The sequence below is a fragment of the Macaca nemestrina genome, chromosome 6, assembly GCF_043159975.1.
Source record: "Macaca nemestrina isolate mMacNem1 chromosome 6, mMacNem.hap1, whole genome shotgun sequence".
NCBI classification, from domain to species: Eukaryota; Metazoa; Chordata; class Mammalia; order Primates; family Cercopithecidae; genus Macaca; species Macaca nemestrina.
The window spans coordinates 142,278,746-142,350,834 of NC_092130.1; the positions used below are offsets into that span (position 1 = coordinate 142,278,746).

Here is a 72,089-nt window from a genome sequence, read left to right on the forward strand (position 1 = left end):
AAAAAAAAACTGTGGGTAACTTGAAAGTCAATGCTTTTTTTTTTTTTTTTAAGTGAAAAAGAAATCCTCAGACCATCGAAAGTATAAGCTGTTACAGACTAGGAATCTGAAGTTATGCCAGTAAGCTTTTTTTATCAGCAGAGGGCAGCTCTTTAGTGCTTATTTTTCCTGGTAGCATATGTTAGCCACATTCCCTGTTTTACACATTCGCTGTGGTCATAATCACCTATCAGATTTATTCCCTGGGAAGGAGAAGCCAAGGCTGAAACATATCTGTCAGTTGCAACATTTATTGAACAGTATACATTTTGCTGAAGAAAGCAACTAAGTAAACCAGCTTTGCCCCTTCAGAAGGTCTTAGAAAGCAGACAGAACTAAATCTACAGCCTCAGAGAGAGAGAGAGAGAGAGAAAGAGAGAGAGAGAGAGAGAGAGAGAGAGAGAGAGAGAGAGAGAGAGAGACCCTATAGAGCCCTCTAGTGGCTGCTTTGTAGAGAACGGGCCATTTGAGGAATTTGCTTCACGTCTTCCCACCAAGGTGCAAAAGGCAAGACTGACTAATTAGAGGACTTTGATGCTTGGCTACCTGATCCCACCATCACCACCTGAGACTGGCCAGGCACAGTCCTCTGGCTTGACTTTGCCTAATATGAGCTCTGGGCATTCCCAGAGTGGTACAACTGAAAATTCCTTCCCTGCTAGTTAAAGAAAAAATTGTTCATGGATAAGTAATAAAGCCTGGTAAGAAGGACTTTATTCAGGACCATCTCATAGGTATAGGGATCACAGCAATGGGATTTTGCAGTGGGAGAGAGAGAGATTGGGCTCAACTCCAAATACAGCATGGGCAAGTAGAAATTTATAACCAAGGAGCAGGATGGTGGTCAGTGGATGGAAAATTACTAAGAGAAAACATGAGGAGTATGGGGGATTCTGTGTAAGGCAACCTCACAAGACTCTTGCTGAAGACAGGCCAGGGTGATAAGACATCACCTGGGAGATGGTGAACGATGAAGAACCTGATCAGATATTGAGGGTGGGTGGGGTGGGGATGGTCTTGCTAAACTGACTTAACAGGGTTCTTGCTAAAATTAGATTTTACAAGGAAATACACATATGAACCTATGAGAGGGTTCAGGACTCTGACTAAAGTTTGGCCAAGCAAAGGATCTTTGTCACAGTGCACCAGTGCATATAGACAAGGAATCTGGCAAAATCCCCAAAGATGTTATCTTATGTGGAATCCCCTGGAAGCACAGGGACACACTTACCGGCAATTCCCTGGAGCAACTTAGGTTTCCAATTGCTTCCTTGAGAATATGCAAACTAACTTTTTTAATGACCTTGAGTTATACAGATTGAGCAAGTAAGGAAAACTTACATCGGTAGGAAAGAAGGGGAGTGGGATAGGGACACAAAGGAACATTTAGGTTTGTAAAGTGCTTATTGCGTGCCAGAGATCAGGGCTGCTGCCTGTACTGGTGTAATATGCTGGCCCACCCACCAGCTCTAAGGCATCTCTGCACACATTAGCAAAAAGTAGGCGCAGAGCTTAGCAGAAAGACAGAGACTTTGTGTGAAGCCAAACATGCCCTATTCTTGGGTCTATGCAGCTGCATGTTGAGACATACAACTTGGCAAGAAAAGGGGACTTGAATGTGGTTCCTGCTTACCTCCACCCTGTTGGCCAAGGACCTTGGTAGAATGCATCAACCCCCAGCTATATCAGCAATCTCCAGTTTTTCCAATGCCAAAGGCCCCCAACCAAGAAAAATAGTGAGGGTTAAAATCCAGCCCTTGCTCTCCTGGCCCTGAGCCCTGTGTCAATCTGGAGGGGTCACCCTTGTGTAATAAGCACAAAGTTACCTTTGTGCCAGTGGCCCGCCCTGTCTGTATGTTGTGTCATCCTCTAGTTCCCCTGTGAGGTAGTCAGAGTGGATTTACTGTGAAGCTAATGACACAGACTTTTCCAAGACCCAGAGAGAGGCCCAAGGATTGGTTTACATGGTCATGTTTTGTCCTAAAACTTTCAAAAGCAAGATAATTTAACCGCGTAATTATAATAATGTGAACTTGCATAACAATTTCCGTTAAAAATATTGTCATAGCAACTTTTGAAGACAAGTACAATTATTACCCCATTTTACAACTGAGACACAGAACAGTTCAGTAGCATTGCTATCGAGTGGTAGGTAGAGCTTGAATTTGTTGCAAGCTGGCTGACTCCAAGGGCAGAAGATCATGGGGAATATGTGCAGTTTCCAAGAAGACAGAGTTTCCAAGAGCATCCTACAAGGTGCTGTTCATTCTTGCCCCAAATTCTTCAGATGTCATGAGATATAAAAGAGAAACATCTTTCGATGTCGTTCTAGTCAGAGGAGACTTCTAATAGGCAGACAACAAGTTATGGAAGTTGTTCGTGAAAGATGCAGTTGTCATTGTGAAACCAGTCTTGGACATTGTGTGGCAGCTGGACCACACAGCCACTGTTATCAAGGAGAGCAATATGTCTTGTGACCGTTATATTGTTTAGGGTAGAGTCAGAAACAACTTTTCCTCTGTCCTCTTACGTTCAGTATCTGGGGGCCTATGAATTAAACTAACAAAAGATAGATTAATGAGAGAAAAAGCATGTCATTTTTGCTAATATTTATATGCACAGGAGTTCACCGAAAAGAAGTAGTTAGACTTCTAGTTTACACATACTTTTAATAAAGGAAAGTTTGAACTTCAAGGGATGATAAATCATGGGGACATAAGTAGGAAATATATGGGGAAAACTAATGGAAGATAAAGGTCCTTTTCCTAAGGTCTGTTATGCAGATTTATCTTGGTGCCAACTCTCCATCTCTGGTGATATAAGTTGCTCTCCTCTTCCTGGTACAGGAGATAGACACCGTAACAAAGGGAAACTCATGCCCAGCTTCTAGGCAGATAAAGGGAGGGTGGAGAACTCTTCTACATCTGTTGATTTTCAGTTGCCTTCAGAACAAAATAAACCTTTTGTTAAAGTGGCATATTTTGGGGTAGCATATCCTGATCCCCTTCAAGTTAAACACACACACACACACACACACACACACACACACACACCGTGGCTTACCTAAAATGTGGATTTATCTCCCTCCCATTTAACAGTCCAGAATAAGTAACCTGGGTCAGTAGGACAGCTTCATTATGCTCAATATATGGCCCCCAAGATTTCTTCAGCCAGCCATCACCTAAGGCACGAGTGAGAGTCCCTTTGGTTCACACAGAATCACATGGTCACATCTAGCTGCTTAAGAAGACAAGAAATTAGTCTCTAGCTGGGCTCATGTAAAACTTGGGGATTCTTTTACGAAAAAAATAGAAGGGAAGATGGATATTGGGAGATTATTGGCAGTATCTACCAAAGTCATGAAGCCAAGAATGATTTGACTTAGAGAGCTGTAGGGGTTGAGGACTGTGAGTATGATGTAAAAATGAATGTGGATTTTAGGACAAAGAAGATGAATAATAGAGACAGCCTTCCCTGGGGGTAATGGGATACAGGTTGCATCATGAGGCAAGAAGAAAAGTGGAGCACAGAGAGAGCCGCTTCAGAGAACTTTCCTGTGCTGTGGATGAGGATAATTCCACAGCAAGAAGATGCAAAGCAAATCTGAGAATCACTTCTGTTCACTCACAAGATGATTTACGAGACCCAAGAAGAAGACCTGTTAGCTTAGAGAACAGGGAGAGGATTTTTTTTTTTAAATGACACAAAGGAGAAAGATTGCAACTTTTCTAGTCCATCCACAGCAGAGTTTATCAACCCCTTACTGAGGAGCGATTCACTATCACACAAGGTCTCATGGATGGTAATCACATCGTTCCCTTCCTTCCTCAACCAACGTCTGGAAAGAGTATTCTAGGAGTCATTGTCTCTACCTTCTCGTCTTTCGACCAATGAAGCAGCTCCTGTTTTGGTGTTGAGGGACATTGTTATTGCTCTTATTGTTTGTTGTAGTTTGAGTAAAAGAGAAGTTTCAAAAGAGGAAACTGTGCAAGATAAAAACTGAAAAATTAGAAAGGGACTAGATCATCAAAGGCTTTAAATGATAAATTTTCATCTATATTTAAAGGAACGTTTAGTTGTATACACACAAGTGCCCAGCCTCTCTCCTATGTCTTGTCTTTTGACATTATTCAGCAGTACTTTACATTCTTACTTGGTGTTTCTCTGCGTCACTTATTTTAAATAATTAACCATTTCCTTCTTCCTCATATTATTTCTTGTCATGATTTCTATGACATCAGTTTCTCCTAATTCTCTCCAGCTTCATCTTCTCATTCTCCTCCCTAAACTGCTTGTCTACTTACAGGGCAGTTTGTTAGAAAGAGTAGATTGGCTCACTCGAGTTGATCATAACCTCCTCCTGAGTTTTAGGGGCTGGAAAGCTAAAAAGCTACATATCCTAAATTCCTTTGCGTCTTGAGTTCCAGACATATTTTAGATTCTGCCAATCAGATGGACTCATATAGTATGGAGATCTGAAAAGAGACTGGTGGATGCAAGGAAGCTATTTTGGGGAAGAATCTGATCAAGGCATTTATTAGATTTTCAATAAAATCCATGTCTTAGTCCATTTTGGCTGCCTAAACAACAAACATTTATTTCTTAGAGTTCTGGAGGCTGAGGAGTCTGAGATCAAGGTACCAGCAGATTTGGTGTCTGGTGAAAGCCTGCATCCTGGTTCATAGATGGCCATCTATGGCCATCATGTTATGTCTTCACATGCAGGAGGGATGGAGGGAGCTCTCTCTCTAATAAGGGCACTAATCCCATCCAGGAGAGTTCCTCTGTCATGACCTAATTTCCTCTCAAAGACCCCACCCACTAATCCTATCATCTTGAGGGCTAGGATTTCAACAGATGAATTTGGTGGGGGGAACACAAACATTTACTCCACCACAGTCTATAAGCCACAAGCCACAAACAGTCTATAAGCCATAAACAGGTTGAGTCACTGCTTTATGCCTTCTTTCTAGGAAATGCGTCTGCTCTCATGTTTACATTTCTTGTGTGCGTGGATGATTTCTATGTTAGTCAGCTGTTAATGCAATAATGCTGCATAACAAATCAGCTATCTTAGTCTGTCCTGTGCTGCCGTAACAGAATTACTGGAGACTGGGTAATTTATAAAAAAACAGAAATTTATTTTTCACAGTTCTGGAGGCTGGGATATCCAAGATCAAGGCACCTGCAGGTTTGGTCTCTGGTTTCAAGATGATGCCTTGCTGTGTCCTCACAGGACTGAAGAGCAGAAGAGAGAGACAGCCCATTCCCACAAGCTCTTTTCATGATGGCATTAATCCATTCATGAGGGCAGAGCTCTCATGACTTAAACAGCTCCCCAAGGGCCCCACTTCCCAACATGGTGGCATTGAGGTTGGGTTTCTTACATGTAAATCTTAGAGAGGACAAAAAATATTCAAACTGTAGCACCACTGCCAAATTCAGAGGCTTGCAACAAGCCTTTATAGTTTTTTGCTCACAGTTTTATGGGATATTTGGGGGAGCTCTGCTTCAGGCTGCAGGTCACCTGGGCTTTCTTCAAGCTTCAGATTGGGTTCTGATCTCCACATTGTCCATGATTGATGGTTATCCATGACATGTTCTTCCCATGACAGATCAAAGAAGCTTAGGAGAGAAGCCATGTCACACACCACATCGAAAGCTTCTGCTCTTATGTCTGCTCCTGTTTTGTTGTCCAAAGTAAAATACCTGGCCAAGCCCAAAGTCAATGGAATAGGCAAGTATACTTATCCTCCAGGGGAAAAAGGAAGGGAATTAATATTTTGTAAAAAGTTGACCAGATCAGCTGGGTGCAGTGGCTCATGCCTGTAATCCCAGCACTTTGGGAGGCTGAGGCGGGTAGATCACGAGGTCAGGAGATCGAGACCATCCTGGCCAACATGGTGAAACCCTGTCTCTACTAAAAATACAAAAATTAGCTGGGCATGGTGGTGCGTGCCTGTAATCCCAGCTACTCGGTAGGCTGAGGCAGGAGAATCGTTTGAAGCGGGGCGTCGGAGGTTGCAGTGAGCCAAGATCGTGCCATTGCACTCCAGCCTGGCGACAGAGCAAGACTCCGTTTCAAAAAAAAAAAAAGATGACCAGGTCTATTCCAACTTCCGATAGAAATCTCAAGCTGAGAATATTTTTCTTGGGCTCCAGATCCTGCCTGTGAGACATCTTCTCTGTGTTCATGCTGCTTCTAAGGCTGTCGTCAGAGATGACTGTGACCTACCCACAGCAGGTGGGAGTGGATATTAATAACGGCCAATTCACAGAATAAAGCAGGAAGTCTCTTTCAGGAGATTGACTTGGCTCCTGCAGAGAAAAAACATAGGAGAGAGGCTGGGCACTCGTGTGTATGCAACTAAAAGTTCCTTTAAATATAGATGAAAATTTATCATTTAAAGCCTTTGATGATCTAGTCCCTTTCTAATTTTTCAGTTTTTATCTTGCACAGTTTCTTCTTTTGAAAATTCTGTTTTATTCAAACTACAACAAACAAAAACAAACCTAAAATAAATGAAAGAAAGGTCTTGTTTGAATACCGACATTTCCCGGCATGGGAGAATACATTCAATCTCATTTACCATTTAAAAAGACATAAAATTGACACACAGCCTGAAATAACTTTTATTATATTACCAGGTTTTCAATCATCCAAATTAAACGTGAAAGTACCATTTTGTTGAATTTTTCATCTACAAACACATTTGATTTTGAGCATTTTTTTTTTCAAAGTGTAGATGAATAAGGACTTTCAGAAGCCTCTCACCAACCTTGAACCCCGGCTTCAGCTGAAGTATATAATTGCTTCAGACAAAAACAGGAAACCTTTGAAATAAGCTCTTTTTAAATAAAGTATTTTAAAAATTGATATGTTCCTTCTTACACAATACTTCTCCCAAATTGGTCTTACCACTTAAGCTGAGTTAGGAAAACATACGACTCAGAGGTAAGAGTGTATATATATACACATATACACACACATATATATATATATATACACACACTGCACCTAACATGTAACTGAAACTACCAGTAGAAGCCACATCTTAGAACTTACTGTGAACAGAGGATAAAGATGGGTAGGTTGAAATCCCCTTAGTTTCTGCCCGAGTTTGATTTCTTTATTTTTTTTCAAGGGGTTTATTGTGCCACATACCAGAGAGATGAATTTTATCTCTGAATTTTATCAGTCCTCTTCAAATGATGACAATCAATACCACCACAATTCCAACTTCTTATCTCAGGAGTCTAATTGTATTTTTCAAAAACTTTTTATTATGGAAAATTTCAAACATATGCAGAAGTAATGAAAAATACTATAAGGAACCTCGTGTGGTTATCAACCTGCTTAAAGAATTATTTAGTCCCAGCCAATCTTATGCCATCTAAATGCTGACCCACTTTCCTTCATTCCACTGGGTAATTTGAAAGCAAATCTGAAACATCTTGTCATTTCATCTGTAAATAGTTTAGTTTGCATCTCTGAAAGTTCATGATTACTTCACAAAATTCAATATCATTTTCAGGATGAATATTATATTGTAAATAAACATAGGGTATAAATTGCTGTTAAAGAGAAAATTCAGTTGTTTCTTGATTAGACACAATTCACAACTGAAATCACCATGATGAATCATCTTCAGTGAATGTCAGAACGTGTAAACCACAGAGGCATTAATTTATCAAACTTGGCACGGAACATATCACTTCAATAGCCAACTGTAATTGGAATATTTTCATTGTATTTATTTTAAATAAATTCAAAAAGAGTTTTCTACATTCTGCTTAGCTGCCAGTTTTTTTAATTCTTCCCGTGATTGCTCTTGAGTGATTTTCTAGGGAATTAATTATCTTTGCAAAATCATATTTTTCCCCAATATCTATTAATAATCAAGGAGTTTGAACTTTAAACTTTACATGTTCCTTCAAATCAGCTTCTTTTTCCTACTTGTATTGTAACACACACTGTCACAGTTTGCCTACCCAGTTATCAAACTTTAAAAGGTATTAGCATTCTATCATCACCTCCTCACCAGGTTCCAGGTGCTTAAATTCCAAGACATTTAATATTGTTATCATCAGCATTTCCCAAGTGACTTACTGAAAATAAGGTGGTGGTGGTGGTGGTGGTGGCGGCCTGTGTGTACTGAGGGAAGTTTAGGGATGATAAAAACAACTCTCATGTTAGCTCTAAGCATTGCTGGCTTGCCTACTAGTTTAAAAAATTCATTATCACTACGAATTTTCACTGCCATATGATACTTCTTTCTTGTTTTCCTAAAAATTACTTGTCCTGTTTTTTTTTGTTTGTTTGTTTGTTTTTTGGGTTTTTTTTTTTTGAGACAGTGTCTCACTCTGTCGCCCAGACTAGAGTGCAGTGGCACAATTCTCAGCTCACTGCAACCTCCACCTCCTGGGCTCAAGCAATTTTCATGCCTCAGCTTCCCAAATAGCTGCGATTACAGGCATACACCACCACACTTGGCTAATGTGTGTGTGTGTGTGTGTGTGTGTGTGTGTGTGTGTGTGTGTGTATGTGTTTTTAGTAGAGACAGGGTCTTGCCATGTTGGCCAGGCTGGCCTGGAACTCCTGGCCTCAAGTGTTCCGCCTGCCTCGACCTCCCAAAGTACTAGGGTTACAGTCATGAGCCACCTTGCCCAGCCATTAGTGGTAATTTATTAGTCAATTTTTTATATTATATTATTTTATTTATTTTTAATTGAGATATAACTGACAAACACTGTATGTATTTAAGATGTACAACGTGGTGTTTTGATACATATACATACTGTAAAATGATTCCCCAAATAAAGCTATGTAACCTATTTATCACTTCACATATCTGTTTTTTGCTGATCTACACTTTTGGCAAAATTCAAATATCCAATATATTATTATTCTATGGTTACGATGCAATACATTAGATTTCCAGAACTTGTGCATTTTCAGACTGTGAGGTTGTACCCTTTGATCAACATTTCCCCATTTTCCTCCAACCCCTGCCCCCTAGCAAACACCGTTCTGCTTTCTGTTTCTACGAGTTAGACTTTTTTAGATAACATATATGAGTAAGATTATGCAGCGTTTGTCTTTCTGTGCCTGGGTTATTTCACTTAGCATAATGTCTTCCAATTTCATCCAAGTTGTTGCAAATGGCAGGCTCTCCTTTTTTAAAGTTGAATATTATTCCTGTGTGTGTGTGTGTGTGTATATATACACGTGTATATTATACACACTTATGCATGTAAGTATGTATACATATGTATACATCTATACCAATGCATGTATACATACATGTATACATACATATACATAGATATCAATGTATGTACACATACATGTATACATACATATACATATATACGCAAGTGTGTATTTATACATACACATGTATACATGTGCATGTATATGTACGTGTGCACATGTACATGCACACGTGCATACACATGTATACATGTGCACACATATGTACGCATATGTATACACACATGTATATACATATACACATATGTATATATACATGTGTATACATATGTACGTATACATATGTATATCTACACATATATCCATATGCATATACTCACATGTACATGTACATATGTATATGGATACATATATACGTATATACATGTGTATACATATACATGCATATATACATATGTATACACGTGTATGTATATACATGCATATAGGGATATAGATGTATGCATGTATATAACGTATATATACATGCATGTGTATGTATATATAGTTTACATGCATGTATATGTGCATGTACACACATTCCTGTGTGTATATACACATAATATATACATATATGTATATTCATATATACATATACATATATACACACATATACACACATACACATATTCACACATTTTCTTTAACCATTCTTCCATTGATGAACACAGTTGGTTTCATTATCTTGGCTATTGGGAATAATGCCTCAGTGAACATGGTGGTGCAGATATATCTGAGATACTGATTTCATTTCATTTGGATATATACCCAGAAGTGGGATTGCTAAATCATTTAGTAGTTCTATTTTTAGTTTTTGGAGGAAACTCCATACTGTTTTCCGTAATGGTTGTGCCAATTTACAATTGTATCGTTTTCTTCACATCCTTACCAGCACTTAATTATTTTTTGATTTTGTGATAATGTCCATCCTAATAGGTTTGAGGTTGTATCTCATTGTGGTTTTGATTTGCAGTTCCCTGATGACTAGTGATGTTGAGCACCTTTTCATATACCTGTTGGCAATCTGTATGTCTTCTTTGGAAAAATGTCTCTTCAGGTCCTTTACCCAACTTTTAATCACGTTATGAGTTGCATGAGTTCCTTATGTATTTTGGATATTAAGCCCCTATCAGATATATGGTTTCCTGTGCAGGAATTTTTTAGTTTGATGTAGTCCTACTTATTTATGTTTGACTTTGTTGTCTGTGCTTTTAGTGTCATACCCCCCAAAATTATTGGCAAACCCAATGTCAAAAACCTTTCTTCTCTCTTTTCTTCCAGGATTTTTACAGCGTTAGGACTTATGTTTAAGTCTTCAATCCACTGTGAGTTGATTTTTGTATATGGTGTGAAATAAGAGTCCAGTTTCATCCTATGACAAGTAAATATCCAGTTTTTCCAGCACCATTTACTGAAGAGACTGTCCTTTCCCTATTGTGTGTTCTTGGCAACTTTGTTGAAAATGAATTGACTAAATTCTTAGCTTGGCCTCTGGGCTCTCTATTCTGTCCCATTGGTCTCTGTCTCTGTTTTTATGGCAATACCATACTGTTTTGACGACTATAGCTTTGTAATAAAATTTGAAATCAGGTAGCATGATGCCTTACCATTCCATGTCATTTCCTTCTGCTCTGTCCAAACCATTTCGAATAATTTATTCCTTAAACTCCTTTCAGATTACCAATGTGTTTCCTAATAATTGGTCGTATGTGCATTAAATATCTCTAGAAGGAAACACAAAAAAACAAGTAATCATTTTCTATGAGCTAGGAAACTGGGTGGGGAAAAAGACTTTTCATTGTATACTTTTACAATTCTTATTTTTGAATAATGTGGATGCATTAGCTATATATGTGCATGCATACTATATACACAAATATACACAAATGTGTATGTAGATGTATATAAATAAATAAAATGCAGCAATATCTAATATAACTATTTTTCTATATATTGATTCTAACATGAAAACTTTTTTTAACTTTTATTTTACATTCAGGGGTACATGTGCAGGTTTGTTATATGAATAAACTTGTGTCATGGGGGTTTCTTGTACAGATTATTTCATCACCCAGGTGTTAAGCCTAGTACCCATTGGTTATTTTTCCTGATCCTCTCCTTCCTCCCACCTTCCATCCTCCCATAGGCCCCAGTGTGTGTTGTTCTCCTCTATGTGTCCATGTGTTCTCATCACTGAGCTCCCACCTATAAGTGAGAACATGCGGGTTTTTTTCGGGTTTTTTTGTTTTTTTTGTCGGGGGGAGAGGGTGGAGAGGGGCAGTGAGACAGAGTCTCGCTGTGTCCCTGAGGCTGAAGTTCAGTGGCATGATCTCGGCTCACTGCATCCTCCGCCTCCTGAGCTCAGATGATCTTCCCACCTCAGCCTCCTGAGTAGCTGGGATTACAGGCATGTGCCACCATGCCTGTCTAATTTTTGTGTTTTTAGTAAAGATGGGGTTTTACCATGTTGGCCAAGCTGAGAACATGCAGTCTTTGGCTTTTGCACTGGTTTGCTAAGAATAACGGTCTCCAGCTCCATTCATGCTCCTACAGAGCACATGATATCATTCTTTTTTATGCCTGCACAGTATTCCATAACATGAAAACTTTTACTGTGGCACATCTTTAGACTTTTGTACTTTTTATAGGATTACTTCTGTATTTTAGGAGGAGATTTGGAATTCTTCATTAGTATCTACATAATATAATTTTTTTAGGAATAAAAATATTTAAAACTAGACATCTAAAATTAAATCATGAAGTAAAATTGAACTCAGCTTTAAAAAATAATTGAAAAATTAAGTTGGCTTTCAAAAGTAATTCCTCATATTACCTAAATTGATACTTAGCTATATTGTCTGAAGACATTTCTAAACCGAGGACATCTGTAACCTGTGAATTAAAGTCTCTATTCATGGCCTTTTTTTTTTTTTTTTTAACTCTGGAGACCTTAGGAGCTAGAGAGATACAATAAAAGGAAAAAGAGGTTTTTTTTAAAATGACATCTGCTTAAAGGAGGAGAAGTCATTAGATCTACTATCTTCCTACATCAACCAAGTATAAAGGTAAAATAAACTATTTTTCAGATAAACAAGATCTCAAAAAATTTACCTACCATGCACCCTTTCTAAGGAAAGTACCAATGGATGTGCTCCACCAGAACAAGGAAGTAGACCAAGAAAGAGCAAAACAAGAGATTCAATGCAAGAAAGATGTAAAGGAAGTCTCCAAATTAACGGGAAAGGAAATTCCAAGAAAACAGTAGGCAATCCTAGGTATCGATCGTTCAATTAACGTGGTCCAGAAGGTTCTAGAAGAGACATCTTCCAAAAAGTAAAAGTGATAGTGTACTTAATTTGTTTGAATATATAAAGAGGAGATTTATAGGGGGAGTGTTTGGAAATTAGTGATAAATACATAGAAAACTAAGCAAATGGAAAAACAAGACAAACATTCACTTTAGGGAAAGAAAATGTAAGGGGGAAAAGCAATCATATTGTATTGTTGAGCTTTCTTTTTCATTTATGTATTGTCATAATAACATGTTTACTGGGTACTGATTTTAAGTTTACTGGGAGGGTGGGTAGATGGGAAGTGTTTTTTCTCTCTCTCTCTCTCTTGATCCCTGTGTGTGTGTATGTGTAAGAGAGCAATATCTTCAGTTTCCATAGAGTTAAGTTGATGGTAATGCCTAAAACAGAAAAAAAGTAGCAATATAAACATTTTTTCCAGAGATACACAAATAATACATCAGAGGAGCTGAAACTAATTGCCTCTGGAAAACTGGTAATGAGAGGAAAAAGAAAGGCTGCTCTTTCTCATAAAATATATAGACTTGTTTGACTCTTGTCATAGGTTGATTCTCTGGAAAGTAGATTCTGAGATGGATCCAGGAGGTTTAGTGGGGAGTATTCTTGGGATCAAGGAAGAGACGGGAATGAAGAACAAGGGAGCCTGTTCCTTATAGGTAAGCCCCTTTGGGGAGGTGGCAGGGTGGACGGTGGATCTAAGAGCAAATAGTATATTCATTACATGGAATGTGTTTGTGCTCATGTCATAGAAGTTGGAGAACAGAACTTTCAGCTCTCTTCACTTTGCTTTCTTAAAAAACGATATGTTATTGTCATATACATATCTTAATTCAATGGTTGTTCTACACTCAAGATGCCTCCCATAGAAACCTCCCTTCCAAAAAAAAAGGAGGTATGTGGTAATACAAAAAAGATCTGAGTATTCTTGCATGTCAGAGTTTGGGGAGCACTCTGTTAAATCCATTGTCACTCAGATTTATTTGTCCACAGACCCGTTTTCAAATCACATGATGTTATCCTAAGGAATACACTAATAAACTCATTTAATTGTTGTTGAGCTTTCTTCAAGAATGCAATCCCCAATGTTGTCATTGTTCTTAGAAGGAAACATAACTGTCTTTAGAAGGAAGATTCCAAGAACTGGTTGATTGTGGTGAAAACAGAGTCTGCCTATACATGCCTGGGTGAGCACTGAAAATGGAAACAAAACAAACAAAGCACACCTCAGGCAAAAGAGGAGAACCAGGGGAAAGAATAAAAATAGTGGTGAGGAGTGGAGGCTGTTTAGAACCAGGTTTGAAAAATGCAGTAAGCATCAAGGGGAATCATAAGGGCCCAAATGGGAAGCCGTTTTGTTTGCTTGTTTTTAAATAAAAGTTTAGAGGAGGGGAAGGCTTTCTCCCCAGGATGCTGGATGGAGGAAAAGGATCTTATTAAGGAAGAGGTGGGTTGGATTCCAGGAAAGGCAGGCAACTACATTGAGCTTCAGGTGAATGAGATCATTTAGTTTCAACCTAAACTGGCTGTGTCTGGAGCAGCCAGACGTCAGGGAGCCTGAGATCTGCCAGGGACTCTGCAAAAACAGGAGCAAACCAGCCTAAGGGGAAAGGAATGAAAAGTGCAGAGCATGACTTGAGTGTCAGGCTCGATCAGTCAAGATCAGTGACTCTTGGTGTGTCTGTGATTGTGTCTGTGATTTTTCCACCTGTGTCTAATCTATTTGGTAAAACTTCCCCAGGCTGGGCTAGCTTTATCCTCTGAAACAGAGACATAATAAATGTCTTCCCCATTGCAGAGGTCTGAGATAAAGAACAGTAAATTAAATTTATTAAGGAGGTAGGATATACCAATGATAAGATTGAAGATTAAGGAAATAGAAAACAGATGTACTATAGAAAGTATCAATATAGTCAAACTTTGATTCTTTGAAAATATGAAAAAAAAAATGACAAACTCCTGGCTACGGGGAGGTTTGGGAAAACAGAGTGGTCTTTTGATTCTAAGATGACCCCCCAGAGAATAAAAAAAATGTGTGCACACCTTTATCTTTGGTCTTATAGGAGCGGGTGAAGGAAGTGAACTGGGTGAACATGAAATTACTTGTAATTGAGTAAGCCTGGGAAAATTTCACCAAGAGAGCTAATGGTGGATGTAAGGATCATCTTCACAGGTCCTAAGCATTTTTCTCTTCTGAAACTGAGTGTGTGTGTGTGTGTGTGTGTGTGTGTGGGAGGGATTGACCTCAGATCACCTGAGGTCAAGAGTTCAAGACCATCCTGGCTAACACGGTGAAACACCGTCTCTACTAAAAATACAAAAAAATTATCTGGGCATGGTAACACACGCCTGTAGTCCCAGCTACTCGGGAGGCTGAGGCAGGATAATGACGTGAACCCGGGAGGCGGAGCTTGCAGTGAGCCGAGATCGCGCCACTGCGCTCCAGCCTGGGTGACAGAGTGAGAGTCCATCTCAAAAAAAAAAAAAAAAAAAAAATGTAAATAGATACTAAAAAACATTAAAATATAATGTAGGGTAACAAAATTATAGTGTTAAAAGCCGATAAGTTGTTGCCAGGGCTTAGGGCTGGGAGGAGGGTAGGACACTCAAGAGAAAGGAAATTGTTTCTTAGTGTTAATTGGATCAGTTCTCGATTCTGATTGTGATGGCAATTACAGGAATCTATACATGCAATAAAATGTCAAAGAACTACATACACACTGTCAAAAATTGTACATGTAAAAACTAGTGATATCTGAATAAAGTCTGCCATTTAGTTCAATGTCAGTTTCCTGGTGTTGTGAATTGAACTGTTCTTATGTAAGATTATATCATTGGGGGAAGCTGGATGAAGGGCTCATAGGAACTCATTGTGTTCAATGAACTTACTGAACTCAAATTTCTATTTGAAATTTCGATATGAGTATGAAATTATTTCAAAATAAAGAGCTTAAAACACTTGGTGGGGTGTTAAATAATAAGAATATGACAGACATTCATTACCAACCACCCACTTGAGGAGTGCATTACCATTACTTTAGAAAGCTTTAAAGCACTCTTTCCCAACCTCTCCCCTCTCCCTCTCCCATCAGAGACAACTACGAACTAGATTTTTGTATTCATTATCTCTTTGCTTTTCTCTATAGTTTTAAATTCATGTATTTATATCCTTCCAAATATATTGTTTAATTTTGTGTGTTTTGAATGCTATGTAAATGGAGTCATTCTGCATATATTCTTCTACTACTGGCTTTTTTACTCAACATTTCCTTTCTAAACCTCATCTGTGTAGCTTTCTTTTTTTTTTTTTTTTTGGAGATGGAGTCTTGCTCTGTTGCCCAGACTGCAGTGCAGCAGCACAATCTCAGCTCACTGCAACCTCTGCCTCCTGAGTTCAAGCAATTCTCCCTGCCTCAGCCTCCCAAGTAGCTGGGATTACAGGGTGCCCACCAGCATGCCTGGCTAATTTTTGTGTTTTTAGTAGAGACGGGGTTTCACCATCTTGGTCAGGCTGCTCTTGAACTCCTGACCTCAGGTGATCTGCCTGCCTTGGCGTCCCAAAGTGCTGGGATTACAGGCATGGGCCACTACATCCAGCCATCTGTAGCTTTTTGATTTCTTCATTTATGTATTCATTGTGAACACAGCTAGTTTATTCCTTTGTTTATCAACATTTGGTCTGTTTTCAGTTTGTTTTTTTTTTTTTTTCAATTACAAACAGTGCTGGTATAAACATCCTTTTACATGCCTCCTGGTAAATAATGCAAGAATTCCTCTAGGGAATATACCTAGGGGTGAAATTTCTGGGTCAGAGAGTTCAGCTACCTTTTGTATTTACTAAATGATGCTGACTTATTTTCCAAAGTGGTGTAACCACTGCTGCATATTCTCATTCGCATCAGGTATTGTCAGGATTCTTACTTCTTATGTGTGTGGTAAGTGTAAAATGGCATGGGATCATTGCGGTTCTAATTTTTTCCCCAATTTCTAGTAAGATTGAGCATTTTCCATGTATTTTTTGCCATTTCTTTCTCTTCTGTGAAACACATATGTAACATTTCTGCTCATTCATCAGTTGTATTGTTCATTTTTTTCTTACAGGTTTATAGAGTTCCTTGTATATTCTGGAACTTAATTCTTTATGTTATAAATACCTTCTCCCAGTTTCTGACACTTATTTTTTACTTTCATTACAGTGTCTTTTATTTTTATTTTTTATTTGTTGAGACAGGCTCTCACTCTTGCCCAGGCTGGAATGTAGTGGCACAATTATGGCTCACTGCAACCTTGACCTACCAGGCTCAAGTGATCCTCACACCTCAGCCTCCCAAGCAGCTGGGACTATAGGTGTGTACTACCATGCCCAGCTAATTTTTAATTTTTTGTAGAGACAGCATCCTACTGTTTCCCAGGTTGGTCATTACATTGTATTTTTGGGAATGTAAACTCTTAATTTTAATGTGGTTGATCTCATTTTAAGAATCATTCTATTTATAATATATATATTTAGAAAGTCTTTATAAACTAGGAAGCTATAAAATTATCAATGTGTATTAATTTTTGATAAATTTTATAATTTTGCTTTTCAAATTTAAGTCTTTAATACACCAGAAATTGGCTTTTTGTGTGATATAAGAGGTCCAATTTTATTTTTTTAACACATGAGTAATATGTTTTCCCCATAACCACATATTGAAATAATTAGTATTTCCTCCAAGTGTCTGCAAAGCCAGCTCTAAGGAAAAAAAAAATTCTATGCATGTGTGTTATGTTTCTGGATTCTATATTCTGTTGCCCTGGTCCATCTATATGTTTTTTCCCAATACCACACTATCTTAATTGCTATAGCCCTAGAACAATTGTAGTATCTGGAGGACAAGATCTCCTGTAGGGTTCTTCTTTTTGAGTGTCATGTATTTTCTTGGTCCTTGGCTCTTTCATATTCATTTTGGGATTGGTTGCCAGGGTTCCCAAGAAGCTCATGGAAATTTTTATTAGGATTATATTAAATATATAAAGTCATGTGTCTTCAAGGTTATGTGCTTATATACCTGATAACATTTTGCAGCTAAATAGATCATACGTAGAGCATTATAATTCATTAGATCATTGTGGCATATCAGAGGCAGGGGGTTGATTTGGTACGGAGTTGCATGAAGCTGGTGCTTCTTTCCCAGCTCCAGTGCATCAGAATTTAATAACAATATGGAAGGAGAGTTTATGCTCAAATTGCCATGAACAGAGTTTTCACCTACAAAGGGTTGTACCCAAAATCAGAAGATCTCAGGAATTGCTATTACTATTACACAAGTACAATGAATTGCTATTGCAATTTCAGTGAAGTTTGTATTTCTGGTGTGCTCAGTACAAAACATTGCAACTAGACCTGAAAGCAAATACAATAGAATATAGCAGTCAAAAAAAGTCTTTTGTCTTCAGTACGTCTATCCATGTCTTCCTATCCATAAAGAATTTGTAATAATTTTTCAGAACAAAGACTCTTGATCCAATTCAGATGAGAATGTGTGATTATACAAATATGGGTGCAGGATGAACATAAAAAATAGGAAGAATGTAGACTACTCTGCTCTTAGATCAAATTAATATTCCTTTTTTTGCAGTTTAATTAGGCCTAAATAAAAAGCCACTTGAAGTCTGGAGATACTGGACATAGGAGATTTGTCAAGCCATTTTTCCCACCACCAATGCCTGAGCACGACCTCATTTATCTTGGTCATTGAAGCTCAAGGAAGCATTGCACTTTGGCTCCGGCTTTAAGTTTTGTATGTTGATATGTATCCCATGTCTTCTAACAATAAAGTGCTATTTCACTGGCATTAATCACTGTCAAAGGCTTTCCGGTAAATTCTTTAGGCACTCGCCTTGTGGGAAAAGGTATCAGTTTGCCACATCATAAGAAATGGGCTGTTCATAATGTTGTGTTGTAACTTGATTCTTGTGAGGCATTGGTTGAACACAGTAACAGACCAGAGTCAATGATGATACACAGTGTCTAGCCCTTAAAAGATGGTTCCAAAAATTAATCCTTGTTTTTGTTTGCCTATAGTGTCAATTCAATTGACTAATAGTAGGTGACTCTTGGTCACATTAATATGATTAAGAAAAGGCACCACTTTTCAAATAGTCTAGGTGTTTAGTCTAGGTGTTTCATATAAAATTACATAACAGTTTTTTGCTGCTCGGGGTTATAGGGTAGCCAGGCAGGATCCTTGCACTTAAGAAATTTAAAATGTAATACATGAAAAAGCAAGTGAACAAAAATAACCTTGATTATCAATCGGTCAACTGCATTAATTCAGCATCCATTTGAGATAGAGCAGTGGTCTTCAAACTTTTTTGAATGCTTTTCTCCTAAAAGAATTTTTAAAAGCTGGATACCTGCTCCTGCTTCTGCTGCCAATGTGGGGATATCAAAAAGAAACTGCCATTGAGGGTTGCTACACAGGCACAATACGTACGCTACGCTAATTAACGAAGACCGTTTCAGGTAGGATCAAAAAACATGACTGGTTTATTAGGATGCGAGAAAACTCGGGTTTGTTCCTTTAAATTCTAGTAAGGTTAAATACTAGTTAACATTTAAATTAAGTGCCTGCATGTGCCAGGTCTTATTGTAAGCACTTTATATGGTTTATGTCATTTAAACTTCACAAAAACCCTATGAATTATCCTCATTTCATAGAGAACTAAGGTTATTGAAGTTTAAGTAATAGGGAAGCAAGCATCAACCCCAGGCGTTTGTCTCCAGAGCCCATATTGACAACCATTGTATTCCCCTAACCCTTTAAAAGGCAAAGACTGTCTCTTCTCAGTGCGGTTATCAAAACACTTTTCGCCTGGAACCTAGAGGCATTCTTGTGTCTCTGTTTCCACAAAGATTTGTGTGTTTCAGATGGGAAGGGCTGCTCCAGTGTTCTGGATGTGGTCTCCAAGGATGTTTTGGGTGTGCTGCATTTTCTTTTCTTTCTTTTCTTTCTTTTCCTTCCCTTCCTCCCTTCCTCCCTTCCTCCCTTCCTTTTGAGACAGAGTCTCACTCTGTCGCCCAGGCTGGAGTGCACTGGCACAATCTCGGCTCACTGCAACCTCTGCCTCCTGGGTTCAAGCGATTCTCCTGCCTCGGCCTCCTGAGTAGCTGGGATTACAGGTGCCCGCTACCACGCCCAGCTAATTTTTATATTTTTTTCATAGAGATGGGGTTGCACCATGTTGGCCAGGTTGGTCTCGAACTCCTGACCTCAGGTGATCCGCCCGCCTTGGCCTCCTAAAGTGCTGGTATTACAGGTATGAGGCACCGTGTCCGGCTGCGTGTGCTGCATTTTCAGCACGTACACCAAGTGTCTCCTCATGGGGCTGACGTGTCGGAGCAGGGAAGCCACCGTTCACTTTCCAGAACCCAAAGGGGCAAAGTGACATCATAAAATTGTCAGAATGTCCCTTGACACAACCGTACCTGTTTGTCTGTAGCATCGTGTCCTTGGTGAGCCCCTCTTCCCTTCTGGACATGAAGACATCGCCCAGAAGTAACTCTGACTTGGAGAAGAAAAGAAACAGAAGAAAAGAAAACCAGGGAACCGTAGCTCTTTCACCAGTTTAAAAAAATCTTTAACTTAAGATAGAATCAAGTTCTTTTTGAAGCAAAAACTGCATAGTCACAGCTGTTACTAGAAGAAAAAAAACAAAACCAAAAAAAAACAAGTTTAGAGAATCAAGCACTTGTCCTTGTAGATTTTGATTACTATTGCCTTTGGGTCAGATTCTCTCATTAGAGTCAAATAAATGTTTTCCATCATGACCAAAAAATGTTTTATACAAATTCCATTTCCCAGAACTCTGTGAATGAAATGGAAACCCCCTTTTCTGGTTGTGGAAAAAAACCAAACCAAAACAAACCTCACAACCTCCCAGCTCCATCTTTCTTAAGTACCCCCTGGTTTTGCTAGGTGGCGCCATAGGCTAATGCATGGGTCTTCCTTGACTTCCCCGGCGGCCTCCTCCTGTGAGGCAGGAAGAAAGGCTTCTGCGGTTCCCTTGGAGTTTAGGATCAGACCAGCCCACAGGAGGTGAGATCCGTTTGCCAAGACTCGCCTCTGTCATGTTAGGAGATGCCCCCTCCCCTTTCCTGATTGATCACAGCTGGTAGTGAGGGGATTCTTGGCCATGTGCTTTAGCCGTTCTTGAGGGAAATTCTGGGGAATCTTAAACTTGATCCTAAATATTGCGTTTCTCTCTAAGTCTCCTAAAAATTGTTCATGTATTTGGGGAGGGAGGCTCACGCTCATATTGAAGAGTGAAAGAAAGGGACAATAATTCAAAGGTTTGCACCAACTCCATCCCCATCCCCCGCACAAGGTTAATGTGTGGGGAAATCCCAATCCCTGTGCTTCCTTAGAGCCCCGATGTTTCCCAGCCTTGGCAGGGGCCAGGACAACCTTTCTCCATCCTGCAGCTCTCAGAGCCAGCTTGTTGTGGAGGAACGGGAGGCCCTGTTGTAGGAGGGGTGGCACAGGTCCCACAAACCCTATGGGGTTTGGAGGACACCCAGGCACCTACTGACTTAGCAAGAGAATCCCCTTTCCCACCCAGCTAGAGGCCTGAAGCGCCAAATTACCGATTTCTTGGCCTTAAAACATTAGAGACTCCCCAAACACAAATATGACAGAAAAGCTTTACTTGGAAATGTTGGAGGATCAATCCATTGCAAAATGGCGCTGCTCGGAGAGATCCCCAGGGAGGAGCTGGTCGTGGACTGGGCGGGGTGGCGAGGGCTGCAGGGAGCAAGAATAGAGGAGGCGACTTCACTGCCTTGGCGCCTGCAAGAGGAACCACGGCTTCCTTCCGCCTGCAGTGTCTGCAGCCTGGGAATCCGACCCAGATCCATGATGGCCAAGGCCTCATGACCCGGAAAATCTGGATTTCAAATACTGTCCTGATAGCTGCCTAAACACCCACATATTAGTCCTCCCATGGGTCCTGGTTGGGGTTCAAACGTATTCCTACCCCACCCAGCATTCCCTGAAATTAGCATCATACTGAGGGCAGCCCTGACAGTGGCCCCAGGTCCTTGTTGAGGACACAAGAGGAGGAGGAGCCTCAGCCAGGTGAAAGATCATCCATATATTCCAAGAAGGAAGTTTCATAAACATGCAGACCTGCACAGCACAGGAGACACAAGTAGGAATGCTCTTAACATTGCAAGTCAGAGGACAGATTCCAGAAAGCAGATAGAAGGGAGAAAATATATAAGTAATACCTAAAAGTCAAAATGGGAAGGAGAACAGCTTTTAAAAATTGACCAAAAAGTTCATATATAGAGATTATATATTAACGTATATATGACATATATAGTCACAAGAAGGCAAGGAAAAACACAAAACTCCAAAATTAGAGAGAGAAGAAGCTGGGAATAAAAACATATATCTATGGATCTTCGTGACTCTATTTTGAGTTCACTTCTAATACTCATCGAAAAGATATTTATTTGAGCAATTGTAGGAATGTGTATGATGCCATGTCCATCTCAATATCTCTGTTTCAACCTTGAGGAATCTATCAGCCCTTCCTGCATTTATCTCTGTCCCAGGAACAATGCTTCTTTTGGCAGTAAACATCAGTAAACTTAAGTGCCATGAGTCATATTTTCAATTTTTAATTAAATAATGGTCTAGCTAAGGTTTGATTTATTTTGGCCTGAATTAATTTAGACCCTGGTCCACATAGATTTACATAGTTTATTTAATACAGCTCATGATTGCATAGTTTGTAAAATCCTTAGATAGCTACAGTGTAGATTGTAAAATCACCCTCTTATCAAGCAAGGAGTGGTAGAATATAATTTCTGGGGGTGGTGTTAACTTTATCCTTAAAACTAGCGTCACAAAAGAAACGTGTTATATTCCTAAATAAAGGCTTTTATGAGATCATCTAAAGATATTGCATCCCATATGTTTTCACTCTAAGAGTTTGAATGATATGGTAAAGCCTCATTAAGTGGTGCTGATGCATGTTTTTTTCTTTCTTTCCCAGAATGGTTATAGAAGGTCATAAATCTATATAGTAAGCACGCTGCAAAAAGCTCATCTGCCGCACTCAAATATAGTAAATACTGTTTAAACAGCAGAAGTGTGAGTCATACCGGTATCGTTTTCCTAGAATTCTGATAAAAAAGCATCATGGCTAATTAATGTTCCCAAGAAAGGGTCACAGCTTACAGGAAATGAATCGGAAGGTGACAGGAAGAAAGGGTGGGGAGCTCAGAACGCTCTGGCTCAGGATTGTTGGCGAGATCCTTGTTCATGCAGCCAGGAATTGACAGCAATCATGAGAAAGAGAATAAATCACGCTGCACATTGAAACTCAGTTTTTTGGGGTTTTTTTTGAGACAGAGTCTCACACTCTCGCCTAAGCTAGAGTGCAGTGGCACGATCTCCGCTCACTGCAACCTCCGCCTCCTGGGTTCAAGCAATTCTCCTGCCTCAGCCTCCCTGAGTAGCTGGGATTACAGGCACCCACCACCATGCCCGGCTAATTTTTGTATTTTTAATAGAAACGGGGTTTCACCATGTTGGCCAGGCTGGTCTTGAACTCCTGACCTCATAATCCACGTGCCTCGGCCTCCCAAAGTGCCAGGATTACAGGCGTGAGCCACCGTTCCCGGTCGAAACTCAGATTTAACCAGACTGGAAATGCAGGGACAGAGAGACAGAAGAAGGAGAGGAGGGAAGGATGATAGGAGATGATGACCAGAGGGTTGGGGGGTGAAGATTGGGGTTCAGGGGAAAATGTCTGAGAGAACAGCATTGAAACCACCCCCGCTACTGATTTGGTCTGGGCCCTGCAGTTAAGCTGTTTTTGTGGGTATGGGGGTTTCATGGCACTTCTGAATGTTAAATATGATTGGATGAGCACAGCCGGCAATTTGGCATTCATGACTCAGCTGACCTTGTGACCTATAGCAGGACATCTCGTAACCCTCAGAGGAGAAAGTGAGTCAGACACATTTTCTGCAAAAATGAAATTTGCCTTGTGGGAAGAAAGAATGCTCCCCATGCATGTGTGTTGAGTGAAGCACAGAAGTTTGCCCTGCCTGCCGTCCAGGACGTGGGGGCTGGGTGGAGGTGGGAGGAGCCGAGACCAGGCCAGCATGGAGGTGCTCAGGTTGCTTTCTTGTCTTCAGCTCATTCTTTACATTGGGTTGCAGCCCCTGCATTTCCAAACAAAGCATCAGGACACAAGGTCCATCAAAGGATTCTTTTTTCTCACGAATGGGTTGATGAATAGGATACATTCGCAAAGGTCTGAAAATCAAATTAAATTTTCATTACATGCTTAATGAACTTATTTGTCAGACAGAAATCAGTCTTCTTCCAGGAAATCTGGAAAGAGTGGGTAGCATACTTCTAGCAATTCCTGAAAATCCTCATGTATTATTAATTTTCCTGGAGGGAGGGACTACGAGAGCCACTGTTGGTTTGCAACACCGGAAGCTTAGCTTTGTCTCCAGAAGGTATACTAAAACTTCTTTCTAAAGATGCCTTTTTGATGTGCCTTATTGCGCTTTTGACAGGGGTTTGGGGGTGGAGAGGAGATGACTACTGAATAATCCAATCAAATGTCTGGTACTGCAAATCCCTAAAGCTTGGGGCAATTTGGGCTGACCCCAAGGAACTGGGACCCATTAGCAGAACTCTCTTCCCTGCTCTGTGCCTGGGAAAGGGAACTGATGATCCCATTGTGCATGTAGTGAGAAGAAAACTTGGGTTTCAGTGAGAATCTAAGTACTGTTTGCCAATCCATCAGCAAACACTGGAAAGTCCCATTTGCATGTGACATTGTTTTTGTAAAAATGATGCCTTCACTGAATGGAAATAAGAAGTCAAGAAAACCTGAGTACTGTTTACATTCTATCACAGGAGTCGAGGCTTATGCTCAAAACCCGGCTCCACAACTAACTAGCTGTTTGGGTGTGGACATATCATGTTATTTCTTGGAGTCTCAGTTTCCCAGGGGGACTGGGCTTTTTAATCAGTGCAAGCCTGCTCAGCTCTAAACCATCTTTCAAGTCTTCTAAGTTTCTTTTATTGTATTTTGGATACATCCTGGAAATGCAGGGCAAGCAATTGATTTTCCAGATCTCCCACTATCGTTTACAGAGTATATACAGTAGATATTTTTTGGACGGGGAAGTTACTGTATCACCTACATTTTTATGGTAAAAATGTACTTTTAATGATATGAAAATGTCTCAACTTTTTTGAACGTACATAGGCTGCAGAACCAGCCTTGGCCCTTGTAGGTTCATCTCAAAGAATAGAAATCATCACTGAAGTTGTGCTGCCAGTAATCTGATAGAAATAACACTAACCTACATCTAACTTAGATCTACACAGAACAAAAAGGAGTTCTGGGAGGTCAAATATGGGTAAGGATAGTTGAAGAAGGGATGGTAGGTAACTCGAGTCCCGAGCCTACCAGTCCACACTGTAACAGCCTGCATAACTGCGTGAGCCAATTCCTTATAGTAATTCTCTTTATATATGTACATGGATCTCCATCCCATCGGTATATCCCCATCCAATAGGTCTGTTTCTCTGGAGAACTCTGACTACTCCAGAGTCTTTTATGAACTTCCCTATTTCCTCACTCTTCTCTCTTTACATCTTACAGTTGTTTCTCTTAAGTCTTCATTCCCCCTGTTATTGCAGGTGGGGTTCCCTGGGAAGCAGACTCTGAGACAGAGTTAAGAGCACAGGATGTTTATCAGGCAGTGTCCTTGGGGTCAACATCTGGAAAAAGGATGGAACAGAGTAGGATTGGGATGAAGAACTTCAAAGTGACCAATAGCAACCTCAGTCAACCGCAAGGGGCGCTGTGGAGCTTACATGGCCTACTTGAACTGTTCCATGCTGGGCTAAAAGGGAGGCCCCTACGCGGCGACCTCGATCAGCCATTGAGTGTGGGCTGCCTGCGGGACAGCAAACCCTTGGGCCAGGCGTCTCTCTGCAGCTGAGGCAGACCTGAAGGGCTAGAGGCGAAGGCTGTCCACCACCTGCACCCTTGACGGGTGGGGCAATGGGGCCTTCCTGCATGTGGAAGCTGGGTGGTGCGTCTTTATGTCCACCACACCTTAGCTGGAGACTGTCGTCCACCCGTAGACATTTACCCCACTTTTAAGTCCCTGATGATTATCTGGATGCTTAGCTGCCCCCAATAAAGACAACACTTCCCAACCTCTCTTGCAGCTAGGTGCGGTTCTGTGACTCCCTTTTGGGCAATGGGATATTAACAGAAGTGTATGTGCAGCTTCCACAGTGTATCCTTAAGTGGAAGAGTAGGTGTTTTTCTTCTCTCCTTTTCCTTCTCACTGACTGGGAGACAGATGTAATGACTGGGGCTCCAGCAGCCACTTGGACCATGAAGTTACCTTGGAAATGAAAAGTGTATGTGGCATAAAGTTAAAGAAGACTCTCTGCCCCATGGATTGTTTACCAGCCCAGCTCTGGCTGCTTCCAGACCTCTTAAACATGAGATAGACATAATCTTTCTTATTTAAGTCACTTGCACTCAGGAATTTCTGTTTCTTACAGCTGAAACCAATTCGGATATAAAGATAGTCCCTGACTTATGATGGTCTGACTTACAATCTTTGGACCTCAAGAGGGTATGAAAGTGATACACATTCAGTAGAAAGCAACAGGGTACTCTCGTTCGATGCTGAGTGGTGCCAGTGAACTGCAGCTCCTAGTCAACCATGTGATCACAAGAGTAAACAACCAATGCTCTGCTGTGTACCGTCTTTAGTAAGTTACATGAGATATTCAACACTTCATTATAAAATAGGCTTTGTGTCGGAAGATTTTGCCCAACTCTAGACTAATTAAGTGTTCTGAACACGTTTAACGTAAATGAGACTAAGCTAAGATGTTCAATAGGTGTATCAAATGCATTTTGACTTATGATATTTTCAACTTAATGATGGTTTTATCAGGATGTAACCCCACTGTAAGTCAAGGAGCATCTGTATTATCTGATCATTCTTCCTCTACTTCTCTTGCTAAGATAAAGCCCACCACTGCATAGGAAAATAATCAAGTCCTACACCGTTTGGTTCTTTCTAGTGTCTTGAAACCTCAGTCATCATCTCCAGTGATCTTTCTGCTTGGCCCATGTCTATTACTCCGGCCTCTGAGACCACTGGCTTGGAGAGGGTTTGTATACGTATAGGACACAGCTTTGACCCGTGGGAAAGAATGAAAGGGCTTTTACTCTGGTCTGTGACTAGTTCTCTCTCTGAATCTCCAAATTTAAAGTCACCTCATTATAACAAGGATTATTTTCCTTCTAAATATACCTGTTTGATTTGCATGAAAAACTCATATTCCTTCTATTTGCATACATTTGGCTCTATTTCATGCAAACTAGTGCTGAAACCCTTTAATAGTATTGAAACCTGTTTTTAGTGCTGTAAACTTTTTGGGAGGGACTTGGCTTCTCCCTGCTCTGGGTTACATTGTCATATTGTGTTACCTTCACTGACAATGAAGGTTTTCCACCCAAATGGCTTTCCCTGTCCTTAGAGTAAGGGTTGGGGATGGAATAAATGTCACTTTCCTTTGCATTCCAAACCCGGGGGCAACCTGGGCGAAGACTGAGAACCGGGGAGAGTGGAGATAGAAAAAAAAGAGAAAACATTCAGACAGAGTGGCAGAAAGGCATCCATAACCTATTGTGGAGGACAGTCTCTAAGGTGGCCTCATGATCTTCGCACCCTTATCGTGCCCTTATCCTTTCCCTTGAGTGTGGGTGGGCCCTGTGGCTTACTTCTAATCAACACAATACAGCAAAAGTAATTATATGTAGGTGACCACCGTTTGTACAATTGTAATTACTGCCTCATGAGGAGACCCTCCTCTGCCGCCTCTGAAGAAGAAAGCTGCAGCATCGTGAGCTGCCCACAGAGAGTACGGTGTGGCAAGGAGCTGAGAGTCTGTCTCTGACCAACAGTCAACAAGAAATGGGAGCCCTCAGTCCTATAACTGCAAGGAATTGAATGCTGCCAGCAACCCGAATGAGCTCGGAACTGGGTTCTTTCTCAGTTAAGACCCACCCCAACTAACACTTTGATTACAGCCTTATGAGATCCTAGGTGGAGGATCCCTGACCAATAGAAACTGTGAGATAATAAATGTGTGCTGTTTTAAGCTAGTAAAGTTCTGGTGATATTGCTACACAGCAGTAGATAATTAATACATCCATAATAGGGACTTTGGCCTTAGAAAGGAAAAGAAAACGCAAATTTGTTTGATGAAGACTTTTGAGAGCAAAATAAATGTGCTCTGGAAGACTAGGATGGATACATGGCAAGTGAGAACCACGCTTTGCCGTATGCTGTGCTAACAATTTTTAAGTGAGAAAAGGCAGAGAAAGGGGATAGTCAATCTCTTAGAGTAGGGGCATTGAAGCAAAACAAAAATCTATATTTTATAAAAATGACCAGCATGGATTTGAATCATGATGCTAGAGGAGGTGGAGGCTGTGGTGCTGGTGGTGAGATGTTAGAGAAATTTCTGCCCTCAAATTTGTGGGTGGCACGTGAGACACCAGGATGCCTCACAGGCCAGAGCTTGTGGGCTCTGTGTCAGAAGGCCTGTGCTCAAGTCCCAGATCTATTGCACATTAACTGTGTCATCTTGGCCAAATGACTGCATCTCTCCAGATCTTAGTTTCCACATCTGTAAAGTAGGGTTAATTATGGTACAGGTTAATAGGATTATTGTGTTAGGACAATGAGGTAATGCATGAGAAGTGTCTAGCCTAGCACACAGTGAAGGTCTAATCAATGAGAGCTTTTAAAAAGTAATGATTGGATGAGGAGTAAAAAAAAAAGAAAAATGTGGACAAGATGAGGCTTTCCAAGTACTTGTGTTTGGGAAAAAATTGGGAGCAAATTAACTCTTTGAATTGAGATTGCCCATCAAGCTGTCAGGATTGTTCGAGCCAGTGATTCTCTTCCCTGGCTGCATACTAAAATTACCTGGGATGATTTAGAATATCCTGATGCTTGGGCCCTGCCTCTGGAAATTCTGATTTAATTGGTCTGAGTATAGCTTGGGCATCAGGACTTTGAAAAATTCCCCAGGTGATGCTAATGTGCAATCAAGCTTGAGAATCACTGCTTTGACCCTTTATCTATTTCTTAATGGTGGCCCCTGATTGTTTCAGGTGTCTTTGTTTTGTTTATCCAGCTAGATGGCAAGTCCCTGTGGGCTCGCCTGTGTGTTATCCTTTGTGGGCTGGCAGAGAAAGAGGCATAGGGAACAGGGAACCAGAAGCCAAAGAGCCTGAGTTCTCCATCTGGTTTTTCCTAACTGGCTGTGGGGCCCATGGCCAGGGTCATGATCTGATTGAGCATGTGCCATGCACCAGACACTTCTCCAAGTACTTTGCCTGCGTCAGTTCATTTATTCCATCCGCCCGATGAACTGGTTCTATTTTTAGCCTCAGAGCTACTAATAACACAGAGAAGTTAAGTAACTTGCCCAGGGTCACACCACTGTGCTTCTGACTGTGAGTGCAGGAAGCCTGAGTTCCCACCACGACCCACTCCACCCTCGGCCTGACATGAAGCTGATCTCAACTCTACTCATCTCCAGTGAGGAGCTAGATGGTCCTTGAGTCCCTCCCAGCTCTAATGTTTACGGTTCTGCTGCCCCCGCCAGTACCTAGCAGACACATCACATAGTGATTGGTCTGGCGCTATTTTCTCGGGGACTGATTGTTAAATCAAGGAATTGATTTCAGACTACAATGAGCACAACAGAACAAAGAGGGCAGGCAGTTGGAAGCCATGACCTGGGAGGGTGGCTCTGCGTGGAAAGATGACCAGGTTAAAGGGATGATGTAAGAGGAACGTTTGTGCATCGCTTTGTGCTTTTGGCACTTGGGTTAGCTGAGTGAATGTTCAGAGGGATGTGTCAAAGTCAGCCAAAGGCTACTTTCACTGAGGATGTGGAAAGCTGACTATCCCTGCATAAAATAAGTATCAGGAATTTGGGCAAATTGAGCCTAAGAGCTAGAGAAAAGATGAAAAAGCCTCTGGAGTGGATGTGACCGAAAAAGTAAAAAATAATTCTACATGACTGGAATTTTCCGCAGCCGCTGGATGTTAGGCTGGCGATGTCTGACGTTCAGTTTTAAGTTGATGCCTGCACTGTTCTGTGTGGTAATAATCCTGCATTATCACTAAACTATCCGTGAAAGTCTGTTGCACGTACAGTCTTTTGTTAGTGGTGCTTTGAGGGAATGAAGTAATAGGAATGGTACTGGTAACGGAGAAAAATAATGAGGAAGACAGATGATGCTTACAGGGGATAGCACAGAGAGCACAGAGAGAACGTTTAGGGGAAGCAGGAAGAGGTGTCAGTGGAAACATGTGTCCCTCAGGAATCCTCAGATGTGTTGGCTGAACACAAGGCTTAACGAAAGTTAATTGAACATACGAGAGAACAGGAAGATCCTCAAGTCTGAGGCACCTGGGACTCCCAGGAGGCCAACATGTGGGTTACTCAACGTAAAAGAAGAAATTGAGAGAAAAGGTATAAAGTATGATTTCCCCAGTGAAACACAGAGTAATAAAAAGGACACTTCTTAATCTATGTAGGTTTTAAGACAAAGAAAAAAGCCAAGGTAATGCCTTCATCCACACAGGGGTTTGATGACATAGCTCCACCTCAGATGTTCCTCAAGTCCTGTGTATGCCCTAAAGAGATCTCCAATTCTGGTGAAGATTGGAATTACGGGGACTTTTCAGAACACTACTGTCTGGTCCCACTGCAGGAAAAGAGGCTGATGTCTTTGGGTCAGCAGGTGGCCTGTGCGTGGGGCTTTTAAAAGCTCCTCAGGGCTGGGTACAGTGGCTCATGCCTGTTATCTCGGCACTTTGGGAGGCCAAGGTGGGAGGACTGCTTGAGGCCAGGAGTTTGACTTGAGACCAGCCTGGGCAACATAGCAAGACCTTATTTTTTTAAAAAAACAAACAAACTAGCTGGGTGTAGTGGTGTGGGACTGTAGTCCCTAGCTACTTGGGAGGCTGAGGTAGGAGGATCTCTTAAACCCAGGAATTCGAGGCTGAGGTGAGCTAGGATCGCCCACTGCAATCCAGCCTGAGTGAGAGTGAGACCCTATCTCTAATAAAAAAAGCAAACAAACAATAACAACAACAAAAAGAAATAAAAGCTTCTCAGGAAATTTACTGTGCAGCCAAGGTTGGAACCCACTGCCCAGAGCGCTATCCAACGAACGCACACCAGGAGACAAGAGGCGGATGGCAATTCTACAGAAAGGCTTGCGAAAAGAAAATAAATCTTGGGAACCCCAAATCACTAAACCAAAAGGAAAAGTCAAGCTGGGAACTGCTTAGAGCAAAACTACCTCCCATTCTATTCCTAAAACAGCTACTAAGATAAAAAAAGTTACACACCTCCCTCACACTTTGCCCACAAGGAAATTAAACTCAAAGTTATCCCTCTGCTCAAGTGAGACAAATGCATGTCTGATTGCTTCCTTTGCCCTGATGTTTAATGCAACCATTTGTCTTTTATCTACCTAAGACCTGGACCCTTCCCACTTCGAGGTGTCCTGCCTTTCCGGACCAAACCAATGTACATCTTACATATATATTTTTTTATGTCTCGTGTCTCTCTAAAATGTATAAAACCCAGATGTGCCCCGACCACCTTGGGTACATGTCCTGAGGACCTCCTGAGGCTGCTGTGTCATAGGCATGTCCTTAACCCCAGCAAAATTAACTTCCTAAATTGACTGAGGCTTGTCTCAGATACTTGTTGGTTTACAGGCTTTAAGCTTCAACTAAATGTGTGTTTTCACATTTCTTAGTTTTAAACTTATTTGTTGGTCACATTGTATTAGGTGAGTGTGAGGAAGTTAGTAATAGGGATACTAATATTAGTTATAATATTCATACTATACGGGAGTGCCGGGAAGGGAAGACTGTGGTCCTTTTAAATGATCTGGAACGGGGGAAGGGAAGTGCTGGGTAGAGGAAGGCGTGGTCTCTGGCTAGGGCTCTATCCCCAGGGACCTAGGTGAGGACAGGCACTCCTGCCTTCCTGCTGAAATTTTGCATTTCCCAGGACTGCCCTGGCCGGCGACACCCCCATCCTGTGCCTATAAAAATCCCAAGACCCTAGCAGGCAGACACAGGCGGCCAGACATTGAGAGGAGCACATCAGTGGAAGAAGACACATGTGGCTGGAGGGCGAGAGGAAGTCTAGGGGAGCATGCCGGCTGCACACCACAGGCCGTCCACCGGCAGGCCATTCACAGGTGGAATGAGGTGGAGTTTGGCCGGGGCAGTTGGAGGAGAGCCTGGGCCACCACAGCTGACTCCAGGGGAAAACCAACTCCCTTCTGGCTCCCCCATCTGCTGCTGGCTACTTGTACTCAATAAAACCTTGCTCTCATTCTCCAAGCCCAGGTGTGATCCGATTCCTCTGGTACACCAAGGCAAGAAACCCCGGGATACAGAAGCCCCTCTGTCCTTGTGATAAGGAAGGGGGTCTAGTTGAGCTAACGCAAGCCGCCTACAGATGGCTAAACTAAAAGAGCACCCTGTAACACATGCCCACTGGGGCTTCAGGAGCTGTAAACATTCACCCCTAGACACTGCCATGGGGTCGGAGCACCACAGCCTCCCCTTCTGTACGCTCCCCTAGGGGTTTGAGCAGTGGGACACTGAAGAAGTGAGCAACACCCCCATCGCACACCCTGTGAGGGGAACGAGGAACTTTTCTCATTTCAGTACTAAGAATGTTACCCAGAATAAAGAGTGGGCCTTTTCTTGCATAAAATCCTAGCAAAAACTCCAAGAGAAAAGCGGGGGACATTGGATCACAGTTGTCAGAAGGTGCCTTAGGATCTCTTGGCGTCTGGATGATGGAGGCAGAGAACAATATGATTGGCTGAGAGGTCGGGGCGGGGGGGCTCCAACTCTCCTCAGATATCCCCCTCTAATATTGGGACTAGAAGTTCATAGCTTTAAGAGCAGGAAAGAGCTTTAAAAATCATCTAGTTAAACTTACGTTAATAGATTTTTTTACAACTGAGACTCCATGAAGTAAAGTATCTGACCCAGGAAACCCAGCCATTTAGCTGCAGAACCAGAAGTAGGGTGGAATCTTTGAACAACTGGTCTATTACCTCCCTACCCTTCAGATGCAAGGGTTGATACTCAAGTGCCCTTAGGAGCAGTAACCTGACCTAAATTCACACTCAAATGTCCATGACTAACATAAAATGTTTTCTTTCCAGGAGGTAATGATAACTGGGTGGAAGGCCTCAAACTTAGGAACCGTAACAAGGGGAGAGAGGAAAATGTCAACACTAATGGAAAAAGTCAAAGAAGGGTAGCTGGGCAGGAGAATGAGGGCAGAGAGATTCTATAGCGTAGGCTAGTACTGGGCCTCCAGAGATGAACATGAGGCCAACCCTCCCGGGACATGGGAAGCAGGAGAAGAATGACTCTGGTGAACATGTTTACAAATGGACACATATTAAATTAACAAGTGCCAAAAACCACCCACCCACCCATAGCTCAGAGGAAGCCCCCAAAGCCTGGCCCCAAATGACTCAACCCCATAACCAAGAATCACTTGCATTAAGGCTATTTCTGCTTCAGAAGGCTTTCAGTGATGTTCAGAGTCAACAGGAAATTAATCAGCAAGTAGAAAATTGAAAGAAGATCTGCATCTCACTGCAGGAGTCATTAAAATAAAAGCAGATTTGGCAAAATGGCATGGTGAGTTTTTTCTTTTTAAATCTCTCTCTTACCATGTTACTTAATAAGTTGAAGATTCCAAAACTAAAAGTCTAAGGAACAGAGGCTCCTTGGAGAATAGGGTACACACTGTCCTAGAAACCTGTACCCCTCTGCTGAGCACGCCTGCCTGGTCGCCATCCAAATAACTCTCTCTGCTCTCGCAAAAAGCCCCTGGAAACCCGACCATGCTCTAACACGGTCTATTTAAAACTCCCTGGACTCATCTCAGACCACATTTCTGTCTTGTATTGTTTCACTTGCCTCTCTCCACTAAGCTCTTGGGGGGAACAGCTTTTTTTTTCTTTTCTTGTTTTGGAATGATTTTATTTATTATTATAAGCCTGGGTGGAGAATGTACTTCCTTGCTTATCATGCAGTTATGTAGAAATATAAAATAATAATAATACCTGGATGCAGTAGAGAACATAAAACTCTGCCTATCATATAACCTTTGCTCTGCCATCCTGAGTATCTGGGGAAACAGCTTCCCTCGGTCTTCCTTATTATGGCAACTAAAATCCCCAAGACCCTAAATTAAAGAACTGATATACGGAATGATGGTGAGAAAAAATCTTTTTCCTTTTTCACTAGTTTCTGACCTATTGATCTTAAAAAAGGTCCCTTTCTTTTCCCGCCCCTAAATGTTTATGAACAGAATGGATACTGAGTCAATATACTTAGTATGGGGTCTCAGTTAAGACCAGTGGGGTTGCAAACAGAAACCAGCTCCAGTCGGTGTGAGCAACGCAGGAAATTTATTGGAGAATCATTAGAGTTTCTCACAGAGCCCAAAGGCAGCATTCAGGGGCCATGCTCTTTTGCTTTCTCCTTGCCTCTCATTTTTATTTCATGGCTTTTACTACATGTAAGTTTCATGAATGCAAAGATTTTGTTTGGTTTGTTTCCCTCAGGCTTGCCCATGCTTAGCACAGTGCCTGGCACACAGTAGCTGCTCAATCAGCATTTATTACTGTATTTCTCTGCAGAGAAGCTTCCTACATTCCTCTCTGGGCACGCCAGAAGGCAGTCCCCTCCATACCCAAATTTCTATCTTTGAAGTTCAGGATGATGTCAAGTGTCCACCCCCAGTCCTAGTTGGTCACCTCTGGTCAGGGGATGTAGTTTTCTAGCAAATAGCTTGTGGGAAAAGGTTTGTGGCAATCCCCAAATAGAGCCATCTTTTGATTAATAGCAAACTAGAAGGAACTCCACCTGTTCCCATAGCATGAAACTTTGTTGCAGCTTTGCAGGTATATTATCGAACAACCTTTCTTTGGACATCTCTAGGGACAAAGAAAGCACTGTTTCTCAAGACCTGCTCACTCCATTTTTTAAAACACATCTAATTATTAGGAAATCCATACATGCATCTCTCTGAATTTTACCTTCATTGGTCCAGACTCTGCCTTTGGGAGCCATAGACAGTAAGTTTCTCCCATATGACAGCTCCTAAAAAAGTTATTTGAAGAACATGATTATGTTGCTTTGAAGTCTTTTCCTTGAGGTCATCAATAAATGCTGTCCATGAATTCATTATATTTAGGATTGCCTCTTTCTGATTTCTTTAAAATGATAGAATCAATAACTCAGTTGTGGGTGGAAGATGGGCCTTGGAGACTTTATACTGCATGATCTTTGTTCCCATGTAAAAGAAAGACTTAATGGGGGTGCTCAAGGTTTTATTCAGCCTTCCTTTACAGACAATGGTGTTGGTCAGTGGTGACATCTGTTTTGAGGAATACATGTTACCTGCTGGAAATAAATGGCTAAAGGAATTAAAACTTACCAACTGGTTCCTCTGGAGCAAGGAAGATCTAATTGGTAACCTTTGGCTATTCTCAAGCCTAATGGTATATTTATTAACTCTATCAGCCCGTTTATACCTTCTTGATATGGTTTGGCTGCTTCTCCACCCAAATTCATCTTGAATTGTAGCTCCCATAATTCCCACATGTTGTGGGAGGGACCTGGTGGGAGATAATTGAATCATGGGGGCAGTTTCCACCGTACTCTTCTCATGATAATGAATAAGTCTCACAAGATCTGATGGTTTTATAAGGGGAAACCCCTTTTGCGTGGTTCTTTCATTCTCACATGTTTGCCACCATGTGAATGTGCCTTTTGCCTTCTGCCTCCCTAGCCATGTGGAACTGTGAGTCCATTAAACCTCTTTTACTTTATAAATTACTCAATCTCGGGTATGTCTTTATCAGCAGCATGAAAACGGACTAACGCACTTCTCTTTTCAAGACTAAATGTACTCAATTTTTAAAAATTTAATTCGCCGGGCGCGGTGGCTCACGCCTGTAATCCCAGCACTTTGGGAGGCCGAGGCGGGCGGATCACAAGGTCAGGAGATCGAGACCACGGTGAAACCCCGTCTCTACTAAAAAATACAAAAAATTAGCCGGGCGTGGTTGTGGGCGCCTGTAGTCCCAGCTACTCGGGAGGCTGAGGCAGGAGAATGGCGTGAACCCGGGAGGCGGAGCTTGCAGTGAGCCGAGATCACGCCACTGCACTCCAGCCTGGGCGACAGAGTGAGACTCCGTCTCAAAAAAAAAAAAAAAAAAAATTTAATTCATATCATTTAACAAACATTTACAGAGCACCAACTATTTTTGAGGAATTGTACTAGTTGTTGCAATAACAGATAAAGGACATGATTGCTACCTTCAAACAATTCATAGTGAAATGAAAATAGGAAGCTGAGTAAACAGATGATTTTAAGCTAGGGTAAGTGCATGTCAAAGGCATAGATTAGGACCATCAGCAGTGTGCAGGAGGAGAGGCACTCAACCAGGGTGGGAAGAGGTCGGAGAACAGGGATCTCAGGGAATGCTGCCTAGATTACCAAAAGTGGTGCCTGAGATGAGTCTCAGAAGATGAGCAGGAATTAGCCACATGAAGAAGGATGGGTATGGGAGGTGGGAAGATAGACAGGCAGAGGTTTGTGTTTGCAAAACTGTGGAGGAGCTGACATACAGTCTGTTCACAGCATGGCCGGCGCATGGAATACGAGAGCCCGAGTAGCAAGACAAGAGCTAAAGTAGGACAGATATGTGCGGGCCTATAATAATTGGCTTTTTGCTACCTAACAACACACCTTCAAAACCTAGTGACTTCAGACAATAAGCCTTTATTACTGTTCATGAGTCAACCAGTCAGCTGCAAAGCTCTGGTGAACTGGCTGGGGCCTGTGTGATCACCACTGGGCTCACTCATGTGTCAGGGGTGGAGTGGCAGATTGGGGGCTGGCAGGTTTTGAGTGGCCTCACTCACAGGCTGGCAGTCGGCTGGCTGTTGGCTGGGTGAGAAGGCAATGTGTTTCCCACTGTGCAGCAGGCTAGCCTGAGCTGGTTCATACAGTGCTGCCAGGAAGAGTGGAAACACACAGGCCACTTCAGACCTAGGCTTGGAACTGGTATATCATAACTTCTGCCACATTTTATTGACCACGGCAAGTCACAAGAGCACTTCAGATTCAAAGGACAAGGGCATAGACTACCTCTTGATGGCAGGTGCTGCAAAGTCTTATTGCAAAGCCTCTCTATATAGGAAGGGATGAATAATTGTAGCCATTTTGCAATCAATGAAGCATAAGAACCTTACATGATTGGAGTTTATCTTGGCAGGAATGGGGAGAGATCAAAAGGATATTAAATTTCTTAACAGTTAATTTTCATTTACACATTAACATTAAAACACGCTCTCCATTAAAAAAAAAAAAAGTATGTCAAATAAGGTTAAAATCTCCTGCCAGCCATGTTCTTGTTGAATAAGATGAGGCAGATGATGTTTTCTGGACACCACCTTCCAGATCTTGGGCAGGTTGACATGGACCATTTCCCAGCACCCCTTACCCCTGGCAGTTCAGCTAACTAGAAAGTCACATAAATCTCCTTATCCCTCAGGCCATATTGTTTAGTTCCCATGAGGATCTCATGGGAAACTTTGTCAACTGCCTTATGAAATCCAGACCCAGTATGTCTACAACATTCCTTATTGATTCGTGGTCAAGTCAATTGAACCTGTGAGGAAAGAGAGTGAGGATGGTCCAGTCCAACTTGGCTCTCAAAATCTCCCTTTCCAGGCACTGACATCTTCTTTAGTAACCCATTCTAGAAGGTTGCTCAAGTTCTATACTGCAGTGACTATTATCTGAGGCATCCACATTGATCCACTTTGTGAAAATTGGGATCCAGTTTTCAGCCATCACCAAAGTTCCTTAAACACAATGAGTTGCTTCATCCAGGGTCCTCTCAGTTCCCAGAGATGAAATTCACAATGGCCCTCAAACTTACTATCATTGAGATGGGCCAGATTCACTGGCTAGCTCCTCTCATGGCTGGATCTTCACTTCTCTCAGGCCAGGGAACCTCAGTCTTCTACTTGACAGTGGGACAAAGAAAAAGAGATGGGGAGAAAGGGAGGGAAGAAAAAAGGGAGGCAGAAATAAAGGGAGAGAAAGAGAGGAGAATTAAATATGTTTCTCTTTTGATTCTGTCATCAATTTATATTGCACCACACACCCTATTTTACTTACCACTATTTTTTTTAAATCTTATTTAGCACTTAATTAAACATGAAACTTTGGAATGTTATTCTGTAAGTAATCATAAGAAACTTTTAGTAGTGGTTACATTTGGGAAGAGGAGGGGGGCAGGTTTCATGGAGGCAGGAGATTTCAGATTTTCCTTTGGTGTTTTTCTCTGTTGATTGAATTCTCTAAACATGCCAAGGAGACTTATATAGAAAATGGAATTATGGAAAATGTTTTTGGTTTTTCCCCTAATTTCCCTCCCTTTATTAAAAAATATTTTTACAAGTGAAATACTTACTGTTGTTTCTACAGCAGCAACAAATACTGTGTATACATGGAATGCTTACTCTGCACCAGGCACGATGCTAATGTGCTCTGCATACATTATCTTTTTGATTCTACAACAACCCAATGGAGGAAGACTTCTCACAAACAGTTTAAGGATGAGGAAATGAAGGCACAGAGCAGTTATTCAACTTGTCTAAGGCTACACGGCTACTAAGAATCAATGCCAGAATGTACCTCCAGTTTTATAGGTTTTGGCCACCATGTGACGACTCCTTCCCTCTTTTGACGGATATCCAGAGAGCACCTTGGGCAGTCACTTGACTCGTATGACCACCCCTCCCAGTTTTGGACCATCAGAGCTGTTGTCAGAATGTCTTCACAGGAGTCTCCCAACCTTCTGTTTTTCCTTTGAACTTTGAAAATCTACCTCCAAATATTGCAAGCCCATGTCTAACTGAGCTAATGATATTCCTCCATTTTCCCAAAAGCTTAAGCTGCCACTGTCTTTTAGTTGCTATTTCCTTAACTAACTAGTTTGTTGTGATGGATCAAAATTAAGGGCTTTTGATAAGAAGGACAGTTATATTTTTTCAAACTTCTGGGAGATGAAGCCACATGAAGAATTTATTGCATTTTTGTTCTTAGCTGACCTTACCCTGATTTTACCACATAATAAAATGCTTTGAGTCCTGCATTCTGCTGGTTACTTTGGGTTTTGTTTGTTTGTTCATTGTTAACCACAACTGAACTTTAAGTCTGGGAATAGTTTCCAAGTTTCTGGAAATAGTCAGTAAGTGGCTCTGCCGTCCTTCTGATGTTGCTATAGATCAATTTTAAAGAGAAACCCAACCTCAAAATCTTCTTTGATTCCTCTATCTCACTTGTTTCTCCCTCCTCCATATTCAATTAATGACTCTTCTCTTTGCAAAATATCTCTTACTTCCCACTTTTATAACCATTTTTACCACAGTAAATAAAACAAGTTCAGGCTTTGAAATGCTTGACCTATAGTGTGGCATTAACTCCTAAACTGGACTCGTAGCCGTACAGATTATCTCCCCAGAACCCATCCCATCTGAATGGTGAGTCTAAACCAGTCACACGAATCCCACTCCCCTTTCCAGTGACTGGCCTAAGAATGGGCAGATGACCCAGTTCTGCCCAAAGAGATGTGAGCGGACATTTACTATCAGCCTCTAGGGAATGATTTCCTTGCTTCTAAAATGTAGGCATCAGGTCCTTTGCCTCCTCTGGATGTGCAGCATCTGGTGTGATAGCAGACTCTTATGTCCCTTCCTCCTATGCAGCAAACAAGCCTGCCCTTCTCCTGCATTCCTTATTATGTGCAATTGCAACCATTTCCATTTTAAAGTACATAGCATCCCAACAGACACACCAGCCCCTCTGCCTGTAAATGTCTCACTTTTCATCTTCCTCATGCCAGATTAACCACTCCAAACATGAAAAGTCTTTATGACTTCAACTTCTCTTCTAGTTACCTTGAGTGAAGGGAATTGAAAATGCACAGCCAGGATTCAAGGTTGTAAGATCTGTACCATGTTGTAACTTTGTTAGTTCCCCATTCTTATTTTTAAAATATTATGCCATGTTTAGTCATTTTCATTCATTCAACAAACACTAATTAAGCACCTATTGTCAGTGTTATGCTATACTCTGGAGGTACAAAAGGAAAATGAGTAAGAATCAGTTCCTGCCATCAAAGAAGTTACAACCTAGTAGCAGAGTACAGCGGGCACAAAGGCTGCCCTCTCAGTAGATGCTCCCTCCTTTCTTGTTAACAGAACCTCAATGTTGTTTGGACAATAATATGTCCAGCCAGAAGGGATGCCATGAAATTTGTCTAGGAGTGAGCATGTGAATGAAACCTAAGGGAAAGACTACTGGGGATTTTGGGAAGGATTCCCCTTCTGATAAAAGATGGGAGCCAACTACCTACTTCCTTACTTGTTGTGACCCTGTTGTATGAGACCATGATGTTTGGAGCTCTGGCAGCCCTCTTGAAATTGAGAGAAAGGCCTGTCATAGAGATGCTCACCAGTGCCATGACATCATTGCCATGGTGATCCAACTTTGCAATTGCCTATGTCCAGACTTACTTTTAATGAGGTAATCAAATGCCTTTACTGTTGAAGCCACTATAGGGTTTTCTAAGTGAAGCAAGGTAGGAAGCCATGAAAATAGGTATTTTAAATACAGTATAATAAATGTGATTATAGAGTTATGCATAGGAAGGCAGTATATTTAGAGGTGTACAAACATAAATAGTATTCTCTCCCTGACCCTAACAACCACAGTCTAGGAGGAAGCAGACCCAATTAGTGCAGGTTTTGTTGTACATATAATACATACAATACTATATATTGTACAGATAACAAATACAATACAATGCTGCTATTTTATACAGAGTAATATGAGAATATCAAAGAGGAAAGTCTGACTCAGGTATCTGCAGTGTTTGCTTATGATGACAGCGAGCAGAAGTATTTTTGCAGGAGCATCACAGATGTCACGTGGTGTCCCTCTTAGTGCATCACATTGGTGGAAATATGGTGTCAGTTTGTCCCACTACTGGTAATGTTAAATTAGATTATGAAGGACCAGAGGTATTTGCCAGATTCTCCTTGTTAAATTTGCCATTTGCCTTTTTCATTAATAAGTATTTTGTGAGAAGATATTTTGAGACTATGGAGATAACTTGTTGCATGTCAAACTTTTGTTCACTAGTTGTAGCATCTGTTGATGATTCTTCATGAATCAATCATTGCAAAAATTTTGTAAAGTGATTTTGAAACTTTCATTCTTTCTATATTTATTTCATGGCATTCTACAAAGGGAGAAGCTTTTCCTCATCTCTCATTTATTTTTTCATTCATTGACTCATTTAAGTCAGTATGAACTTACGGGTTTCCATTTTCTTTGGTAGGTAATCTGTGAATATTATTTATTTGGATGCTTGAATTATCCCAAGTTCGTCAGTGAGAGCTCCTTCAAATGTCTTCCTGTGTCTCTATTCTTTGAGAATTTATTTATTTCACAAGATGATATTCCAGGCTGGTCTGAACTTTTCCTGTCCTAGCCATGAAATAAGCTGTATCTTCAAGTGACCCTGCTTTCTTTCGGTGGAGAATAGTGTGATATTTACGAACAAAAAAACCTGTGCACTATATGTGCTCATTACTACTGAACTGTAAATTGCTATGAGGCCTTCTTAGGGACGTAAGAAATAGACATATGTATATACACTTCTATACATACATCTATATCCATGTGGATGTAGATATCACATGTCTATATACCTGTTGATATATAGATATAGAAGTAAAATAATATCTATTGGTCCTTTGCTTTAGTTAGAAAACCCAAGCATTAGCCGGGCGTGGTGGCTCATGCCTGTAATCCCAGCGCTTTGGGAGGCCAAGGCAGGTGGATCATTTGAGGTTGGGTGCTCGAGACCAGCCTGACCAATATGGAGAAACCCCATCTCTACTAAAAATACAAAATTAGCTGGGCATGGTGGCCCATGCCTGTAATCCCAGCTACTTGAGAGGCTGAGGCAGGAGAATCGCTTGAACCCAGGAGGTGGAGGTTACGGTGAGCCAAGATTGAGTCATTGCACTCCAGCCTGGGCAACAAGAGTGAAACCCCATCTCAAAAAACAGAAAAAAAAAAAGAAAACTCCACTATCTATAAAACAGATAGATACATATCTGTTTATGTAGATATAAAATAAATCATGAATTTATACTGATGCTTCCAATTCTAATTCAACATACTATTCTTTGACAGTGAGAAATCTGGCCCTGTTATCCTCAATATATTTACCTGTTTAATCCTAGAATATACTGAAAGCAGTTTCATAATTGCTGATCCATACAACTGTGATAAACAACTCAACTAACTAGACTTTAATATTTATTCATCATTCTTATCTTCAGTTTAAGGGTTGTATTAGTCTGTTCTCATGCTGCTATTAAGACATTCCCAAGACTGGGTAATTTATAAAGGAAACAGGTTTAATGGATTCACAGTTCCACATGGCTGGGGAGGCCTCACAATAATGATGGAAGATGAAAGAAGAGCAAAGGGACATCTTACATGGTGGCAGGCAAGAGAGAGCTTCTGCAGGGGAACTCCCCTTTATAAAATAATCAGATCTCGTGAGACTTATTCACGATCATGAGAACAGCACAGGAAAGACCCACTGCCATCATTCAATTACCTCTCACTGGGTCCCTCCCACAACATGTGGGAACCGTAGGAGCTATAAGTCAAGATGAGATTTGGGTGGGGCACAGCCAAACCATAACGTTCCACACCTGGTCCCTCCCAAATCTCATGTCCTCATGTTTCAAAACCAATCATGCCTTCCCAGCAATCCCCCAAAGGCTTAACCCATTTCAACATTAACTCAAAAGTCCACAGTCCAAAGTATAATCTGAGACAAGGCAATTCCCTTCCACCTATGAGCCTGTAAAATTGAAAGCAAGTTAGTTAGTTGCTAGATAAATGGGGAGACAGGCATTGCGTAAATACACCCATTCCAAATGGGAGAAATTGGCCAAAAAAAAAGGGGCTACAGGCCCCATGCAAGTCTGAAATCCAACAGAGCAGTCAAATCTTAAATCTCCAAAATGATCTCCTTTGACTCCGTGTCTTACATCCAGGTCACATTGATGCAAGAGGTGGGTTCCCATGGTCTTGGGCAGCTCTGCCCCTGATGGATTTTCAGGGTACAGCCTCCTCCCAGCTGCTTTCAGGGGCTGGCATTGAACCTGTGTGGCTTTTTCAGTCACATGGTGCAAACTGTTGGTGGATCTACCTTTCTTGGGTCTGGAGGATGAAGGCCCTATTCTCACAGCTCCACTAGGCAGTGCCCCAGTGGGGACTCACTGTGAGGGCTTCCACCCCACATTTCCCTTCTGCATTGCCCTGCAGAGGTTCTCCATGAGGGCCCCATCCCTGCAGCCAACATACGCCTGGACATCCAGACATTTCCATGCATCCTCTGAAATCTAGGCAGGTGTTCCCAAACCTCAGTTCTTGACTTCTGCACACTCACAATCTCAACACCATGTGGAAGCTATCAAGGCTTGGGTCTTGCACCCTCTGAAGCCATGGCTCAAGCTGTACCTTGGCCCCTTTTTGCCATAGCTGGAGCACCTGGAAGGCAGGGCCTCAAATCCCTAGGCTGCAAGAGTAGGAGGGCCTTGGGCCTGGCCTATGAAACCATTTTTCCCTCGTAGGCCTCTGGGCCTGTAATGGGAGGGGCTGCTATGAAGGTCTTTGACTCCCTGGAGACATTTTCCCCATTGTCTTGGTAATTAACATTTGGTTCCTCATTATTTATGCAAATTTCTGCAGCCAACTTGAATTTCTCCACAGAAAATGGGTTATTCTTTTCTATAGTATTGTCAGGCTGCAAATTTTCTGAACTTTTATGCTCTGCTTCCCTTTTAAACATAAATTCCAATTCCAAACCATATCTTGGTGAATACATAAAATGGAATGCTTTTAACAGCACACAAGTCACCTCTTGAGTGCTTTGCTGCTTAGAAATTTCTTCCACCAGTTGCCCTAAATCATCTCCCTCAAGTTCAAAGTTCCACAAATCTCTAGGGCAGGGGCAGAATACCACCAGTCTCTTTGCTAAACCATAGCAAGAGTCACCTTTGTTCTAGTTCCCAAAAAGTTCCTCATCTTCATCTGAGACCACCTCAACCTGGACTTTATTGTCCATGTCACTATTAGCATTTTGGTCAAAGTCATTCAACAAGTCACTAGGAAGTTCCAAACTTTCCCACATCTCTCTGTCTTCTGAGCCCTCCAAACTGTTCCAACCTCTGCCTGTAACTGAGTTCCAAACCCACTTTCACATTTTCAGGTATCTTTACAGGAGCACCCCACTACCCGGTGCCAATTTACTGTATTAGTCTGTTCTCATGCTACTAATAAAGACATACCCGAGACTTGGTAATTTATAAAGGAAAGAGGTTTAATGGTCTCACAGTTCCATATGGCTGGGATGGCCTCACAATCATGGGTAGAAGATGAAGAAAACCATCAGACAACCATTATAAAACAATCAGATCTTATTCACTATCCCAAGAACAGCATGGAAAAGACCCATCCCCATGATTCAATAACCCCCGACCAGGTCCCTCCCATGACTTGTGGGAATTACGGGAGCTACAGTTCAAGTTAAGATTTGGGTGGGGACACAGCCAAACCATGTCAAGGGTAAACCTCTATTATACCACTTTTAACCAATTTTTTGTTTACAAAATGTTTTTCCTCTAAAATGTAAGTGCCTTGAAGGCAGAGACACATTTTTGCTTTTAAAAAAAAAATGTCCAAAGCCTAGCAAAGGATCCGAGACATCTAAGGTACTCCAGTGGTAGTTGAATTAATCGATGAATGACTCAAACACTCAATTATTCCCATTGCCTATAGGAGGAAGTCTATTGTTCAAAGCTTCTTACAAATCCTATGTCTCACATTTCCCTAATGGACCCTTCTGTATATAGAACCAACTATCTATCCAACGTATCTTGCATTCCCAGCCCTCTGGCCTCTTATTTATTTATGCTATTCTTTTTGTCATGAATGTTATTTCTTTCTTCTTTCCAATTTAATATTATTTAAATAAATCTTTTTAAAAATATCTCATTTAAATCTCTCTTTTTAAGAACAAAATGCTCATAACATATTGCTCTGAATTCCTTATCTCTATATACACTAAGTTATATATAATATTATATTTGTATATATAATAATGCATCATAGATATTTTATGCATGTGTTCAAACCTTCTGCATTTCAGATTGCCATGCTGTCTGTCATCTTCAAATCCTGTGCAGTGCCTATGGCAGTGCTATTCAAGTAGATGGCAATAAATGAATACTTGCTAAATCAATGAGTGAGTGTCAGATGGCTGTCAATCATGTGAGTGCAGGGTTCTTAGGAAGTCCTTCAATGCCATCCCAATCTCTCTAATAAAGTAAGTTAGGCTCGAAATTCTACTTTTAAGGATTTATTCCTTTGGCTTCCTCTGAACTTATCCTCTTATTCTCATTCTTAATTCTTATTATTCCAAGATGCTGGCAATGTTTTCCTCTTGATTCTTTAAAAGTGATGGCAGAACCAAATACCCTTCCTATGGTGGACATCAAGGGCTTCAAACATTGAACTAGGTCCTGCAACCAGAGGCCAGATTTCACATGGGTACACAGTGCCTTTTTAGGCACTCTTACAGAGATGACAGTTTTCATCTGTGATGAGATGAGATAAATATGCACAACTCTGTCAGTGGGTGCCTGCAGATTGTAAACAACAGTTCTCACAACAAATATCCACAGATGTCCTATGATTTTTGGTCCCCACTTAATGTTGTATTTTCTCCAGAACAATTCTCCTTTGACCTATTTAGCTAGCCTAAATTGGCTAGCCTAGCCAAAAGGTACTTTAAACACAAAGCAACTATTATTGGCCTTATGAATGCAAGAGCCAATTCAAGCAAAATTATCAGTTTCCCAGGCTCTTTGGAAATTCCCTTGATGGTGAAGAGTAAACTACATGTCACCTATTGGGACTTTTGTAGGTTTTAACTGAAGTCTCACCTTGAAAGGCCAATCCTGCCCCACCAAAATATTACAAATTCGAGACCCTGGATCGGAAGCCACCATCCTTAGAAGACCTTCTAGTGTCTTTACAAACCCAAAGGCAACACCAATTGTCAATTTCCTATAAGGATAAACGTTCCCTTCCTCAAATTATTTTCTCTTTGAACCTACCAGTTTTCAATCAATCATCTTTATTTACGTTTAGGCACATGTGTGTTTTGTAAACTCTTTCCCTTTTGGAAAGCAGGCGAATGGCTTGCTCCTCTTCTCCTCAGCTCATCCCTGTATCAGCATAGCTAGCCTGACCCTAAAATTTGCCAACTTTGCAGATTCTTGTAGAAAGAAGATATCAGAAACTGAAGAATACTCTCCTTCCTAAGCATAGTCACTGTGTAGTGGTGAGCTGGGGATCTTGATCCAGGAAAGATCTGTTTCACAGAGAAATATGATTACTGAGTGAGGCTGAATGGGGACAGAGACTAGAAGTACTCATCTGTTGATTCAGCAGAGCAGACTCTCTGTCCTTCATAGAACATTCTCACCATCCTGGACTCCCTTTGCATCTTGTGAGGCTTACCTTTACCAATCACAGTCCACAGGGCTTTGTTTTTCAGTCAGGCCTGTCAGTCTCATCCTGTCCCTGTGGAAAAGCAACTCAGCTGCACCACAAATGGTTTTCAGTCCAGCCTCACATCTTACCAAATTTTCCAGCTGGATGGACAACAAGCCCCATGAGGTTAAGAGATGTAACCCTGGGTTACAGAGTGAGTCAGTTGCTCAGCTATGTTGTAAAATATGGGCCCATTCTGGGTTCCAGTACATCTCTCTGACCAGCAGACCACATAGTCCCTCTTCTGCAATAGGATCAGCTTGTCTGCAGAGAAATGGAATTAAGCTATTAGCAAGTGGTTTCTGCCTCTTGCAGCAGCACCAGCAACAATAGCCACTTCTACATAACGTTTTAAGAGAACTGTTTGTTTTGGCAGTGCTTCACTATATTACACATTCCTGCCACTTAATTGTCCTTGCAAAGATAAACAAGGACCTTCTGAAGCAGAGCTGGAAGCTCTATAACTCAGCCAACCAAATGTTTGTTAAATGGAGGAAGAAAAAAGGGGTTGGCTGTATATATTCAGTTGTACTCTGAAACCACACCATCTTGTCTACAGAGTCAGCCATCTCCTGAACTTCTGTATCGCTCCCCTGCTGCCTTCAATTCTGAGAGAAAGCTTAAAAATATATTTTAATTCTTGATCTCATTATTATCAAACTACTTCCTCTGACCTTCAAAGCTGATTGGCAAGTTCAAAGCTCACACAAGGTTTAGTATCCACATTTTTGATGTTGCTATTTAAACATATAGCTAATCATAGTGGATGTTGATGAAGATAGTGAACAAACTTTCAAATATCTTAGCTGACATTGATAAAGGACCCCTATTAGCTAAGAGCTTTGCAGGACATAGAGCCAAGCATGAGCTTCTCTTTTGATAAAGACAAGAAAAAAACATTGTTGATACACAGTTTTTCTTCACCTTCTATGTGCAGTTTCTGGCCCAAGAGCCGGAGCCTGATATGAAGGAAATTGAGTAAGTCAATTCCTGCCCACAATGAGTTAACAATCTAGCAGAATGGTGAAGTCCTGAGTTTGAGAGATGGCTGATACCTTTTACACTGAGACAGAAAAATTACCCAGTGGCTTTCCTGGGTCTTTAGAAACATTGAAAATTAAGTCAGTTTCTGAAAGTCATATTTAGGGGTTGGGTGAAAATAAGTGTGACGTTCATTATGGTCACACTTTATACTTCTGCAAGTATGTTCATGTTTGTTATGCCCCATGTATTATATCAGGAAACTCATCAACTGTGGGGAGGCCGCTTTATGAATGTGGGTGTGTGTGAGAAGGAAACGGGAACTAAATCTCCCATCTGCAACTCTCAGCTGTTGATCTACTGAAAGATGTAAGAAGAAAATGCAAGGAAACTGGTTATTTTTAAATTACGTTTCATCATTGGATTATTAGTAAACATGAGTAAAGTACAGGTGAATATTCCTCATCCAAAATGTTCAAGACTAGAAGTTATTTCAGACTTTGGCTTTTTTTCAGAATTTGGAATATTTTCCTGTACCTAATGAGATGCTTTGCGGAAGGAATCCAAGTCTAAACATAAAATTCACTTAAGTTTTATTTACACCTGGTAAACATAGCCTGAAGGTAATTTTATATAAAATTTATATTAATTTTATGCACAATACAAAGTTTGTATTATTTACATGTGAAATTTTCCACTTGTAGCATCGTGTCGATGCTCAAAAAGTTGTGGATTTTGAAACACTTTGAATTTCAAATTTTCAGATTAGGGACCTGAAAATAGCTAATGTAGCTTAACCTGTGCTACCAAGTACATGGTGCAGAAGAAAATATGTTATAAGCTTTATGAGTTAACTGAAGGAAAAAAGGGTGTCTTGAGGTGCAAAGGACCTAAGAGATGAACTCATCACTCCCTTTGCACCTGCTATTGCCTGTGTCTGGAACACCACCACTCTTTGCCTGGCTCACCATTACTTTTGGTGTAGGTTTCAGCTTAAATGCCACCTCCCTGAGGAAGCCACCTTTAGTCCTTTCAAGTTCATACCCCTCTTGTGTGACCCCATATCCTTTCTCAGTCTCATAACATAATTTACTGCATTTTGTTTGAAATTACCCTACTCAGCACTGCTCAACATTGACCCAAGCTCTGTCAGAATAAAGACATTGTCTATTTCACATGTTTATGCCCAGAGACTAGCACACAGTAGGCTTATAATCAATATTTTTTAAATGAAAGAAAAAAATTATCTCTCTTCTTCATGAAAAGAAGGCAACAGGAAGAAGGTTTTAATACTGCAACTAATAGAGGAGGGGCGAATTCATTTCCTGTGGCTGGTATAACAAATTACTACAAACTGTGTGGCTTAAAAGATCAGAAATGTATTTTCTCACAGTTCTGGAGTCCAGGAGTCTGAAATCAGTATCCCTGGGTAGAATCAATACCAACGCTAGGTGGTGTCCACAGGGCTTCCCTGCCTCTGGATGCTCTAGGGGAGAATCTATTTCTTGCCTCTTCCAGCTTCTGGTAGCTGCCAACATTCCTTGGCTTGTGGCCGATTCACTCCAAACTGCAAAGTCAGCATCTCCAAATCTCTCTCTGCTCTGTCTTCACATTGCTTTGCCCTGCATGTATGTGTCAAATCTCCCTCTTCCTCTCTTTTAAGGATACACATGATTGTATTTAGGATCCACTCAGATAATATAGGATAATCTTCCTGTCTCAAGACCCTGAAGTTGAGCAATCTGCAAAGACTGCCTTATAAAATCCCATTCACAAGTTCCAGGAGGCTTAGAAAGAAAAAACATTTTCATGATGATAAAGGAGTTAGCAAGAAGTAATTTGATAAAGAATAATACATTCATGCACTGCATATCAATGTTTCATTAAATGATAGACCACATATACAAGGGTGGTCCTATAAGATTATAATGGAGCTGAAAATTTCCTAATGCCTAGCCATGTTATAGGCATCATAACATCATACCACAATTACTTTCTTTTTCATGAATTTAGTGAAGGCTAAGTGTATCATGTTTATAAAGTCTCCAGTAGTGTGCAATAACATCCTAAGCCTTTACATTTATTCACCACTCACTCACTGACTCACCCAGAGCAACTTCCAGTCCTACAAGCTCCATGCATGTCAAGTGCCCTATAGAGATGTAGCACTCTTTATCTCTTATACTGTATTTTTACTGTACCTTTCTATATTTAGATACACACGTACTTACCATTATGTTACATTGCCTCCAGTATTCTGTATAGCAAAATGCTGTACAGCTTTGTAGCCTGGGAGCAATAGGCTATACCAGGTAGAGTAGGCTTGTGGTAGACTCTACCGTCCAGGTTTGTGTAAGTACACTCCATGATGCTCATACAATATCACCTAACAATGTTTCTCAGAACATATTCCCTTCAGAGAGTGATGCATGACTGTATAACTGACAGAACGCTCAAAACCTTTGAAAATGAAAAAGACTTTGAAAGGGAAAATTAAAAAGAAGTTACAAAAACAGGAACCAAAATATTTCACTTGACAATCTAAAGAGGCAGACTCCATAACCCAATAGTTAAGAGTATAAGCACTGGAATCCAACTCCCAGTTAGAGTCTGGCTTCACCATACTCTGGCTGTGTAACTTGGGGCAAGTTACTTAAGTTTTCTGTGCTTCAATGTTTTCATCTTTAAAGTGGGGATAATAATAGTGCTTACTTCAGAGCATTGTGGTAAGTGATTAAATGACAACATATTAAGAACTCGTAGAAGTGTTTGCTATTACCATTTTAAGAAAACCAGAATCTACAAAAGAAGTGTGAATTTCTTAAAAAACAGAAAAAAGAAATAGCTGAAAGGTATATATTGATAAGAAAAAAGGACTTTAAAATGATTAGCCAAGAAGAAAGAATTTTTAAAAAACCACATAAATGATGTAAGATATGTATTTTAAAAAGCAAATTAAAAACATTTGCAACCACAATTTGAGGGGGAAAGAAGGTAAATATGTTGCATATCAGAAGAAAGACCAAGACTGTAATTGAGGACATCAGGAAAACTGAGGAAAGCAGAAAAGAATGTTCCAAGAGTAACAACTGTTATTTCCTCTATATATTTATGTGGTTGGTAGTGTTTTTCTCAGATCTTCTATGTCTTTGCTGATTTTTTTTTTTTGTCTAGTTATCCAATTAATTACTGAGAAAAGACTCATAAAATCACCAAGACTATGGCGTTGTTGATTTCTTCCTGTAATTATGTCTGTTTTTACCTCCTGTATTTTGAAATTCCTCTGTGAGTTGCATAAATTTTATGATTGTTATGTCTTCCTGATGAATTAGCCCTTTCATTATAATATAATATTATAATATCACTCTATTTCTGATAAATTTTTTTGTCTCGTGTATTTGTTTCCTAGGGCTTCTATTAAAAAGTACATAGAGGGTGGTTTAGTCAAAAGAAATTCTCTTTTAGTCTGGAGGACAGAAATCTGGGTATCAACAAGACCATTCTCCCTCTGAAGGCTCTGGGGAAAAATCCTTCTTCACCTCTTCCAGAATTCAGTGGTTACCTGTAATCCTTGGTGCTACTTGGCTTGTAGATATATCAATCTAATCTCCACCTCCATCATCACATAACCTTCCTCACCCTGTGGACCTCTGTGTCTTTGTGTATGTATTTCTCCTTTCTTATAAAGACAGCAATCATTGGATTAGGGCCCACCCCATCCACTATGACCTCAGCAAAATCTGATTACCTCAGTAAAGATCTCATTTCTAAATAAGGTCACATTCATGGTCACCAGGGGTTAGGATATCATTTTAGGAGACACAGCTTTGAAATTTTGAAATCCATTTTGTCTGAGGATCACATAGCCATACCAACCATTTTATGCTTTCCATTTGAATGGTATATATTCTTTTCATTCATTTACCTTGAGCATATCTGTGTCTTAAGAATTAAAGTATGTCTCTTTTTAGTTTATAAACTCTTTTCTGACTATTGCTGCCTTCTGATTGAATTGTTTAATCCATTAATATCTAATTTAATTATTGATATGTTTGGGTAAGTCTACCATTTTATTATTTGTTTTTTACTTGTCTCCTCTGAGCTTTTTGCACTTTTTTTTTAGTTGTGTGTGTGTATGTGGACAGTATATATTTGTACTATATATACATGTAGTGTATGTGTCTATATATATGTTAGTTGAATAAATAATAGTTGCATATATTTATGGTGGTGTTTTTAGCCTGTGTTCTTCATTTATTGCCTTTACAAATAATTTGAATATTCTAAATTTCATTTATATTTTCTTATTGACTTTTCAGCTATGCATCTTTGCTTTTTTTTTTTTTTTTTTTTTTTTTTTTGAGACAGGCTGTTGCCCAGGCTGGAGTGCAGTGACACAGTCTTGGCTCAATGCAACCTTGACCTCCCGGGCTCAGGCGATCCTCTTACCTCAGCCTCCCGAGTAGCTGAGACTACAGGTGCTTGTGCCACAATGCTCAGCTAATTTTTGTACTTTTTGTAGAGATAGGGTTTTGCTATGTTGTTCATGCTGGTCTTGAACTCCTGGGCTCAAGCAATCCGCCTGCCTTGGCCTCCCAAGTGCTAGGATTATAGGTGTGTGCCATCGTACCCAGCACCCACATTTTCTTTCAGCAGCTGAGTAGTGATTACAAAATATATCCTTAACTTTTCATATTTAACAGGGTAACATAATATCACTGCTTAAAATATGAAAAATTTGCAAACACACAGGGTCGTCTCCACCCTTTGCCCCTCTTTGTGTTATAGTTGTTTTATGAATTACATATACCTATGTTATAGATTCCTGTCATGATTTTTGCTTTAAACAGATTTATCTTAAAAATTAAGAGAAACAAGAAAAAATAACCTTTTGCATTCCTCCAGCTACTTTTTTTTCACCATTTCTGATGCTCTTTATTCTTTTCTGAGGGTCCACATTTCTATCTGGATTCTTTTTCTTTCAGTCAACTTCCATTGGTATTTCTTATAGTGCAGATCTGCTGGCAACAACTTCTCTTCGTTCTCTTTTGTCTGAAATTGTTTTTTTATTTTGTCTTTATCTTTGAAGGATATTTTTTGTTGGATTAGGCATTCTAGAGTGAGAGGCATTTTTTCTTTCAGCACTTTATAGATGCTATTCCACTCTCTTCTGGCTTCCATGGTTTCTGATGAGAATTCCGTTCTTAATCAAATTCTGTTCTTCTGTATGTAATGATTCATTTTTCTTTTACTGCTTTCAAGGTTTCTTGTTTATCTTTGGCTCAATAACTTAACTATGATGTGTTTCAATGTGAGAATCTTCATGTTTCTTCTAATTGGTGTTGACAAAGCGTCTTGAACCTGTAAATTTCTGTCTTTCAACAAATTAGGAAAACTTTCCTCCATTATTACTTTAAATTTTCTTCTACCTCTTTCTCCTGTGGCTGACTGTCTGTCGAACCATTTGTGCTATTTAAGAGGTCCCTTGTTCATTTTTAAAAATCTTTTTTCTTTCCTCTTCATTTCCTTAGATAATTTTATTGACTTATTTCCAAGTTCATTTACTCTTTGTTTTGTTTTTGAACATCTCCATTTGGTTACTAAATATATCCAATAATTTTTAAATTTCAGATATTATATTTTTTTAGTTCTAGAATTTCCTTTTGGTTCTTTTTTTTGTTTAAATATATTTGCTGAATTTTCCTATATTTTATTCATCAAAAGCGTATTTTGCTTTACTGCATTAAGGATGGTTAAAAGAACGGCTTTAGCATGGTTGTCTGTTGGTTTCAACATCTGGTTCATCTCAGGGTCAGATGTGGTTGGCTTTCTTTTCCCCTGAGAGTTGGCTCCATTTTCTTGATACTTCATATGTCAAATTACTTTGGATTGTATCCTGTATATTATGAATGTGAGATTGTGAAGAGTCTGATTTCTGCTATTTTTCTCTAACACGTGTTGTTCCCTTTGCTTTCTCAGGAAATTTTCTTGGCTGGGCTTGAAGTGCAAACTCTGTTTCTGTGAGCAGCAGCTCTGGTCTTGATTCAAATCATTTGCTTCATTCTGTCCCAGGCATGCACGGTTCAGAGGTCAGCCTAAGACATGAGCAGACACAGTTTAGGGATCCTTTTTTCTATCTCCTTTCTCTTTCCTTCCAGGATTCTTCTACTTGCTTCAGTAGCAGCTTTTCAGCTTTACTTTTCTGATTCTGCTGACCAGAAAGGCTGAAGGTTTTCCATCAGTGCTTTTGCTACTGGGCTGCCAAATGCCTAATAGACCTCATGAATCTGACCAAGAGTTGCCGAAATGCAGAACTTCTTCTGCTCCTCTTCTTCAAGCATTGACTCTCTGCAAGAGTCAATCTGCTTCTGTTCACGGTCCAGTCATGTCAGGTGGTTGTTTTCATATTATTGTGAATACATCCAGGGTTTGCCATTGTTTCTAGGAGAAGGGGAGAATGGGCATCCTCTGGGAGGGACTCATTCTGTGGCCACCAGAAGCTGGAAGTCCATTTGTCCTGCAGTATTGTTTCTAGCAGTAAAAGTTGGAAACAACTGAAAGTACATCAAGAAAAGAGTGATTAAAGAGACTGTGGGTCATCATTCTCTGAAATACTATGGAACAATTTAAAAGAGTAAAGCCAATCTAACTACTAAAAGGGGTAGATCTCTAGGGCATAGACTTAGGCTTAAAAGCAAGTTTCAAAACTGTTTGTATAGCCTGCATAGTGGATGCTGTGATGTGCCTCCTAGGTCCTCCCTTCAGGATCAATGCACATTTCTCCCGCTGCCAGGAGCATTGGCTACTGAAGGATCACTGCAGAGTCCCTCTCTAGGAATTGTCCTCGGCTGAAGGGAGTGATATTTTCTAAATTATGCCTCCTCCTCAGGGCTAGCTCACATTCAATGATTGGTTAATGTGAAGATATAATAGTCCAGCCCCCTTGCTTCAATTTGGGTCAACTCTGAAAGCCTATCCCAGTTTTAGCGCCCATGAGATTAGCTGGAATATCCTCTGTATTTGTGTCACAGTTCAACTTGCTCTTCAGCCCAGCTGCTTCCCTCACTCCCCTACAGGTGCTGTTCCAGCAATTCACTTCCTCCCCTTCAATCTTCTGCATATGTTTCATTGTTCAACTCCCACTTATAAGTGAGAACATGCAGTGTTTGTTTTTCTGCTCCTATGTTAGTTTGCTGAGGATAATGGCTTCCAGCTTGATCCATGTCCCTGCAAAGGACATGATCTCATTCCCTTTTATGCCTCCATAGTATTCCATGGTGTATATGTACCACATTTTCTTTGTCCAGCCTATCATTGATGGGCAGGGCATTTGGGGGTTATTGGGTTGACAGGTGCAGCAAACTACCATGGCACACATTTACCTAAGTAACAAACCTGCACATCCTGCACATGTATCCCAGAACTTAAATAAAATAATTTTTTTTATAAAACCTTCTGCATGCAGACCAGGCGTGATGGCTCACGCCTGCAATCCTAGCACTTTGGGAGGCTGAGGCGGGTGGATCACCTGAGATCAGGAGTTTGAGACCAGCCTGGTCAACATGGCAAGACCCTAAAAATACAAAAATTAGCTGGGCATGGTGGTGGGCACCTATAATCCCAGCTACTCTGGAGGCTGAGGCAGGAGAATTGCTTGAACCCCGGGAGGTGGAGGTTGAAGTGAGCCGAGATTGCGCCACTTCATTCCAGCCTGGGCGAAAGAGCAAAACTCCGTCTCAAAAAGAACAAAAACCTTCTACACACAAATTTCCAATCTCAGAAGCTATTTACTGGGCAACCTGACTTAAGGCAGCTCAAGGCCTTTCAGGTAAACAAACAAACTCACAAACAAAACATGCTTCTGTAAGTACTTCTATGCATGTAAAGGCATGGGAAAAGTTCTGGAAGAGTATAGGTGAAAACAATAGCAGTTACCTTTAGCGAGGAGGTAGGAGGGTGGAGGGTATGCAAGAGATACTTTAATTTATGTTTGCTGCTTAAATTTGTTATGACTCAAATATATTTATGTATCTTTTTGGAATTGAAAACAAATACAATTATAAAAAACAAAAGATAACTTTCAAGCCATGTCTTCATCCCAGATCTTTCAAAGCCTGAGCTCTAGGACCATATACCCAACTGATTAGTGTGCACTCCCACTCAGGCGGCCCTCAGAATTTTCACCCTCATGCATCTCAACACAAACTCAACATCTCCTGCCTCCAGTTTTTTTCACGTATTTTCTCTCTTGGTGAATGAGAACATCACCCACTTAGCTGATTGCACAAACAAGGAATGTCAGAGTCGTTTTGTACTTTTCCTTTTTCCCTCACTGCTCCACTTCCAACCCATGTTCAAGTCCTGGTTATTCCATCTTCTCATTATCTCTCAGACTCCTTGAATTTTTTTTTTTTTTCCTTGAGACGTGCAATGGCACGATCTCAGCTCATTGCAACATCTGTCTCCCAGGTTCAAGTGATTCTCCTGCCTCAACCTCACAAGTAGCGGGGATTACAGGCATGCGCCACCACATCCAGCTAATTTTTTTTTTTTTTTTTTTTAGTACAGACGGGATTTCACCATGTTGGCTAGGCTGGTCTCGAACTCCCGACCTCAGGTGATCCACCTGCCTCTGCCTCCCAAAGTACTGCTATCACAGGCATGAGCCACTGTGCCCAGCCAGACTCCTTAAATTCTTTACATCCTTGGTCATTATCTTATTTTAGGCTAGCATCCACTTTTGATGGGATTATTGTTCCAGAATCTTGACTTTTCTGCTTGTCTTCGGTCTTGCTCCTCTGTAATCCATTCTTCACATTCCAGCAATGACACCCTTTCCAAATAATTAAGCTGTTCAAAGCACTCCTCTTTGATGGGGACCTATTGTCTTTAGGAGATTCTAAAGTTCCCAGCGTGGCATGTTAAGACCCTATTCAGCCAGTATTATATCTCCCAGCCACACTGTGCCTCTGACTTGCACACTGTTTGTTTGCTCTTTTACTTGTACACAGCACACTGATTTGTATTTAGGTATTCTCTTAACTCTAGAGCCTTCCACCATCTGTTCCTTCTGCCAGAATCAATATCCTACCAACCTATCTCTCCATAATTTACTGGATAACCCTGTTAAACCTTTAGGACTCAATTAGGTTTCTTCTTCCCAAGATCAAGATAGGTGCCCTTCTTCTGTGCAACCAGAGCATCTCGTTCCAGTCCCACCATGGCATTCATCACATTGCATTGCTCTTGGCTGGTTGTCTGAGACCCTCACTGAACTATGAGTTCCTTGTTGTTTTACTGCCTCTTTGACCTTTTTATACTCAACATCAAACATGTTGATTTGCCTGACTTAGCAAAGAAAAATACATGACACCCAGTTAAATTTGAATTTCAGATAAACAGCAAATAATTTTCTAGAATAAGTATTTCTCATGCAATATTTGGGGGCACACTTTTAGTAAAGGTGAATATTTGTTATTTCTCTAAAATTCAAATTTAACTAGCTATATTACATCTTATCTGTCAGTCCTACTAACACAGTGCCTGGCAGAAAGTCGACATTCAGTAAAATGTGTGTATCCCAAATATATCCAAACACTCCAGTCCTCTACGTTCCACATTTCTTTAAAAGTCAAAAATTCCTATATGGTGGAGGGGCACAAATTCCTAATGTTTCCAACGGTTCCCCAGGCTAGTGACTGGGTTTGTGTCAAGAAAAATAAGTTATGGTTCCTTGTAACTTTTGGTCTGAATTCCTGGTTTCAGGTCAATTTTTCCCTCTTTCTTCCCTCTTGATGCTGGTGTCTTCACTGATTCGCTCCAGGAACGAATATTCTTCCTTTCCTTTCCTTCCATCGAAGCTCTGCTGACAAAGGGCCATTGTGTCTAATATACCCTAGTGGAGATTTGGGACCCTGGAAGGTAGCTGGCATAAGGCCACTTCCTATATTTGTAGAGATCATTCACAGCTCAAGGACATCCAGCCTAGGGCCCCAGTAGGGGTTGAAATCTAGTTGCACACCCCTTGCCAAGCCAGGAACCATGGCACAGGGTTACTTTTGTTTAGAGGAAGTAGTATCTTTTTTCTAATTTGGCCTAAGATGTCCTTTAGGCTGGAATAATCTTTTGTAGAACTGGATGGAAAGGGTAGGCAATTACAATGAGGAGCAGAAAAGAAATCCAAACTGACTACCAGAGAGGAGTGACCTAGACATTGATCCCCTTTTCCCTAACACAAAACATTTCTTACTGACTACCCCCTAATGAGGGCTTGGGATGCCACATATTGCCATTTTTCTTCTCTGTCTTTCTGGAAGCCATTCTTTGCCTGCCTTGCCTACCCCTCTCCCTGCCACTGCCACTCCCCTGTCCCTTCTCCTCAGCATCCTGACCCTGCCAAACACTCCGGCTCCACGGCCAGCCCCTCACACATCCACATTTGCCACCAGTCTCTCATAAGGATCCATTTATCTTTTGCTTTTTCCATATGAAATTGCCTGGATTTTATGCTTGATTAACTTTAAAAATCTAATAAAGTCTTATCTCAAATAAAGAGAAATTTCTACTTAAGATGAATTCTAACATGCTTTAGGGTCATTGCTCAAACTGCAGCTACCTTTGAAAGTAACCGTTTATTTCCCCAGATATGTTGAATGGAAGAACAGTTTATATATACACAAATGAGGAAAATGTTAAACCAGGCCACATACCAGTAAATCTGTCTTTATTTTAAGGCTGTTCTTTCTTTCTTTCTTTCTTTCTTTCTTTCTTTCTTTCTTTCTTTCTTTCTTTCTTTCTTTCTTTCTTTCTTTCTTTCTTTCTTTCTCTCTCTCTCTCTCTCTCTCTCTCTCTCTCTCTTTCTTTCTTTCTTTCTTTCTTTCTTTCTTTTGTTTTGAGACGGAGTCTCACTCTGTCGCCCAGGCTGGAGTGCAGTGGCCAGGTCTCAGCTCACTGCAAGCTCCGCCTCCCGGGTTCCCGCCATTCTCCTGCCTCAGCCTCCCGAGTAGCTGGGACTACAGGCGCCCGCCACCTCACCTGGCTAGTTTTTTGTATTTTTTAGTAGAGATGAGGTTTCACCGTGTTAGCCAGGATGGTCTCGATCTCCTGACCTCGTGATCTGCCCATCTCGGCCTCCCAAAGTGCTGGGATTACAGGCTTGAGCCACCATGCCCGGCCAAGGCTGTTCTTTCTTAATAAAGACTTTGCCAAGCTACTGCCTCTGGGATTTTTGCTTTGTCTTTGCAGCGGGGCTGCAGTTTGCATGGAATCACTCATGTCCTTCCAGCTGCCATTCAACGTGTCATATAACATTTCCATGTTGGGGCTGAGAGGCAGCCTGTAGCTGGGAAAGAAGAACTCAATGCCCCACCTTGGCCTCCAAGACAGACAGCACCGTTTCAGCTAACTAGTCATTTCCAGCAACAGTCTTTCTTTAAGATTCAGTTAAACTCTGTGGATTATGTTGTGTTCATGGACTTACTGGAGGGAGTTCAAAAAGAGAGTAAGCATGATGAAAAGAATGGAAAAAAGATATATGGAGAAAGATTAAAGAAATATATATGTATATGTTAAAGTAATATATATATTAAGAATATATTAAAGACATGTCTATATTAGGAATATATGTATAAGAAATGTATAAGGAATACATATACATAAAAGCAATGTATATATGAGCTATGTCGTATCCTTATATGTAGCTGAAGACTGAGAACTCATTCTGTCTCTAAGTAGAAAACTGTCTACAAAGAAAGGGTGGAAGAGAAGAGTAAAACTGAACTCAGGCTACTGAAATGGGCCAGCTACACCTGGGATTTGAGATTTTTGATAAAGCGAATCTGTAAAATGTTGTCTAAACAAAAAAGGAAGAAAATTTGATTTTGTTTTGAATGACAGGATTGTAGATAGATCTTGAAAAAATGTTTCAAATTTCCATTAAAATTATTTTGATTTTTTAATAGATTAATACTAATAATAGGCTGGCCATTGTAGCTCACACCTGTAATCCCAGTGCTTTGGCAGGCCTAGGAAGAAGGATATCTTGAGATCAGGAGTTGAAGATACTGTCTGTACAAAAAAAAAATTTTTCGAATTCGGCAGGTGTAGTGGCACATGTCTGCGGTCCCAGCGGCTTGGGAGGCTGAGGTGGGAGGATTGCTTGAGCCCAGGAGGTTGAGGTTGTAGTGAGTTATAATGGTACCACTGCACTCCAGCCTGGGCGACAGAGACTCTGTCTCCAAAAAATATAATACTAATAACACTAACAGTTTAAAATATGTTCTTTTTAAAGTGAGCCTATCCACTCCCTTTTTAACTTGATATGAAAAATTTTCAAACGTACTCAAAGAGAATAGTATATAATGAATCCTCATGTACCCATTACCCAGTTTCAACAATTCACCTCTGTTCCTCAACCTCAGGACTATCCCCTGCGTGCCGGTTGGTGAGCTATAATCTCAGTTCCAAACCCACCCTCCTCTGCTCTCCCTCCATGCTGGGACTGGGGCTCTCCAACGCTCACTTCTGCCTTGCCCACTGGCTGCTTGTTGGACTCTGCAAGAGGGAGGCTCTAGGCTAGGAAAGCAAAGGGGACTTGCTTCTTCCTACTGGCTTCCTGTTAACACCACCCAGCGATGCTTCTTTATGCTTCTTTACCAGGTAATTTCCAGTTTGCAGTTTTTTTTTTTGAGATGGAGTCTCACGCTGTTGCCCAGGCTGGAGTGCAGTGGCGTGATCTCAGCTCACTGCAAACTCCACTTCCCGGGTTCAAGCAATTCGGAGTAGCTGAGATTACAGGCATGTGCCACTATGCCTGGCTAATTTTTGTATTTTTGGTAGAGATGGGGTTTCGCCATGTTGGCCAGGCTGGTCTCGAACTCCTGGGCTCAGTTGATCCCTCCACCTCCCAGAAGTGTTTTGATTGGCCTGCCAAAGTGCTGAGATTACAGGCGTGACCTACTGCACCCGGCCCAGTTGGCAGTTTTTATAATACTCACATAACCAACTTCATTTCCCTCCTTGAAGACACCAGCTGCAGGGAGCTGGAGCATTCTGGGAGTCCCAGCCTTTGGGCTCCCCCCTCTGAGCTCAGAGGCACAGGGTTCTTCTCACGGGTCTGTGTTTTAGCTGGGTGGGGTCCTCTCCGTCAAGCCGCTACATTTTAATGATTACAACCTCTTTGCTTTGTCCCGAATCCTAGGGCTTCCTACAGCTGCTACTTCCATGATATCTTAGTTTTCTTTTTTTGCCTTTCAGTAATCTTGTTAATAATCCTTTCTATTAAATTCTCTGTTAAAATAAATGATGTGGTTTCTGTTTCCTGACAGGACCCTGACTAATATACCCCTCCTCCTTCCCCCCCTTTTATTTTCTAAAGTTTTTTGTTTTGTTTTGTTTCGTTTTGAGACAGAGTCTGGCTCTGTCACCCAGGCTGAAACGTAATGGCCTGATCTTGGTTCACTGCAACCTCTGCCTCCCAGGCTCAAGTGACTCTCCTGCCTCAATCTCCCCAGTAGCTGGGATTACAGGCACCCACCATCATGCCTGGATAATTTTTGTATTTTTAGTAGAGATGGGGTTTCACCATATTGGCCAGGCCGGTCTCAAACTGCTGGCCTCAAGTGATCCTCCCGCCTCAGCCTCCCAAAACGCTGGGATTACAGGCATGAGTCACTGCCCTTGGCCTCTAAAGTATTTTTAAAGCACATTCAGACATTATGACATTTCACCTAAATGCTTCAGAAGGCATTGCCCACTTCTTTGAAATTCTTTATAATTTACTTAACCACCATGGCATTAACAAACCTAACAAAATTAACAGTAGCTTCTTAATGCCATTTAATAATTAGTTTGCATACAAATTTATTTGCTTTTCCTAATGATTGTGAGATCATCGTAAACATTCCCAGAGTTCTTCGGCTGCAGGGAGGAAACAGGAGCAAGGACCATAGAAGGATAGTGACTGCCCCAGGTGAGAATTCCAAAGAGCCAGAAAACCCCTGGGATTTTCACTTGTATTAGGGCTGCACCCAGGGTGAAAAGGAGCCTTGGGAGAAGCCTGACCTTGGAAGAATGAGTACAGGGGGTAGCGGGAGGGCCTGTGTATCAAACAGCTGATTTGGAGTGTTGGCCAGAACGTTATCGCCTTTGGGCACTGCCTCCTCACCACAGCCCTATCTGAAAAACATAAGTGAAGGAAACATCTTGAATTCACATCTTTATCCAGAAAAAAACCTGGAAAAGAGGGTCAGGGACAGGAAGAGCAGTGGAATGCAGAGACAGCTGAATTGGGTCCTTCGTTCAGTTCATTTCAGATAGGAATGGTCTTCCTGGAAGGGTCTGATCAACTCGCTGTTCCCTTCCTCCTGACATAAATCTTCATTGCTTTCTCAGGAGAAACGTCTCCACTGCCAAATGGTGGTTTTCGTAATGAAAGTTTCAGTGATTTATTTATCTTTCCAAGATTCTCCAAACAGGAGAAATTTAATTTGACTTGTCTAAATACTCTCAGTCATCCAGAGCCTTGAAGACCTCCTCACTCCATGCTCAGAACATAACTGAAATTAATGACACAATAAAGATGCCAAAACTCTGGTCTCTGATAGAGGCAAAAGAAAAAGTAATGAAAAATGATTGCACATACTTTGTAGCTGTGGAGCATTGTGTTTCAGTTCCAAGGGAGGAGGTGAAAGTGGACCCACAGAGTGGGAAATATGATAGTATTGGCCATTTTCTTATGGACACTTGTGATTTAAGCCCCCAGGCCACCTTCACACTAGACTGGGAAAACTTAAGGTACAAAGAAATTTAATAGTTGGAATTGGCATTTGGTAATAATCGATGCTGAATCACTGACTACAGCACTATATTTGCATACTATCATTTTCTCTAGCATACCAAATTAGCTGTCTCTTGACCCTGAAGTCCCAGGCTATCCCAGAATGTGTTTCTTGGTTTTTCCTCCATGAATTAGGAGTTGCCCAGTAACTGTGAAAGCCCCAACTTTTAAAGGTCAAGCTGTATCTCAACTTACTGAATTCACCAGAAGACCAGCAGAGAGAAGACCAGAGTTATATGTTTGCTCTGCTGCTTCCAGAAATCTAACCTGGTTAAATCAACTCACCAGACTCTCAGTTGCTCCATTTGTAACATGGAATTAGGAGTGAACTCTAGCCTTGTTTTCACTATAGGGTTGTGGCAAGAATGACATGAGATAAAGGTCCTTTAAATCTGCAAACAACTATGTTTTAAGGAGGTGTCCTCAGGATTATTTAGCAACTTGGATAAATGATAAGTAGCTTCTGCTATGATCTTAGAGAAAATTTTCTAACCCTGCCTTGCCATAATTTAGCCCATGAAATGAAGGTTCTTCAATTCTTTTTCCTAACCCTCTCAGAAGAAAGTCACACAACAGAGATATAAAATGGGAAAGACTTTGTAAATTCCAGATTTCTTTATGAAATTGTCACCAATTATAGCAGTTGAAAAGGTTGATATTAGTCCAAAGTAATTTACATATCATGCAAGTAAGCATAGTCCTTTAGTGCCCGACAGCCACCACTATCTGCTGAACGTGGTTCCTTTGCAGTTATCTTTTTGACTTCTTGGATGCACAGCAGAAGTCAACTTGAGTCTGTCTGCTGTTTTAGCATCTGGACAGTCCAAAGCCCTACATCAGTTGGAGCAGGGTTTCTGCATGCCCCGTCCTTCAAGCACATCTTATCCACTTTGATTCTCCATATTTCAGCTCTTTATGCAGTGTATGGGTTAATGCAAACTGATGTTTGTATGACTTAAATAGGTCTTGTTATTTAAATTTAATGAAGATGATACTCTGGGTCTGATCTTCACATTTCATGTCCAGATCTAAAAACTTCAACTTGATAGCACTTTTTGGTACATTAAGTTCCATGCTGTCTTCTTAAAAGTCATTTTAGAATTTTTGATTTTACTTTTAATGTCCTTGGTAATCAGGACCTTAATGGCTAGTATGTTCTCTAGAAGTAGAACTGAGTTACCACTTCTATAAACGTATCATCAGTGGGTGTAGAAAAAGCCAGAGCTCCAGGAAGATTGCTCTGTTTTACTTTCCAGATGTCAAGTAAGTTCATCTAACTGGGGAGACTTCATTCAAATCTAAAACCTAGCTGCAAGGGAGTCTGAAAACAGACTAGAGCTTTTTGACTTTTCCAAGTAGATCTGTCCTCAACTCACTTGTCATCTCAGCAGCATTTGACATCTTTCTTGAAGTCCCTTCTTCTCTTGACTTCTGTAATATAGAACTCTCCTGAGTTTCTACCTACCATTTTATGGTTTTTCTTCCTCTGCCCTTTCCTAAAATGATGAAGTTCCTTGTACTTATGCCCCAGGCCCACTTTCTTTCTCATCCTATGTGCTTTTTCTAGGTCATCTCACATGTGTCCAATTATGATCTATTTGCTGTCAACTCCCACATCTACATCTGCAGTACATTTGGCTCTCCTAAATTGTAAACCTATGTAGCCAACTCCCTACTAAAACTGTGTGTCCCCAAAACTAAGCAGATTCAACATGTTTGGTATGAATCCATCCTATTTTCCCTTAAAACATTTCTTTTCTCTGTGTTTTCATTATCCATCCAACAATCCGACCAGAAGCTTGAAAAATCAGAGGATTCTAATTTTTATCTGGTGGCTAGCTTCCAAAAGGCAGGAAGCAGAAGTTGCCAGGTCAATTAAGAGCTATGTCTGTAACTGGTGCATCATCACTTCTGCTGAAGGTGCATCATCACTTTTGCTGAATTAAGTTGCTCAAACCAGTCACAAGGTTTAGCCAGATTCAGGTTACCAAGAGTAGAGAAACTGCCTATCTTTGGATGGGTGAGTAGCAGGTCCATATTGTGAAAGACTGTGTGGAATGGGAAATGTCATTGTAAGCATCTTTGTGAAGTGCAATCTGCAACAACATCACAATCAGAAATCAAATTCAGACTCAACTAACTTCCAAGCCAAAACACTTAATCATTGTTATACTGCTTCACATATTCAGAAGAGCACTTTCCTCACTTCTGGAAAATAGCTGAAATTAAGAAATCTTGGTGCTTCTCAATTATTAGTCAATTGTTTATTCACTTATTCACTCAATATCTTCAGGTACTATAGGTATCCAGCACCTACAGCAAGCCCAGGCATTGTTTGAGTGCACACAATAGTGAATAGAATAGACAAATTATTGGTCTCCTGGAGTGTAGAGTTCATTCTTCTACCATTGCATAAATAGTTTCATTTTAAATGATGGAATCAGAGTCAGTTGTTATTAATGGCAAGGAATGGTCAGTTTTTGACCCTAAGGAATGTTGGAATGAAGCTCTTCACAGAAGTGGAGGTCTGCACAGAGTTTAAAACTTAAGCTCGGCCCACAGTGCATAACACTGTAAAATATTTAGAGCTCTTGGTGGCATGTATACAGGGAAGAATGTAAATTTTAAATATTTACAGCTGATAAGTATAATTCATTATATGACAGTACTTGACACATAGCAGCTTACCAAAAAAAATGCTTGAACATTGCATTCAAGCAAATTAATTTTACATCCTGTCCTGGGGTCAAACTGTGGCTCTGGCTAAATGGCCAACAGTTGGTAGGCCAACTGCCAAAACAATCAGTGGGATCACTGTGCAATCCGATCCCCTTGTTAAGACAAGTTAAACACTAACAACAAAATCCAATGGACTCTATAGCAATTGAATCAATTACTCCACAATCAGATAGAGCAGATTTCCGATCAAATTAATTTAATTGTATTTGGATTAGTTAAGTGACATGGTGCCTGTTCTCTCCTCATACATAGCATGACATAATGCTAGGTTTTGAAGGCATCCTGAAGAACATCTGGTTCTATGCTTTTCAAATGGGGAAAAAAGCGTGGGCAGTGTACACAGTCACCAGATAAATGTGGTGTGTCTTTCTGGATTGCTAAATGTATCTTAAAATTTGATGGGAAAGGGGAGGATACGTTTATATATGTAAACAATTACACATATGTCATGGATTATGTATACTCTGACAACAATAACAAAAATCTCAATCTCAGTGATTTAAAACAACAAAACTTATTTCTCGTTTACGCTACACATCCATCAGGGTCAACTGGGGGCTGAGTTCCTAGCATTCTTCACTCCATGATTCAGATGAATGGAGCAGCCTTTATCTAGAACTCTGCCTATTGCCTTAGTGGAAGAAAAGACTACAGTAGGCCAGGCGTGGTGGCTCACGCCTGTAATCCCAGCACTTTGGGAGGCCAAAATGGGCAGATCACGAGGTCAGGAGGTCAAGACCATCCTGGCTAACACAGTGAAACCCCCTCTCTAATAAAAAAAAATTACAAAAATTAGCCAGGCATGGTGGTGGGCACCTGTAGTCCCAGCCACTTGGGAGGCTGAGGCAGGAGAATGGTGTGAACCTGGGAGGTGGAGCTTGCAGTGAACAGAGATTGCGCCACTGCACTCTGGCCTGGGGGACAGAGTGAGACTCCATCTCAAAAAAAAAAAAAAAAAGAAAAAAAAAAGACAGCAGTAAATCTAGAGGAAATAATGGGCTAGATCTTAATACTCCCACCTGGAAGTAGAACATGTCACTTCCACACACACTTCATTGGCCAAAGCATGTCATGTTTGACCCACCTGTTTTCAAAGAGGGGCAGGGAAGGGCAATCCTACGATGTGTCCAGAAGAACTAGAAATATTTAGTAAACAGTAGAGTCACCTGTCAGCCAAAGAAGGCTGCCCTCAGGTGAGTTGAACAAAAGTTGCAGTGAGCCCTGGCATGTCTGAGGAAGACTTGGGCAGGCACTGGAACCTGGGGGAAGAGGGATATAAGGCTCAAGATGGAAAATCAGGAGCCAGATACCACTTTCAAGGAAAATGTAACAATTTTAGGTATCATAACTAGAAAAATTAACCAGCTTCCAGAAGCAGAAAGGAAGCTACTCGAACATGGATCAATTTATGTTGAACTTAATGCTGTTCTCCCAGGCCTAATAGCGAACAGTCTTTTTCTATGCATCTTGAACATGACACAGGTTCATATACCTGCCGGCTTACCAGTGGCAGAGATCCCATTTCTGATAGTACATGTATTTTACAGGAGTTTTGTAAATTTATCTTTGAATTGAGGTGATTGGAATTTGAAACCTGTACCATAACATGAGGTGAATTGGTTGGTCTTGTTTTTGGTGGTCTTTTCTTGACTATACCTGTGAATGGTAACTTAGAAGCCAGATATGAATCAACTCTGTTATCAGAGAAAGGGAACATCTTTAGTTACTGGATTAGAATTTCTAAGCCTGACTTTAGAAAGATGTTGTATATTAGTCAGGGTTCTCTAAATGGACAGAACTAATAGGATAGATGTATATATGAAGGGGAGTTGATTAAGGAGTACTGACTAACACAGTCACAAGGTAAATCCCACAATAGGCCGTCTGCAAGCTGAGGAGCAAGAAACCAGTCAGAATCCCAAAACCTCAAAAGTGGGGAAGCCGACAGTGCAGTCTTCAGTCTGTGGCCAAAAGTCCAAGACTCCCTGGCAAACCACTGGTGGAGTCCAAGAGTCCAAAAGCTGAAGAACTTGGAGTCTGATGTTTGAGGGCCGGAAGCATCCAGCACGGGAGAAAGATGGAGGCCGGAAGAGTCAGCAGCTCAAGTCCCTCTACGCTCTTCTGCCTGCTTTACTATAGCCTCGCTGGCAGCTGATTAGATGGTGCCCACCCAGATTGAGGATGAGGGTGGGTCTGCCTTTCCCAGTCCACTGACCCAAATGTGAATTCCTCTGGCAGCATCCTCCCAGACACACCCAGGAACAAATACCTTGCATCCTTCCATCCAATCAAGTTGACACCCAGTATTATCTCTTACATGTTGGTTCACATTTTGCTCCAGACTGCGTTTGCAGCATACCTTTTGTATAGACTATATATGGTACTTATAAAGGCCCTTCAGTTACCAGAACCTGGCCTAGAAAGTCGCTGATTTTAAACAATATGTACACAAATAAAATGGTAGTGAGAAAGATTTGGTGAACAGTATTAATGGCTACCACAGAGTAGGGTGCAAAGTTAAAAAACTTCAGGGTTTTTTAAACTTCAAAGTTTAAACATAAAACTTCAAAGTTTCTTACACACATGTTGCCACTAAAATATTGAATAAATAAGGGAATTATAGAAAATGACATGTACTTGCCTGAAATGTTTTATCTTAAAATACATAAATTATTTTCATCCCCTTATCTTTTGATGTCTGTCTAAGGGGATTTCTATGTGAATGGGTTCATCAATTGTCATTTCCCATTGTCTTTCTTGCTCATAATAGCTCTAAGTGCATTGCCCATGTGAGAAATTCAAGCCACTAGAAAAGCAAATGGTCTGAAAAGTCCCTCAAAATGTTCTACAATTCTTTAAAAGTCATCTCATCAACACGTTACTGGAAGCAATTTTTAATGACTTGCATTAATCATAAATTTCCAAGCCATTTAATTTAGTGTTTCTACATTCACTATTCATTTTTAAATATTTTAACAGACAAGAATCTATCCTTGCATATCAACCACGTTGTTAGTTCAGCTTTCATAGAAATACCAGCTCTACTTCTTTTTGTACTCATATTCTGTACGTTTAAATAATATTTAATTAAGTCATGTTATGTAAGTACAAAAGACACAAACAGTTTGGGGGATAATATAACTCAAATAGCAGGAAGAGAAATGCAAGGGCATATCAGTAGCATATGGGCCACTAGCCTGAACCATGCTTGCACATCAGGAACTAGTAAGTAGGGAGCACTTGATGATAATCTGGTAAAGTGATTAAATTAAAAGAAATTGGACGAAACTTTGGTGGAAAAGTTTAGGAGCACTGATTCTAGTCCAACACTCTTATATTGCAATTAACGGTCCTAAAGCTTAGAGGCTGTAAATTATTTAAATTCATTTATTCACTCATCCATTTATTTAGTGGTACATTCATAGGCAGTGGAGTATAGTGGATAAGAATGTGGTTCTGACACCCGATTGCCTGGGTTTTGATCCCAGTTCTGCTTGTGACCTTCAGCAAGTTTCTTAATGTTTCTTTTTCTCGCTTTCCTCAACTATAAAATGGTGAGAATAGGACCTATCTCATGGGGTTATTGTGAGGATTAAGTAAGATAATGGATGAAAGTGTTATGTAAATATTAATTTATTATGATAAATTTATTCATCTGATGAATATTTGTTGAATAAATACCATGTGCCATGTATTGTCACTTCCCTCCTGGAGTTCATGGTTGAATGTTCAGAGACAGAAAATTGGCAGTAAGCTTTGAAATAATTTGTTACAATTTAGTTACATTCTGTCGGGAATTACAGGGTGGCATGAAGGAGGCTTTCACCTCTGTTTCCTCATTTTAGTACAGAGTATGGCATATACTAAGTGCTCATTAAAATATGTCTGGAATTAACAAATAAGCATATAACTTGCCCCAAAATAATACTTATTTAATAGATAAGATGAACGAAAAGTAAAGTTATCTAATCTAGTGTTTCCAGTTCACTAAAATGCCTTCTTTAAATAGCTTTTTTAAGGTTTGAACTTAGAGTAGTAGATCCAGAATTCTAACTTTTATATGATAAGTATTAGTACATTTATGTTTATAAACTTTGGAAAAATATCAATAGAATATTATTATACATTCGAACCATGACTTTTATGTGCTTCAAAATGAGTTTCTGCATTTGTAGTGTTTTTTTTTTTATTATTATATGAATCTTTTGACTAGCAAGGGATGTTTCTGAAAGATAAGTAAACACTGAAAGGTGAAATGTTCTACTGCCCCCAGAACCTAACCAAACAGACCCACCATTTAGCAGATCTCTGGCGCCTTCTCTAACGCTGATGGCAAACACATGAAGGAAAGCCGGGGCTCTCTGGAGCTCCTGGAGGAAATGGGGGAGGGATGTGCAAGTCTAGGTAGCTCAGTTCAAACTGAAAGTTTACCCCAAAAAACAGTGAAAAAAGATGTAATGATGCCAATAAAGCTTTTTCAAGATGCACTATATGTTCTCCTGACTTCTTAAATAGAATGTTCTGAAAATTCAGTGTCCAGTTGTAGCATAGTCAATTATAGCTTAAAAATCCTCCCTAACTGGAGTTGTAAAGAAAAGAGTGGCCCCAGTCAATCTCTGTTTGTTCCTATTTCTCCCATGCTTAATAATTTCTGAGATGTGTAAAATATGACATGACTGACAATAAGCAAACATATTTCTGGTTCCAGACATATAGTTACCCCAAATCAAGGCCAAATCAAGATCCATTATCTGCTAAGTATACATGCTTTTATGGACATTACAGGGCAGAATATTTAACATTTGAGATCTTTGGTGCTTAGTTTTTTTATAGGCACCCCTTGATGCAGATATTTGGCAGCACTTTGCTATTTGGTTATTATCAAGAATTAATATAGATGATTAAGCCTTCAAAAGTCCATTTTGCTTGTGTTGTAGACTCCTCTGTTGTCCTTTGAAAGTCTGAACTATTAATACATCTCCTCACTCTTTACTTATTCCATTTTCCTTCCTGTCTCCCTCTCTGCTCCCTTATCTTTTCTCTATCTGCCCCTCATACTCTTTTTCTCTCCTTCTCCTTCTCCTTCTCCTTCTTGTTCTTGTTCTTCTTCTTCCTTTACCTTCTCCCTATCTCTTTCCACTACTCATTCTCCTTTCCCCTTTTTTCCACCTTCCCTCCCTTTTACCCACACTCACTCCTCTTTCCCCATCAGCAGAAACCTACATAGTAGCTTTGGATCTTTGTCTACAGTTGTCCTGGCCTTTTTTGCTTGTATTTTATTTTATTTTTTCATAAGTTATTGGGGTACAGGTGGTATTTGATTTCATAAGTAAATTCTTTAGTGGTGACTTGTGAGATCCTGGTGCACCCATCACTCAAGCAGTATACACTGCACTATATTTGTTGTCTCTTAAATGTATGAGTATGAGAGGGAGATAGAGAAAAGATAAGGGAGCAGAGAGGGAGAGATATGTGATATATATGATAGACATGTGATATATATGAAACTGTGATATAGATCACAGTTTCTTTATCACTCATTGATTGATGGGGATTTGGGTTGGTTCCACGATTTTGCAGTTGTGAATTGTACTGCTATACATGTGTGTGCAAGCTTTTTGTTTTTTTTAAATAATGGCTTCTTTTCCTCTGGGTAGATACCCAGTAATGGGATTGCTGGATCAAATGGTAGTTTAAGTCACAGGATTTCCTTAAGGTGTGTCTCTTAAGCCTGCCAACCATTTAGGACTTCAGATCTGGAGATAGAATGGTACAGATTTAAAGAAGAACTGATAAAAATAATCAAATACAAACTGCCAGTCAAAACTTGACAGCTTGCAAAAACGCTCTCCTAAAGAAAACAGAATTAATGCAGTGCAGCAGCATGAGGAGCTCTTAAAATTTCAAACTGACAGCCTCAGCTGCCAGGCAGGAGGAGAGACAATAGAAGCAGCTTGATTTAAACTTAGCAAAGTAAAAACACAACATTGGATCTGGGAAGAGTTGATGATAGCTAAACTAAGAATTAGAAAGTGGGTTCGAAACTTCCTGTGGGATCCCAGGCTTGGCCTGTCTTCCCACTCTGTGGACTCTGTGCCAGCAAACACATCTCCTTTTCATTTGTCAGCATTCTGTTTCTTGTTAGAGACCGGGATTCCCGGCAGTGGAAGAGACCAGCACTGCTTGATATGCAGGACCTGTGTTTCTGCATGGATCTCTGCATGCTTGGATCCTCATGCTGATGCTGCAGGAGATGCTGCGGGTTGTCCCAGCTACCTGGGTGGCATCTGAGAACAAGCCCTTGTCTCTTCCAAGAGGCAGTTCCCTCGTGGTGCCTCCCCTCCCTGCACATTCCCAATATTCTTTGCCTTGGACTGTTTTCTTTCATCCTGAATTTGCCTGAGCCACCTCTTCCCTTCACATGGCCAAAAAGTTAAGCATTAGGGCTCTGTTCCTTTTGTAGGAGAGGAGTGTTGGGGGACTGACTGGGAGGGGACAGGAGGGAGTCACCTGGGATGATGGAAATGTTCATATATTGACTGGAGTGGTGGTTGTGTGAGGGGGTTTGTGTAGGTAAACATTCATCTGGCTATATATTTAAGATCATGCACTTCACAGCAGGTAAGTTACTTCTTAAAAAAAATAAGAGGGTCTGAAACCAGTAGATCTGGGTTTGAATCCACTTAGGGTTGTGTGACCTCTACAACCATGAATAAATATAGTACCTGCCACACAGGTGTTTGTGTAGATGAAAGGAAACAAAAAGCACTCTGCCACGTCTGACATGCTGGGTATAGGGTTTCTACTCAACAATAGATTGCAAGTATCATTATTATATTTTGAGAATAGTAATCTCTGAGCATGGTAGTGATTGCAGCTTCTTTGATTTAAAATCCCTCTTAGCATATTGGAGCATCTGGAGACCACGCTTCGAGGCCTTAGCTCAGAGGTATGACTAAGTGGGTGTCTAAGGCACCAGGACAGGTTAACAGGTGAAAATT

At 40.7% G+C, this 72,089-nt stretch overlaps 1 long non-coding RNA gene across 4 annotated transcripts; it reads right to left on the bottom strand.

Moving 5' to 3' along the window:
* Positions 1-5,162: 5,162 nt before the first annotated feature.
* LOC105473103 (uncharacterized) lies at positions 5,163-51,174 on the bottom strand. Of its 4 annotated transcripts, none has more exons than XR_011625062.1 (6): positions 51,076-51,174; positions 46,622-46,796; positions 37,756-37,839; positions 20,072-20,151; positions 10,900-11,016; positions 5,163-6,357 (listed from the first exon to the last, which is right to left on the bottom strand). It is a non-coding gene; the product is annotated as an uncharacterized lncRNA (long non-coding RNA). The 4 variants fall into 4 exon arrangements; XR_011625061.1 differs by having other exon boundaries at positions 46,500-46,796; XR_011625063.1 differs by lacking the exon at positions 46,622-46,796 and having other exon boundaries at positions 51,076-51,161.
* Between the last annotated feature and the right edge of the window lie 20,915 nt (positions 51,175-72,089).